At 35.6% G+C, this 72,089-nt stretch overlaps 1 pseudogene across 1 annotated transcript; it reads left to right on the forward strand.

Annotated features, from left to right (window-relative positions):
• The first annotated feature begins 20,818 nt into the window (after positions 1–20,818).
• Positions 20,819–28,323, forward strand: LOC114257701 (receptor-like protein 6; annotated as a pseudogene). Its single transcript, XR_014349422.1, has 2 exons — positions 20,819–24,003; positions 28,106–28,323. The product of XR_014349422.1 is annotated as a receptor-like protein 6 (transcript).
• The last annotated feature ends 43,766 nt before the right edge of the window (positions 28,324–72,089 follow it).

Genomic DNA, 72,089 nt, shown 5'->3' on the forward strand with positions numbered 1-72,089 from the left:
AATTAGGATTCAATTTTTAGCAATGAACAACAATTCTCAATCAAACAATCATAGATCTAATACAATTGACTAGAATTGAATTATATCTACAGACAATCAACGACCAATCAACACAATGATATAACATGAAAGAAAATCATAATTAGAGTACCTCCAATTATGATAAAAAAAAATCACGAGCCAAAGTCACAAAATAATTCACTAAGAAGACAAAAGAATTACACACACGAACCCTCAATTACCTAACAAATCCATGCCCAAATTGAACCGAACCCAAAATGCCCCTAAACCCGTTTTTCAATCAAAACCAAATTTCTGACACCGAGAGACAATGGAAGCCTAATTGCACTTAGTTTGATGATATTTTTCAAAATTATTGATCGGTTTTATCGAAAACAATGATCGACAGACAATTTGAGCTTACTTGGCCCATAAGTAGGCAAAAGTTGTGCAAAGTCACACCTTGCCATGCAAACCCACATTTAACCTACTGAAGTTGACACCTAGACCCTTGGCTATTGAGAGCCGGTCGGGCTTTGGTAGAGAGAAACACTGTTTTGGGCGGGAGGCCGCCACCTGTGTATTTTTGAAGATATTTATGATATTTCTGGCTCAAATTCTATATAAACGACCATATATCTCTGTTTTGAGGGTTGAACAATTGAGAGAAAGCCTATACACGTGGAGAGAGCTCATTCTTCCTCCTTCTTCCATTGCAAGCTATCTTTGAGTTAACCTACCTTTATTGTATCATCTATATACACCATACACAACCTTGACTCATCATCTTAGAGCCTTGGTTGATCCTTGAGAAGCATCATTCAAGTTTGAGAGTGTGTCAAGAGTGAGTTTGATCATCAACCAAAGCTTACTCCATTTTGAGAGGTATAAGCTTGCAATTGTTGTTCTTACTTTTGCTTATTCATTTTTATCTATTTCTTGTATTCTTGGGTTGTTTTGCATCCATTTTAAGTGTTGAAACTTGGGTTTGGATAAGCTACCAAAGGTGGTAAGGTTAACACCCTTACTTGCACCTATCTTCATAGCTCAACCCTTGGTTCCTTTACACTCTTTTCCTTTGATTTTTGAACTGATTTTCAAAGTTGAACTAAGGCCAAAAAACATGGTTTGAAGTCTTAAAATTGGAGGGGTTGGCCGCCCGTCCTTATTTTTTCTTACCTAGATTTATTGTCTTTACTTTTTGTTTAGTTTTTTGAGTTTTTTTCTTGCATTTTCAGCCACTGTTTTAGCTTATTAGAGACTATTTTAGGGCTATCCTAATCTATTTAATTGATTCAAGCTTTGATTAGTTTCATTGTTGTAGCATTGGTCTTTGTCTATAGCTTGTATTGTGTTGTTCTTAGCCTTTCTTCGTCTAACTTTCATGTTAATCACCTCATTTTAAAAATCATCTTGACATTCCTTTCTTTCATTTGAGAGTTGTTTCAATCAGTTGACGGTCATTCAATACATAAACTAGAGATTCACGCTTAATGGCTTAATCTCTACGGAGATTTATTGTCAACGGCATAACCTCTTTTCATGTTGAGAATTACTTCCCGTTTGACGCTTCTCTTCTTTTTGAGGACTTAATCATCACTTCGGACAAATGGACTAAAGAATGGAAATGACTAAGAGAATTGGTTTAAAAGCAACCAACACAGCCAACACATATAAAGAAAATGAGTCATATTGCTTGGGCTTAGCCGGATGTTATGCCAAGTTTATCAAGTCAAGAGTGGTCATACGCTAATTCATGGTGTTTTGATGATCCTTGAAGCGTCTCTACTTCCTTTGTTTTAGTTCATTCCATGATAAAGATGGAGGAGTGGTCATATTCATTTCATTTATTGAATTTTGTCCCAAATTGTGTATCAAAATCATCAAGCAATCAATTTGCTCATTGATGGTTTTGAAAACAATTCTAACCTTCTCTCGAGGCTTTCCCATGACAGAGAAGTGTGAAAGTGACAAACAGAGTCCAGATCACTCTGTCTGCACTGTTTTCATTTAAATACACAAAACTGAGTTTTGCACAAAATTGAGGCACGACCGGGTGTAACGTCCCAAACTAATTCAACATAAACTAACCACATCAACTAACATTCACTAAATAATGACAATAATCCTTCCATCTTTACATGATTAATAACCAAGCTTATACAAAAGTTTCACATGTGGTTACACATTCAATGGTGTGAAAAACACATGAATCTATAGCATGTGAAGCATCTAGTCCCAAGTAATTAAAATGCCTTTAAGGGCTTATATCTTCCAAGGCAATAGCCCGGTTACACAAAATGGTCTCTCAGACCCATACATGTTTAGCTCTTGGCTTACAAAAATGTACAATAAAATAAAAGAGCAATCTACTCTTCTCAAAATATGTCCACGCCCTCAACTCGGCGGGATCACCACATCTTTACCTGCACCAAAATCCCATAGAGGTGAGCATAAAGCCAGTAGAAATTTCTTACAAAGTATATATAGTTATGCTAGACTTTCCAATATTAAATGCGATGCCATGCAATGCCATTTTAAAGGAAATTTCATGCACATGCTCTTCTTAAAAATCCTCAAGTTTCAACGACAGTTTAAAAATCTCAATAATTTTGAAATCTCCAATTTTAATCAATAGGGGCGGTAAATATGACTTAGGTAATCCCTAGGTTGGTGTCTGCAAGTAGGCTCAACAAGCACTACCAATAACCCCACTTTACCGGTTGCTAACCGAAAAGGAAGCGGTATCTCCTCCGCGCGTGTTTTCGGTCTTTCACCCCGAACACTTAGGCCAACTTATCAAATTTATCTAGACCTCATAACTAGACTTACCAACGTATTTACCCCATAACATTTCAAGAATAGTATTTGACATTATTCCTTCCTCAAGCAAAATGATTTTAAATCTCAACTCAACACTTGCAACAATAGATGCCAAAAATGTTTATACAACATGCCAAAGCTAAATAAAAATCTTGTAATAATTAATTTGAATGAATGTGCAATGCCATAATTGTTTGTTTTTCAACATAATATTCACAATACATAATAATGATCAACTTCCTTTTCTCCTTGCAATGCTATTCCACAAATAGCCCAAAGTTTGTTACCAGTCATCACCATTACAATAACATGCCCACAATCCATACACTTCCATTACTGTCACCATTCCTAGTGACATTGCAAAATTTTAAAAAAACACTCTCAATCGCCAAAACTTTTCATGTGTAGAGAAATCCAACACCACTATATTGTTATACAAGCATTTATAGTTAAACAAGGAAATTCTCCACTTTCTACCCTTATCATGGCACATCACTATGAATTATATATATATGTAATGGAAACCATAAAACCCTCATCTTCTTTTATTCAAGAAGATCCCCAAATTTCTAGGTTTTTTTCTCTACAAAACACACACACACTAAATACTTGAAAGGGGACTCAAGGTAACACCCCATCTTCCTATTTAAGAAGATTTCACCCTCAAGATGCCATCTTTAGAAAGGTTTGAGATTTTAAAACCCACATTTGAAAATCTCTACATCTTAGCCACAACACCAAAAACAACATAATAACTTCAAGAAAACCTTTATATCAACATCAATGTAGCAAAACATGTATATATAACTCAAGAAATCCCTACCTCAAGGTTTTGATGAAGAAAAAGTTGAAACCCTAGAATTGATGGTGCCAAGAACCAAATCTCCACCACACACGAAATAGCTCTTGAGGAGTTCTATAACTTTGATGTAGAAGCTACGGTTAAAATCCAAGTGGATGGAAGAGGATCAAGTGTGTTGATCTTGTTTTTGAGGTAGAAATATAGAGAGAAGGGAGAGAGATGTATTTTCAAAGAGAGAGATAGAGAGAGAAGTAATTAAAATGATATGCAAATAGCCCAAAGGAAGAGAAAAATAGAGTTTTCGGGCATCAGACCGTTCCGCATGTGCGGCACGTGCCCCCACACATGCGGCTGCCTCTGCACTTCCCCCTCAGAACCTGCAATTTAAGCAGTATGGAACCCACTAAAATTCACCCCTTGTAACAGCGCCCGCGTGGGACCTCGTGCTACAGTTCGGACTCGATTTGTGTCACGGTTCTTAATCTGAACCAAAGAGTCCAAATTTGGCAAATCGTTTTGAGAAACAGATTTTTTGAAAAAGTAGTGCCAAACATGGACTGCTTTGCCAGATACAAAGTCGCCACCTAAATATTTTAAAATGGGAGAATTTAGGAAACCCTAACTCGGTGCCGAAGGCCACATGTCCGTCATCACCGGAGTTGTCTCGGCTCGGGAGCTTGGGTACGATCGGGGAAGGTCAGCTATGAGCACCCCCTTTCGCCCGGTCCGAAGACCGGCCTCTACTAACCATGATATCCGTTTTTGAAAACTCTATGTGTTCTTATTCCGATTATTAGCCTAGAATTACTATGTTATGCGCACAGCAAACAAGTATAGACTAGATTGCCTAATTTGGAAATAAACATTGCATATCCGTTTGGTTTGAAAATGCTTTGGAATTTGCTACTCGCAAGTAGGCTAAAATACGGATTTCAACGAGTTTTTCCAACTCAAGCAATCCAACCTTCACCCACAGGCATTCAAAACAGTTTAACACATAAGCATCTAGCCACATGTTAAGCATGCTGTCATGGTAACATTCACACTCATGCGATATGCTAAAGCGGAAATACTTACATAGTACTCCGTGCCAAAACAAAGAACTTGTTAGCAAACATGCGTGATCCAAGTCCATGTGAAGTGCCTAATGCATCGCATACAAAATGTCGCTAAGATAGGCTCGGCTAATCCTAGACATGTCATGTGAAAATGCACAATTAACACATATTCAGTTCGGAATTGAAGTACTGATGCAGTTAGCGTGATGTACCGAGCCTAATGCATGTAATACAAATGCATGGATGCACACATGCATAGCATAAGGTATGCTAAATTAAACGTGCCCTAATACTAACCATTAAAGCGGGTAAGTAAAAGGGAAGAAAGAAGTGAGGTTGGAAGACATACACACACTCACACACACTTATTACAGATTTGCCCTCGCTCGGAGGGACCAAATAAATATTACAAATTAATTAACTACGCAAGCTAATTAAATATTACAAATTAATTAATTAACAAATTAACTAATTTAGGAAAACAGTAAAACGTCTCGAGAAGCGCGCCGCCATGCGCAAGCTGCCTCTATTTTCCTCCCTTTCCTCCTCTGGAGGTTGTCAAAACCTCAGGACTACATCCTTGGACAGAGGGGATCATCACCGGCTAGATGAAATTTCCACCGGCAGTGTTGTATGGCCATCGGCACAAAGTTGAAGCTGTCGGCAGAGAAAATAGTGCCGGTCGGCACATTACACTGCCGGTCGGCAGAGTATTCCTGCAGAACCTGCAACTCACAGCAACAGAGGGCAAAACAAGGCATGGCAGCATATCTCAAGGCATGTATGCACCAACCGTGTCTCTTATCATTGTAATGACTCAAAGGGACATGTGCCTCGGTTCTTGGACCACCAATCACGCATTTCCATGCATGATGGCCCAAAGAACCAAGTATGCAACTTTGGTTTCAAATGCAATGAAAACCAATCAAACAAATTAGGCCCAATTCCTATCACCAATTCAAGGAACAAGGCATGCATGCAAAATGCAATGCAACCTAGGCATACAAGCTAGGAATGCAACATGGCATGGCAATTAACTCATGCAAGCATACAAGCATGCATATGGCAATACAAATAAGTGCAAAGATGGACTTAAACATGAATTAGGCAGCTCTAAAATAGGCCTAAAACAGTAGCCAATGTGCTAAAAGGTGAGGGCTAAATGGCATGCACACACACATGCACATAAGGACCAACACTTAAGCATAAATCAAACAACATTCAAGCACACTTGAAAGAAGGAAACATGGACAAATTAGCATGCAACATGAGCCCTAAAATCATGTTATAAAATGATGCCAAATCAAGTTATAAATCAAGTCAAGCATGCAACAAATAGTCCAAGTGTTCAAGGCAAATCAATAAGGCATTGAACTACACTTATCATGACCAAACATGGCGTGCATTAAACAACTAAAAACAGATTTTTAGCATGTTAAAACAAGGCCAAAGGACTCCTTAGATGGCATCTAAGTGGCCCAAATACAAAGGCATACACCATGACCAAAACATGGAGCATTGCAACACATGCTTTCAAAGCATTAAAGAGGCATGCAAGGTAATCAAACAAGCATGGAAATGGGACTGAAATAGCATGTAGGATGATTCCAAATCACCAAAACAATGCAAAGATGGCATGCTACACATGCACATACTCAAGGCCAACAAGCCCAAATACAAAGGAGCTATATAATGCATGCAAAGATCAACCCAAACGATTATGGAAAGAGCTAAAACATGTCAAAATAAGCACATAAACTTCACAAATACAAGCCTAAAACATGCTCCAACAAAGGCTAACAACCTAGAACATGTTAAGGCACAAATAGGGCATTACATGGCAACTATGCTAAACATGCATGGAGTTCCAAAACCAACTTGAAATCATGTTATATCATGGATATATAAGCATGAAAAACAAACCAAATATGCTCAACACACACTCAAGCATAGGCTTCCTTAAGAGGCCAAAATAGGTCCTTTTCAAGGACAACAAGGAGAGGGGGTGGCCCTCTCCTTCTTGGCCCTTCAAAGCATCATCTTCACCACTGAAATCCCTCAAGATTTCAGTGGTGAAGAGACCTCAACACCAAAATCCCGGAGCTAGCACAAAATGGCTCAAAATGAGGCCTTTTGAGGCCTAAGGGTGGTCAACACCCCTCAAACAACAAAACACTCTTAATAAACAATAAAGAGGGCTTAAAAATAGAACTTTTTTATGTTATACAATAATCACAAAAACAGCTCTAAGACTAGTAGAAAATTGATGCAAGAATGGGGAAAAAAAAGGACTAGAATCTCACCCTTGATGCCTTCTTCAACAAAGATGCTCCAATGGCCTCCTTGAGCTTGAATCCAAGACAAAAACTTCAAAACACACTCTTTAGAACCTCAGCTCCAAGAGGAAGGTGAAACACTAGGTGTTTGTGTGCAATAGTGAGACACAAAACACCTAGTGTACAAAATTAGAGGAAAAGAGAGATAGGTGAGTGTATCTAACCCTAACCCTAGGAAAAACCAGAGCTCTCCTCTGTCTTCTCTCCTCAAAAATGTCTAAAGGCTCTCTTCCTTGCCTTAGAGAGAGCTTCTCCCTATATGCCTCTTGTAAAGCTTACAAGACAAGCTTTGCAAGAGAGAGATCCCTCCATACACGTGTATGGAGGGGAGCAAAAGCTATACAGCTGTCTAAAAATATCTGCAAAAGCAGATGAACAGCAATCGGCCGGCAAAAAATGCCATCTTGGCCAAACAAAGTGCCGACCGGCACAAAATAGTGCTGACCGGCAACAAAGAGTGCCGGCCGGCAAACTATATTGCCGGTGGCAGCAAAAACCAGCCGGTGGCATCTAGCCACTGCCGGTGATGGGTGGGGATGGTCTACAAGCCCCACCCTGCCCTTCCAAGGCAGGATGCAAGTGTTTGGTGCAAAACCAGACACTAAAAGGTCAAGTTCGGAGATCCTGAGACATGGCGCGCGAGCCGAGGCCTCCTGGAACTCCAAACGAACACAAACAAGGATAATCACCGAGTGTTCAAACGGTGACGTCCAAGTCTTGAGGACGGTCAAAAATGGGGTGTCTACACCCCTCCCTGCACGTGCGGCCCCTCCCCGCACATGTGGCCCTTGTCCTGCGGCCTAAAACTTTCTGGTTCAAATCCCGGGCACTTCGGACTTGACCGTGCACCCTCCGGAACAAGTGAAATTCAACACCAAACAAGAACAAGAACTTTATTTTGAGAACAACTTCCGAACGTTTCAAATCCAACAAGAGCAAAAGGAAAACAGAGTGAAGAAGAAAGAAAAGAAAAGAAAAAAAGAGACCCGGTCGTCACAACGGGCTTCATTGAGGGCCGGCCGGTCTTCAATATTTGGATAGCAGTGTATTTTTACAGAAAACAGAGGGCAGTGGCTAAGGTGAAACAAAGCAAACCTGGGGCAGACAGAGCTATTCTTGAACATTATGCACGTGCATGCATGCAACCCTTGTGCATCCTCGCTTACATCATGATCATCATTGTAATTAATTTGTTCAATATTGTTTATTGTAATTATTATTATTTTCCCTTTGTAACTGTTGTAGTTAATTAGTTTAAATAGCGAGTTTATTTATCATGGTTATCCTTGTTGTAATAGCATAGTTAGCTAGTTAATTGGCCTCGCTTAATTTATTCATTCAGTTTGTAATAATTAGTTTAATTCAGACTTTTGGACTTTGATTCACACCCTCTTGCACAAGGGCAATGCTGTAATAAGTTATATGTCTTTCAACACCACGTCTTTCTCCCTTTTACTTATTTGCTTATGATGGTTAGTATAGGACATCACATTTCATTAGCATTCTTATGTTTTGCATCCATCGTCTTGCATGCATCCAAGGCTCGACTCATCATACTAACCCAATATCAATGCTCAAAACTCATTTCTCGAATACGTGCTCTCTTGCATGTCTTGAATGCAATCATATACCATGCTCATAGCCGAGCTTGTAAAATACATAATGTGTGCGTTGCATTAGTCATATCGCATAAGTTAGGAACATGCATACTTTTTCCTAACTCTTTCACATGTTTTGGCTCAAAGTACTAGGTGAGTAATGTTATGTTTTAGCATCTTAAATCGAATGTTTGTGTTGCCATGTCAAAGCATGAATACCATATGGCTAATTTCTTAAATGATATAATTGTTTGAATGCCTGTGGATGAAGGCTGGTTGCTTGAATTAGGATGACTTGATTAGTGTTCGTTTTAGCCAACTTTTTCAAGTGGAAAATCCACAAAACAATTTCGAAACAAAACATGAAATCAAGTGCTCCAAATCTTGCAATGTGACGACCAAGTCTTGTTTTCTTCTCTTTTCTTCCGTCCTCACTCCGTTTTCTTCTCGCTCTTAGTGAGTTTGAGGTATTCGGAAATACTCCTTGAGATTTAGTTCTTATTTTTGTCTTGTTTATTGAGAGATTTCACCTATTCCAGAGGATGCGCGGTTGGGTCCGGAGCTCCCAGGAGCCAAATTAGGAAATTCTGGGCTACTGGGCTCGGGCCGCACGTGTGGGGGCCCAGGGCCGCATGTATGGGTTGGGCCGCACGTGCGGGAGGCCAAGCCACACGTGCGGGAAGAGAGGAGTTCGACTGTGTTGCATTCTAATTAAATTGTAGGCGCGGAGGGGAAGTACGGGACCAACCGCATGTGCAGGGATCAATGCCGCATGTGCGGGAAAGGGCAGCTGCACGTACGGGGGAATGTGCCGCACGTGCGGGGCGTGGCGAGTCTAAAAACTCTGTTTTTTTTTACACTTTTGGGTTATTTGTATCTCATTCTAATACCTCTCACTCTCTCTCTAAAAACATTTTGTCTCCTCATTCTCTCTAAAAACCCTAACCAAAGCGCCAAAAACCTTTGATTCTTGCTCCATAGGGTTAGATCATCATCATCTCTTATAACCTTGAAGATCTTGAGCAAGAGCTTCACTTGTGGTGGTGGAAATCAAAGCTCTCTCTCATCCTTGAATCTTAGGGTTTCTATTCCATTTCTCCATCAAACTTGAGGTAGGGAAATTTCCATGAGTTATATATGTATATATATATATATATATATTTATGATTGGTTTGGTTGGTTAAGGGTTTCATAAATGGTATTGGGGGTTTGGTTTTGTCTCATAAATGCTAGAGTTTGAATGGTGGGTTTGATTTCTCTCTCCTTCTAACTATTTTCATGAGAAGTATAACTCACATAATAAGAGAGGGAATGCCATGAGAGAGAATTTTTTTTAAAAAAAAGATAGAGATGTTTGTTTTGTTCTGACAAAAACCCTAGAAATTTTGGGAAAATTTTGAAAGATGTGAACATGCTTAGAGATGTCTTGGTGTTCTATATTGAGAGAGAGTACACTTTCATCATATGTTTACAAGAATGACAATTTACATGATACACGAGAAATGAGATGTGATTTTAACATTATGGTTGTGTATCTTGGTTTTGTGAAAGATCGAGAAACATGGCGGTTAATGTTTGAAAAGTATCTCTTGTGACCTTGAAGGGGATAACTTGTTATGAATTGGTCATGTTGAGGGATTGTTGTTGCTATAAATTGGTGGCTTTGCCATTGTGAAATAGTGTTGAGGGGAAGTAATGAATAATGTAGTAAATTGATTCTTGTTGTAGAAATGTTTTGAAATGGAAGGATATTTTGGGTTATTTTGTATTGCATCATGTCTCCATTGGATTTATCATTATCATTGCACATTCTCATCATGTTTATTTTGAGAAGGATTATACTATAATGTGAACTATGAAATTGTGTATGGGGTAAATATGGTGGTAAGTCCGGTTAGGGGATATAGATGAATTTGATAAGTTGGCCTGAGAGTCCATGGTGAAAGACCAAAAAACCGCGCAGATAGGTGTCGAGCCTTTCGGTTAATACCGGTAAAAATGACAGTTTGGTAGTACTTGTAGAGTCTACTTGCAGACACTAGCCTAGGGATTAGCAGTGTCGTATTTACCGCCCCTTGTGACTAAAAAGTTGAAATTTGGAAATTGATGAGATTGGAATTGTAAATAAAATGCATGGTGTTTCTCAAGAAAGACATAACTAATGTTTTGAAAAGAGTATTGCATCGCATATGCACTCGCATTCAATTTCGGCCATCTAACATTAATGTATATACTTTGTTTGGTATTTCTCTACTGGGCTTTACGCTCACCCCTATGGGTTTTGGTGCAGACAAAGATGTGGTGATTTCGCCGAATTGAAGGCGTGGAATTGTTGTGAAGAGTAATACTCTTTTTGTTGTTATGATTAAATTGCTAGCCAATGGCTATTTTTGTATGGGTCCGTGAGACCACTTTTGTGTAACTGGGCTTAAGCATTGGAAGTTGTAACCGCAAGGGCATTCTATTTATTTGGAACTTTATGCTTCACATGCGATAGATTCATTTGTTTTCTTACCTATGAATATATAATTTGTATGTGGAACCTTTGTATAAACTATGGAGATTTTGATATAGCAAATGGAGAATGGTTGAAACTAATGAATGTATGTGGTTGACGTATCATTCATGTTGGGATTATTTCGGGGCGTTACATGCAAACTAGTCTATACTTTGTGTACGCAACACATAGTAAAAATAGCTAATAAATCAGAACAAGAGCATATAATGTAAATAAGAATCACATCATGATTAGTAGAGGCCGATCTTTTCGGGCCAGTGGGGTACTCAATTTATGACCTTCTCCTCTCGTACTTAAGTTCTAGAGCTGAGACACTTTGGTGATGACGGACTAATGGCCTTCGGCACGAGTCTCGGGTTTCCTAAATTTTTCTAAAATATTTAGGTGGCGACCATGTAATCTGGCAAAGCAGTCCATTTTTTTAGCATTTGATTCAAACATCGATTTTTCAAAAAGAATTGCCGGATTTTGACTTTTTTTGTGTTTTCACTATTTCACATTGCACTTGTAAAATCAGATTCAGAACCACAAGTGAAGTCCGAACTGTAGGGCTATTCACTATTTATTGATGTCCTTGTAATTCGCATTGTGGATTATGATTGATGTTAGACAAATGAGCTCTAAAATAGAACCAATGAAAACTTACCAAATGAGTCATAATTTGTTTATATTTTGGTCTTACTTTTTTTATTTATCTTTTTTCTTTCCATTTTTTCATTTTTTTTTTCACTATATAAATATATGTAGTGAAGTCCATATTGCATTCAAACACACCTTGCCTGTTTTGGCTCAAGTTTCACATCATAAGTGTTGTTAGAAAATCACAAATGAGATTAAGTAGACAAGTCTAACCTAACTATATTGTAGTCTTTATGGCAAGTGAAATTACTGGTTAGATAGTAACACCATCACATAATATATCACCATTATATTCAATATTTATTCATTGAAAGAAACCTCAAAGACCATCATTTTCTTGATGAGTCCTTTCTATGGAATTGCTATCTCAATTATTTTATTGATTGTTTTATGGGTTTTTTACTCAATTAATGCTATTCTTGAAAATCTTTTTCCATGAGCTAGACTTTTCTATGCAGCTCGAGAAGGACAGGCCTTCTTGGTCATCTCCAATTTGGCTTATAGTTTGGTCTTCAGTTTTGGATGAAAATTTTGTATTAGTTGAGAGTTTGCCAAACGAATATCCTTTAAAATGTCCAAGCTGAAAAGGGAAATTATAATTTGTTACACAAACAAATATATGTGATATCTCTATTTAAATTTTATTAGTTAAAATAATGATATTCGTCACTTTTTTGTCTTCTTTAACGACACAACATGACACTAGTTATGAGATGAGTGATGTAGAGCAAAATTAAATTGGTTAACCAAAAAAAAAATACAATGAAAATGTCATAACCAAAGTTACTTCGGTTTAAAACAAAACAAGACAAAATCTTATAACCAAATCCACTTTGATTTATAACCAAACACCACAAAATGTTATAAACAAATAATAAGTCCAAGTAAAATTATTAAGTTGTGTAATTTTAATTGGCCAATGCAATATAAAATAAAATTAAAAAAAAGGATTTAATTGGTAAATAACCCAAAGATTACATCTAATTGTTCCGAATAGTTAAATCTAATTATTACGTCAAATTTCAAAAATTTATTTATTTTCCAATTTTATATTCAATGTAAATCTTTTTTGATAGATCTTAAAAAGGGAAATTAAAAAAATAATCTGTTTGATTTCGTCTTTAAAATGTGTTCAATGAAAAACTAAAGTTAATGAAAAATTCTTTTAGTAAACAAATAATAAAAATTTCAAAAACACTCATTATTTTCTTCTTTTTTAAATGCAAAAAGAAGATATCAAACGATATATAAATATCTATAGAATACCCAAAACAACAAAAAATAATAAAGTCAATATCCATAAGATTCAAACAACTTTTGCCTGCATTGTTTCATTCATTTATATTTATTTATGGGATAATTATACTTTTACCTCTTATATTTTGATTCAAATTTCATTTTGCTTATAATTTCAAACTAAATAATTTAGTTGATGTAATTTAAAATCAATTTTAATGTGGTCATTCTATCTAAATTTTAATTATTATTTTTTTTTACATGTATATCCCAGGAGAATGATAAGTGTTCTAAAATTAACTTTAACTTTTAACTTGACTGAAGTACCGAACTGAAACTAGATTTGAAACGTAATGATTAAATTGCTAAATTTAAAACTATTAAGAATGAAAGTAAAAATTTGAATCAAACTATAATGCTAAAAAGTGTAATTAACCCTTTATTTACTGACAACTCTTGCTCATCATATATAGGCCGAAGCTAATTGGATTACATAAAATTTCAGCCCCAAACACTAAATTTCCGTTAATTATAACTAAATAAAAATTGGTGGCTTTTTAGCTCAACATTATTGGATGATTTATGTCATATTTTGAAACATAATACACTTTTGTTCAAAAATGATGAATTTTGTGATTTAAAATGATTTTAATTTATTTTTCTATTAATTTATTCCTGGAAGGTGTCCTTATGAGGCAAATCATCATACATATATATATATATATATTTATAATGATTTTCATGTAAAAAATGGGTCCTAAAAATGTATTTTTATATGATCAATGTGCAAAAATAGACTATACATATTAGAGAGTAATTAAGGTCATGTTTAATTAGCAAGGTTAATAGTGAGATGATTAATAATTTATGGAATTAGTGTAGAATTTGTTATCCATATGAATTAGTACCATATATAATTCCTTTTATCCAGGTTTGTTTTGCAATGAATATAAAAATATATGTAATCTAAATTATACTTTTATTTTGCAGTATTATAGTTGTACAATTAGAAAACTTACCAATTTTGTTGGATAGAATATGCATTGAAATCTAATCCAAATAAAAAAAATTACAGCCATACACTAGAACATGAGTATTGCAGATTAAGAACTATCCCTATTCTATAATTCGCCCAATTAAACAAGTCCTAAATACTAATAATGGCCTCATTTGGGAAGTTAGATATTTTAGTTGATTTTTTGACTATTTTAGTTTGGCTTAAAATGTTGTGTACGGGAAGATAGTTTTTTTGTTTTTTTAGTTGATTTGATAATTGTAAGAGAAAAGTGAAATGACTATTGATTGGATATTACATTTTGTCTTATTGACTATTTTAACCTATTTTGTCCTTATTGACTATTTTATCCCAAATAACCCAACTCTATCCTTACCCAACCATAATTTCAAACATGTGATTTACCACAGTAGTTATTGTGTCAAATTTGTTAAAGTTAAAGACCTCAACTTTATAAGTGAGGTTGGCATATTATGGAATCAATTTGGATCCATCTCCTAATCTGAACCGTTCGTCTCATATGACAAGTTAAAAAAGCGTGCATATAAGAAATTAGAATTGAAAAATCTAGAAATCCCCTAGATGTTGATTTGTGATTATGTATCAATTTTAAGCAGAATATAACAATCCCAATCAAATAATCAAGACAAAGAGACAACGATTTTACGTGGAAAAAACCACAATTGGACACCTCCAACTGTGATAAAAAAAAACCACGGGCAACAGCCACAAAAACAATCCACTAAGAAGATTTAAAGGAATTACACAGGTATACTCTCAATTACCTAGCGAATCCACGCCTAATTGAACCAACCTCTATGTGCCTCTTCCAACTCGTCTTCACCTCGGAATTGTCTTTACGATGAGCCACTCCGGAATCCACCAAAGCTTCAGGCTCAAATTCTTCAGAATCCACCGAAGAACAACTCTCTCTTTTGTAGAACAAAACACAACCTTTGATGTACTCTCTTTAAACCATGAGTTGAATACTCAATAAAAACATAAAAGAAAACTCACAAAGTATCCCCAGATATAAACCCTGGAACCCAAAAAGAAGATCTGGAATTGTAATCCTAAAATCTGACCCAACACGCGAATTTATAGAATCTGTCCCGCGATCTTCGCTCGAGCGCCCAACAGCCCACTCGAGCGTCTTCAGCAAAATATGGGAGTGATATAACAGAGGTCCGCTCGAGCGCTAGAGAGCCCGCTCGAGCGCGACATCACACATCTCAGTACTTTTGCAGACGACTAAAAACTGCTGGAACCAGGGATTCTCCGCTCGAGCGGGGGATTCTCCGCTCGAGCGGGGGAATGTCCGCTCGAGCAGACAGGCAACTTGGAATGCATTTTTGCATTTTGCTTCGGGGGCACTGCCCCTCGACCCCGCCGTGGCGCTGCCCCCTGGACCCCCGCGAGCTGACCGGGCAGCTCGATCCCCGTCATAATCAACGAAGTGGCAATCTTGAAAGCTTTATCATCACAAACTTCTCTGAAAGACACAATTCGGGTTGGATTCGCATCTAAACACTCATAGCCTCACTGAAATCAAAGTGCGAAAATAAATACAACTGAAAAGAGTTTTGTCAAACGGGGTTGCCAAGAATAAAACCTAACAAGAATAATCAAATATAAGTATTCACATGATCAAGTCACATATATATTATAACAAATGAATAATCAATTCTTAAAAACATGTATGCCATATAAATAAAAATGATCTGATTGTATAACAATTTATGTTGGTTGAATTTGATATTTTACATGGATAATTTTTTCAATTAATTATATAAGATGAATAATTTAAATTATCAAAATAAATCAAAAATAATTCCATAATAATTAAACTTTCATAAGGAAATTGACATCTTCAACTATAGCATCGGTAGTTGTTACTGTTTCACGCCCTCAATGCAACTTGTATTCCAATGTATAATGTGTACTGCTCTTATATTTCCACAACCACCCTCTTAGATGTGTATTATATGCCTACTTACCACGTTTGTACTTGACAGACTTTGATTTTCTTCATTCATAATTAATATTAGGAAAATAATATACCAAATTCGTTTTTTAATCTATTTTCTAGATTAAATAATATATAAGTGATATGATTAATTGATAATTAGAGAAGATATGAAAGAAAGTATTACATTTATAATGTGTTTGGTTAGGGGATTTGAGGAGTGATTTGGAAAGGAAAATGGAAAAGATAGGTGAAATATGAATAAAACATGCCTATATTTCACCTAGTTTCACATACGTTTTCCATTTTCCTTTCCAAATCCCTCCCCAAACCTCTCAACAAAATACAGCGTTAATATTTTAATTGATTATTGCATTATTGAACTTGAAAAGTGAATCTAATTTTTGGTCTTCCATAACAATACTCTTAATACTAACAAAATCTCATAACTAAGGTCTCATTTGGGAATAAGTTTTTTCAGTAACTTTTTGACTTTTTAACTAAAAAATGGTGTAAAAAAAAATTAATATGTTTGAGAATAACTTTTTGACTTTTACTGTAACGCCCCAAAATTTATAACATCATATAGGTGCATCAATCTACGTTCATTATAAGAAAGGATGTAATTCTTCAACTTTTACATCATTGATCATTAAGGTTTGTACAAAATAGTCTCACATACAAATTATACATTCATTGATATCAAATACATGAATCTATAGCACGTGGAACATCAAATCCAAAAATAAATAAATAAGTGTCTTCAAGGGCTTATAAATTCCAAGGCCTAAACTCGGTTATACAAAAATGGTCTCTCGGCCCAAACAGTTATAGCCCTTGGCTAACAAAAATATACCACAACAAGAATAAGAGCTCTATGCTTCCAACACATACGTCCACGCCCTAACTTGGTGGGATCACCACGTCTTTTCCTGCACCAAAATCTCGTATGGGTGAGCATAAAGCTCAGTAAGAAATTCTTAATAAAGTATATACATTTTATACAAGCTTCACAAAATAAAATGCACATGTTATGCTATGCCTATTGAAAAAAAAAATCACATTTTCATCTATTTGAAAATCATCATGCTCAATAATAACTTAAAATCTCAACAATTTAGAAATTTTCAATTTAGTTAAAGCGGCGGTAAATATGACTTAGGTAATCACTAGGTTGGTGTCTGCAAGTAGGCATAACTAGCACTACCAAATCCCCACTTCACTAGTAGCTAACCAAAAGGTACGTGATACCTCATCCGTGCGTGTTTTCGGTCTTTCACCCCAAACACTCAGGCCAACTTAATCAATTTCATCTACAGCTCCTATCCGGACGTACCAACGTATTTATCCCCAAAATGTTTCAATAATTCTCGTTTCACAATATTTATTTCTCAATGCAAAATTTCAAATCCCAATTCAATATGTATAACAAGCAAGGTATTGAAGTGCCAAAGCAACAATATTCCATGCAATGCAATAATCAACCATGCAATGTGATAATTATCCATGCGATGTAACATCCTACCATTTACAAAATTTCCACACAAATGTTTCATTTGTGATCACAATTTCCACTTTCCTTTCCAATACATCTCAACATATCACATAGAAATTTAATAACTATCCAAGTGTAACAACAATTCCACATCTCATGTGTTCTCAACAATTTGTCATTTCATGATTTTATATATATATATACTTAAACAATAGATTCCAAAAACCCACTAATTCTCATATGCTAAGAAGAATTATCATTTTGTATACAATAATATGAAGTTCCCGCCCGTTCATTCATTTAGCACAAGAAAATTCATAGATTCTCAACATCTTCCAAAAACCCCCATATTTCTAGGTTTTTCATCAAAATGAGACATTTCCTCATCCCTTGGTGGAATCTTACCAAAATCATCTTTCTTAAATCAATGTGATTCAAATCTTCAAGAAAATCATTTAAAGAAAACAAGACGTGAATCCATTTTCAAAACCACCAATTATTTTGAGCCAAAAACCACATTTTAATGCCAGCAACGGAAATCTCGAAATTTACATAAACTTGCAAAAATATATATATATATATATATAACTCTAAGAAAATCCCTAACCACAAGCTTTGGTGAAGAAGAGAGAAGAAACCCTCAAATTCGAGGGTATTGAAATCCAATCTCCACCGCACAAAACGAAGTCCTCGGAGAGTTTTCCAACTTTAATCAACGAACTAAGGTCAAAACATTTATGGGTTTGGAGAAATCAAAGATCTAGTGAGGTTTGATGTAGGAAATGTAGAGAGAAGGAGGAGAAAATGGTGCTTAGAGAGAGAGAGATGTGTAAAAAGTGATACACACAGTCCAAGAAGAGAGAAAAGCAGAAAAATTCGGATTCAACAACTCCCACACGTACGGAGCATGCCTCCCGCATGTGCGGTACTCACCCAGCACGTGTGGCGCTCCTACCCCGCACCTCCTCCCGCACCTGCATATAATGCAGTAGGCAACCTAGAAATTCCCCTGATTCCCGCACGTTCGGCCCCCTTCCCGCACGTGCGACCCAAGGCCTCGCACGTGCGGCTCTACCCTTCCAGCCAGGAAACTCTTCAGCTCAAGCCAAGCCACTCAGGACCCAACCTTGCATCTCCCGAAACATGTGAAACTCGACACAGAAATAAATGAATGCAATGATTTGAAACAAGTTTCCAAATACAACAAAACGAATCGTTAACAAGACTCCCGGTCATCACGTTTATGAAAAGATGTGAAACAAAATAATATATAGTAAAAATGAGTGAATTGACATTTTTGCACTTCAAAAGTGACTTCTTGTTCAATTGGTGAGAGAGTGAATTTACCTAACATCACTACAAAAAATTAAAGTTTTAGAGACAAAAAAAAAATTTTGGCACCAAATATTTTTCTTGTGAAAGGTGTCATTATATTTTAAGTAATGAAAATTGGACATTAGTGATGAATTATTATTCTTTTGGGACCAAATTTTTTGTCTCAAAAAACAAACCATTTTGAGATCAAATTATTCTGTTCCTAAAATCCTATTTATTAGCGACATTTTCAAAATTTTGTTGATAAAGCCTTGTTTTTGACTTTTCGGGACGATCTTTTAGCGACTATCCGTGTGACAATAGAAATTGGTCCCTAAATGTCTTTTGTAACAAAATTTTCACTTTTATAAAGCAAAACATTTGGTCTCTAAAATTCTTATATGTTATAGTGCATGCTGCCAGGTAAAGTGTGCATAAGAGGGCTAGCAGCATGTAACCTATATGCATGGGAAATAAGGGGTTGTTGCCACATAATATTGGACTTCATATAATGGACTTCACCGATTTTAATATGTAAAAATATTTTATAAACAGAAAATGTACAAATTGGACATCACCAATTTTGTATTTTGAAAAAATACTCATTAAAAAAAAATTATTACAATTTGATTGACAAAAATGTTTTCTTGTAATTTGTGGAATGTAATAATTGTATTAATTTTTTTTTAAAAAAGGTCTTTTCAAAACTCATTACGAAACTATTTTCACAACTTCCCTGATAATTGTAAATATTTCAAATCTCTTTTCAAATCTTCATTCAAAACTCATGAACACATCAATACCAAATTCTTTGCAAAACTCTATTTTCCCAAAAAAATATTTAAAAATAAATCAAATATTGGACTTCACCAATTTTGTATTCCAAAAAAGTTATCATAAATAAAAAAAACTATTAATTTATGAAAATGTTATGTTGTAATTTGTGAAATGTAATCAGTTTGTTTGGTTTGGTTTTTCAGGATTCACTTATCAGAAAATTAAAATTTTAAGTTTTCCGTATTTTTTTTGCACTGAATTATTTTAATATTCTAAGCAATTTATTTAATTATTAGATACACTTAATATAAATATACTGAAAAATAGAATATTTGTGGAAAGAATCTTTAGAAAATTAAATAGCCAAAAAAAAATGTTAATCAATGCAGTTATTTTCTGTGTTGTTGTGTAATTATTAATTTTGTAATATAATTGACAAAAAGGAGGGGCTCGGTCAAAAGGAGGGGCTCGGTCAGAAATTTGAAAAAATAAATAAATAATAAATAAATAAAATAACAAAAAGGTGGGGTAAAAAGGTCATTTCACCTCTTCTGTGATTGCAACATAGCCTTAGGTGTGTACGATAAAATGGTGGGCTTTTTTGATTTTTTTAGTAACTTCTTAAATTTTAAGCTAAATTTTTCGCATGCCAAATGAGACCTAAATACTAACACAATTCATAATTAGTACTAACAAAATCCCATAACTAAACACCAACATAATTCATAATTAATATACTACAAATACTCATAACAGCATGTAATACACACCTTTTAACAAAGTGCCTACCATAAAATTTTGGTGTACGTCCTATTATGTAGACTTATTATCTAATAGGTCATAATTAATAACGTTTTGCATCAAACACTATTAAAAATTTATTAATTGTTAATTTTTAGCAAGAGTTTAATTTTTTTTTTTTTTTTACAACAATGTTATTAAATATAAGTTTTAGCGACGGTTTGAAAAAAATCATCACAAAAAAATCACTAATTTTCAAATTTTAGTGACAGTTTGAAAATTTTATCATAAAAAAATCACTAATTGTAAGTTTAAACGACAATTTATAAAAATCATAATAAAAAAATATTACTAATTATCAATTTTTAGCGATAATTTTATTTGAATTAGTTTTTAATAAGATTTAATGAAAATTAAGTCTAACCATTAAGACCTATTAATAATTTATCCTAAAATTTTTCCTATATAAAGGAATGAATTAGACTAATAAATCAGTACCCACTTCCTCTCATCCTTCTCTTAATCCTTCGTAGTTGTTTCTCCTCCTTTACAACAAAACGAAACCAAAAATGGAGCGATTGATATGGTTGTTCCAATTCCTTTTGTTTTTCATGCAACATCATCAGGTTTCTTGTTCATCATCTGTCTCTTCTTTTTCTACTTGTACACAGCATTTGTGTCCACATGACCAGAGGTTTGCATTGTTGCAATTCAAGCATATGTTTACTTTAGAAAGCTCTGCTTCTTTGGGGTGTGGCGATTTGGCTTCTCCAAAGATGTTATCTTGGAACGAGAGTTGTATTGATTGTTGTTCGTGGGAAGGAGTCAGGTGTGATGGTCTGACAGGTCACGTGATTGGGCTTGACCTCAGTTGTAGCCAGCTCTACGGCAGTATCCATCCTAACAGTAGCCTCTTCCAACTCTCTCACCTCCAAAACCTCAATCTCGCCTTCAATCACTTCAATTACTCCCACATTCCATCAGCATTTGGTCAATTTGCCAGTTTGACACATCTCAACCTATCTTATTCCAGTTTTTCAGGCTCAATCCCGTCAGAAATTCGCCACCTGTCCAAACTAGTTTCACTCGATCTCTCCTGTAGTGAACCACTAAGACTTGAACCGCACAATTTCAGAATGATGCTCAAAAACCAAACCCAATTGCAAGAACTTGTCCTTTCTTCTGTAAACATATCTTCAGTTGTACCGATGTCTTTGACGAATATGTCTTCTTTGACATATCTCGATCTTACTTTCACCGGGTTGCATGGGAAATTACCGGATAGCATTTTTCACCTTCCAAACTTGCAAATTCTCTTTTTAGGAGGCAACCATGATCTCACTGGTAATTTACCCAAAGTAAATTGGAGTAGTAGTAGTTCCCTCAAGACGTTGTATCTCGGGTCTTCGGGTTTTTCTGGAGAATTGCCTGATTCAATTGGCTATCTCAAGTCTTTGAATTACTTGGATCTCAGCGATTGCGAATTCTCCGGGTCCATTCCTGAATCACTCGGGAACCTTACACAGATCACTCATCTATACTTGCGGGGAAATAGTTTCAATGGTCAGATCCCATTTACTCTCTCAAATCTCAATCAACTCATTAACTTTAATCTTTTTGGAAATAATCTTGACGGAAAAATTCCTAATTTTATCGGTAAGCTGATAAAGCTAGAGGTTTTAGCACTTGGAGATAACAATTTCAACGGTCCATTTCCATGTGGGGTAGCCAACCTGACAAAACTTGGTATTTTAGATATATCAAGTAGTGCATTGATGGGTCCCATTCCCTCCATCATGAGTGGGCTACACAACCTACAAGCACTTGACTTGCACAATAACTCACTGAATGGGACACTACCATCTTGGTTGTTGAATCTTCCATCATTGACAGAATTAAACCTGGGTAGTAATCGACTAACTGGCCAAATTCCTGAGTTCCAGCATAAATCAAAATTGATGTACATTGACTTGAGTCATAATGAACTACATGGCCCCATTCCACAATCAATTTCGAATCTTGTGAATTTGACCAAACTTGTTCTTTCCTCAAATAATTTTAGTGGTGTTGTGGAGCTAGAAACATTCTTAAATCTGAAAAATCTTGATGGTCTTGATCTGTCATACAATGGTCTGTCAGTGAGTACCATCAACAATATCAACAATACCTTGCCTAATCTTAGGTTCTTCCGTATGACTTCTTGCAAGATAAAGGAATTCCCTGATTTCTTTAAAGCCTTAGAGAATCTGGAACAACTAGACATTTCCAACAACGAACTTCGTGGGAAGATTCCAAAATGGGTTGGTGTCATCGGGATTGCAGTACTTGAATCTTTCCCACAACTTTCTAACAGGTATAAACCAATTTCCTTGGAAGAATCTTCACGCTCTTGATCTTCGTTCCAACTTGATTCAAGGACAACTTCCAACTCCACCACTCTCTGTATCTTACTTCCTCTTCTCAGAAAATAAACTTACTGGAGAAATTCCTTCTACAATTTGCAATGTGAGTTCCCTTTCCATCCTTGACTTGTCTCACAACAACTTGAGTGGTGCAATTCCACAATGTTTGGGATACTTCAGCAACGTTCTATTTGTATTAGATCTGCAGTTCAATGCCTTTCAGGGGAACATCCCCATGATATTTGGAAAGGGTAATCAGTTGGAAATTCTTAATTTGAATGGAAATCAGTTTGAAGGACCAGTTCCACGATCCTTAACCAATTGTAGACACTTAAAAGTTCTAGACCTCGGAAACAACAAGATAAATGACACTTTTCCATACTGGTTGAGGACACTGCCAGAGTTACGGGTTCTTGTCTTGCGATCCAACAAATTTCATGGTCCAATAGACAATTCTAAGCCAAACCTCTCTTTTCCCAAACTTCGAATTGTTGACCTCTCCCACAATAATTTCACTGGTTATTTGCCAGGGAGATATTTCAAATTTTTTGAAGCTATGAGGAATAAGACTATGCCAAATGAAAAATATTTGAGTGTTAGATCGTATTATCAAGCTTCTATTGCAGTGACAATGAAGGGGTCATATATTGATTTAACGAGAATTTTTACTCTTTTCACAGCAATTGATTTATCATCTAACAAATTTAGTGGAGATATTCCAAATGTGATCGGAAGGCTTACTTCTCTCATAGTGCTTAATTTATCTCATAATAGCCTTACGGGCCTTATTCCATCACCTTTAGGAGACTTGGCAGAGCTGGAATCACTAGATCTGTCTTCAAACCAGCTTATTGGGAAAATTCCTAACCATTTATTGAGTTTGACATTTCTTGGGGTCTTTAACCTTTCATGGAACCATCTCGATGGACCCATACCTCAGGGCAAACAATTTGATACATTTGGAAATGATTCATATGTTGGGAACTCCGGATTATGTGGGTTTCCATTGTCAAAGGAATGTAAAGATAATCAATCACAAGTTCAGCCAGGGGTGCTATTACAACAAGAAGATGACTCAAATTTTGTAAGTGGATTTACTTGGGAAGCCGTGGTGATGGGGTATGGCAGTGGACTGGCATTGGGATTGTTTATTGGATTTCTCATGTTCTTAACTGGAAAACCAAAATTGTTTGTAAGAATTGTTGAAAGGAAAAAGCATAAAACGCTGAAAATGTTGAGACAAGGTAGAAGAAGAAATTAGCAAACATGGATTATGCTTTCAGGTATGTGATGCTCATTCTTAGTTTTAATGATTTTAATTTGTTAGTTATCATGAATGTATTATACTCTCTGGTACTTGTTGCTTTTTTCTGGTTCTATATCTTTAAAAGTTTACGATCTAATTACAGAGTAAGTAAAAGGTTATTATATATATTCTGCTTGGGATCCTGCCTAATGCACATACAGTTCTTTTTGTGCAAGAGTAACACTATGAGCAATTCACTCAAGAACCAGTAGTTATACATATAGAATTGTTTCCAAAACCAAGATAAAAAATTTGTTTTGCTGTGACTAGCTATCAAACCGTTGCTAATGTTAATGCAGTTAGTTTCAAAAGCTAGTTTTGTACTGAAATAAACTATATGGTTGGATTTTCTATTGGTTAATCTTGATATATTTTGCCAAATAGTTTAAGTAGATTACTACAATTTTGTTTTGTTTAATTTATGCTATACATCCAGATCATCTTGATTAATGATTCGCTGCAAAATTTTGTTTGGTGACTTTGGAAATCTGCATAGTTCACCTTTAGAAGTAGCCAATCTTCATAGACCAATAATTCACCTCATTTTCCGCCTTTTATTAATGTTCAGATACATGTATTATATGCCTAAAATATTTGAATGAAAAGAGCTGTGATCTGCTTTTTTTTTTTCTTTTTGTTTTTATAATTTTATTCTACATATAGTCAAATAAGGTGATTATTTACATCCAAATAGTAACTCAGTACACTTAAATTTTGAAATTTTAGTTTTTATTATAAAATAGAAACTAAAATTTTGAATTTTCTATTAGAGTATATATACCCTAATATAAACTTACTAATCAGGACAATACACATTAAACTCTAACTTTTTTTTCTTTCTTTTTTTTTCCCCCCCCTCATAGTATACCCTAATCACTTATATGCATTCTTCATATTCAAACATTTTCGTCTTCTTCCTTAAGTTTCAATTATTTTCCCTTCATCTTTTTCTTCCCTCCAAAACTCTAATCCACCCCACAAAAACTCACCACTATCATCAACATTATTGTTTCTTCTCCTCTCTTTCTCTCTACAAACTCACAAACCTTCTATCTCTCTTCAATCTCCTTCTCCACTTTTTGTCTCTACAAATCTTCTCTCTCTTCAATCTGCAATTGGAATGGATTCTCTTAACCATAAATTTCAACAAAAGTTGATGAATATATCAATGAATCGCACTCAAAACCAGATTCAAAATAACAACAATTAACACAGTTTTCCAAAATGGGTACGTAAGCAAACATTATGTAGAAGAAGCGGGGCCGAAAAGAGGGTTTCCCCTGAGAGGCTTGAATGAGAATCTATCGAGCAATTTGGCAACGCAACCCCCTTCAAAACCAAAATTATTTTTAGGGCAATTGTTGACGAACATGATAGGAACGAACATACCCACGTTAGCCACCACAATTAGTGGAACCAACAAAGTCCACATCGTCTCTATTGAATCTAGGTAGTACGAAGGCAAGTAATGACTTGGTGGATTTGTATTGCCTCCATTCTTCGTACCTACTTTTCATCTTCTTCTTCTTCAGTATTTGTCATTGATGAGAGTGGAGGAGTACCATAACTAAGAAGAGATCAAGAAAGAGAGGAAGTCTTTTTTGAATTGATTTGTTTATTATTTGAGTGTATCACGAATTATTAAATCATCCTAAAGGATAATTTGTGAAAAAAATATAGAGTGTCCTGAGAGTAAATTATTACCCTAAATAATTTGATAGAGAGTACTAAGAAATTGGGCATACTAAATAATTTTTTAAGTGCAAATACAATCACTCACTCAAATATAACGTACTGAATAATTTTTTGGATGTAAATAGAATCACCCACTCAAATATGTGTATTGATTATAAGTAGTTATAGGAAACTCAACCCAAACCCATGATGAGCCTATCCAATTATACTCATTTAAAACTTATATAGACCTACTCAATCAATAAATAGGCTTAAATGGGTTGCTCATCGTCAACCCAATTAAAATTGGGTTTACATGGGTTGGACATGGGAACCCATTTAAGCCGATCTAAATAGGCACCACTTATACCACCAATCCACCTCCACTACCGCCACTTCACTAGCATCACCACCACCACCACCACCACCCTCTTTACTACCACCGTTAATCCGTCGCCGCCGCCACCAACGCTGACACACCACCCCCACTCCCGCTCTATCACCCTCGCCACTTCATCACCACCTCTTCTACACTACTACTCCACCACTACCTCTATTTCTCCACTACCACCACCACTACCATGACCACCATCTCTTCATCCTCTACTACCACCACTCCACCACCGCCGCCGCTACCGACACACCACCTCCCCTCTACCACTGCCAATCCACCACCATCACCACCACCACCACCACTACTGTAGCGATCCCGATTTTGACCCGTCTCTTTGTAGTGTTCCGGCTCAAGTTGGTATGGTTTTAAACGGTGTTACGTATCTTAGTTTCCCTGTATTTTTCTTGTTTTGGTTATCGGGTTGTAGCGGTGTGTTTGGAACAGGTAATGTCTCCAAATCTTTAGATGCGAATCCAACCCGAATTGTGCCTTGCAGAGTTGTATCAGAAGTTAATTATGTATGGATTTCAAGGGAGAGCAGCTTGCACACTGCTAAAAAGGCAAGTGCGGGAGTGAGGTGCGGTGGTAGGTAGATTCAGAATTTTGGCTTCTTTTCTCTCTTTAGACTGAGTGTATCTCATTCTTGTTGTATCTCTCTCTCTCTAAAAACATTTCCTCTCCCTTCTCTCTACATTTCTCTACACAAACTAGATCAAAAACCTTGATTTCTCAAGATCCATTAAAGTTTTGCCATTGTTTCTTCATCAAAGTTGGTAATCATCTTGAAGGCTTCGTTGTGTGCGGTAAAGATCGAGTTTAGGCATTGTTGATTTTGGGGTTTCAACTCGTTTCTTCTTCAAACTTGAGGGAAGGATTTTCTTTGAGTTATATATATATATATATTTTTTTGCAAGATCTAGATGATTTTCGAAATCATCCTTTGATTTGTTTTGAAAATTGATTTTCGATCCAAGAAGATGAGTGATGTTGAAAGTGGGTTTACTTTCTTTTTCCTTCTAAAAATAGAAATTTATGGTTTTGAACTATAATGGTCGATGGAAGTTGTTTTGGGGAGATTTCTTCAAGTATCTTGGAGATGGTTGGTTTTGGTGAGAAAACCTAGAAGTTTGAGTTTTAAAAAGATGTTGAGATTTTATAAATAAAATAGCCATATTTTCGTTGGAGGTTAAAATGAAGGAATGTTTTGAAAAAGCTTGATTTGTATTATACAAATGACGAGTTTCATGAAATATGAAGAGTTTGATTTTTGAAGTTGTTAGTTAGAATGTTGTTGCAATCTTGAAATGACTAAATTATTGAAAATGCCCTAAATGTGGAAATTATGTTATTTCTTGGATGGATTGGAAATCAAAGTTTATATATTCATCTTGTGATATTATTGTTTTGAAAATAGAAATGAGAGATTTGTTCACAATGGAATTATTGTGCGGAAGTATTAAAAATGGAAGAAACGCTGTATTACATTTAATCATTTCATTGGCATATCAATTCATTTGAATATGTTGAGCTTTGAACGTTGATTTGAAAACCTTGCATTGAGAAAAGAATATTGGAAAACGGGTTTTCATGAAATGGTTTTGGGGTAAGTATGATGGTAAGTCTTGAAAGGTGGTGTAGATGAAATTGATAAGTTGGTCTAAGTATCCGAGGTGAAAAACCGAAAACCCGCACGCATAGGTGTCGAGCCTTCCGGTTAATATCAGTAAAAATGACAAATTGGTAGTACTTGTATAGGCTACTTGCAGACATGTACCTAGGGATTACCAGAGTTGTATTTACCACCCCTTGAACAAAATTGATAAATGTTGAACAGTTGAAATTGCATGGCATCATTAAGCATGATAGTTTTCAAATAAATGGAGATGTGTTTTATTTTCAAAAGGGCATGGCATGGCATATGCATTCATCTCTTGAGACTTGTGTAAAATGTATATACTTTGTTAAGAATTCTCTACTGGGCTTTATGCTCACCATATGGGATTTTGTGCAGGAAAAGATGTGGTGAATCCGCCCAACTAAGGGCGTGGAAGTGTGTGTGTTGGGAGCACAATGCTCTCATTTTGTGTGACTCTGTTTTGTAAGCCAAGGTGTGTGGTTTGAATAACCAATTTTTGTAACCGGGCCTAAGCCTTGGGAACTTGTAAACCCATGAGGGTATTTATTTGTTTATGTTATTTGATTTGAATTGAATGTGTTATCGCATGAAAACTATTTGTATCATGTAATGCAAGTGTGGATATTTATTTCCAAATTTACCTTGAAGAGCCATGATTATTATATTATCATTTGGGAATGAAAATTGAGGCGTTACAACTACCACTCCACCAACGCCGTCGACACACCACCAACACCACCTCCTCCTTCACTACTACCGCCACCACCATTTCCACCACCATCGCTACACCATCACCATCACCATCACCATCGTCGCCACTCCACCACCGCCACTACTCTGCCACCACCACTTGTGCTTCGACACCCCCTTCGTCGTCATAAAAAAATAATTTATTTTAAAAAAATAAGTAATTTTTTTAAATAAAAAAAAGTAATTTGTTTAAAATAAGGGCACTTGATCTATAAATCCAAATTTTAATTTTGTATGGCCAAAAGTGCACTCTAAAATACTTTGGCAATAAAGACATGTCTAGACGAAATGACCAAAATACCCGTGTGTATATGTATATATATATATATATATATTGTATCCCATCTCTCTACAACTATTCATTTCTCTCTCTCTCTCTCTCTCTCTCTCTAAAATATAACATCTGTGAACCACTGCCTCTCAATCCTCTCAGTTCTTACACCCTCTTCCTCCTTCGTCATCCGTTGCCACTAACCACACCATAGAATCTCTCTCTCTCTCTCTCTCTCTCTCTCTCTCTCTCTCTCAGTCTTCTCAAATCTCAGACCTCACATCCTCCTCTTTTGTTGTCCTTATCTGTCGTCCACCATCTACTGTCCACCATCGTCCACCGCCGCTGACCACATCGTTGTTATCTATTGAAAAGAGAGCGTACAACACACAACAAAAGTATAAAAATGAAGTCAAACTCTCTCTCTCTCTCTCTCTCTCTCTCTCTCATTCCTTTCAAATAATTTTTTTATTTCATGGTAAGAAATCTTAGGTTTGCAAATAACAAAGAACATTCAAGTATTCTCTATTTGAGTCCAATACACAAGATTAGAAAAATGATTTCATGGTGAGAAATCTAGAGTTTGATGGTACATAGCACAAATTTGTTTGTTTGTATGAGTCTGACATTTTGATCTGAGACTAAGATCTAATATTTTGATCTGGGTTAACTAAGATCTGATATTTTTAAATGGATGTTCAAAATTGGAGCTTTTGATCTTGGGTGACTCAGATCTATTAAAATGGATTGTTCAAAATTTATTATTCACTCAAACTTGTGACAATGGATGAATAACTATTTAAATTTTTTTTATCATATAATTAATTTTTTTGTTATTTTTTTTATCTTGGTTGTTGTTGTAATTATATATGTTTAAATTTTTTTTTTTGTTTTTGTTTTTGTTTGTGCTATGAAGAAGATGATATTGAACATATCACAAACACAGATATGTTTGAAGTGAACAAATAGTTTTCAATTTGGTCTTGTGTTCTTTAATCAGTGAACAGATAAAAAAAAATTTTGTTGTTGAATTTGAATTTTATTTGTACAGATAGTGGGAAGAGAGATATGGAGAATTTGAACAGATAAATTTTTTAACAAATAATTTCAACAGAAAGAATTTTTTTAAAAGGATAATTTGAACAAATAGAATCTCAACAGATAGGAATTTCAACCAATAGAATTTTTTGAAAAGATAATCTTAACATATAATAAAATGTGGACAGATATTTGAACAGATAAGGGCAAAAAATTGAACAAATATTCAAAAAATTAAACAGATAAAAAAATATTTGCACAAATAGTCAAAAAAATTAAATAGATAGATAAGGGGTAAAATTGGAAATAAAATGTCTTCCAAAACAATAAAAGGATTTCTCATCAAATTATTTCATAAATTGTAGATCTCTCACCAACAAAAGATATTCACTAGACCTAATGCTTTATACCCTCTTTAGATTGGAATTTTTTATAACTTTCTCTTAAAATATTCTTTTTTAAAAAAAAGAAAAATAGAAAAATAAAAGCGAGGAAGCAAATGAGTTTGTTGGATTCATTCGTCTAACCTGTATCTAATTTAACTCAACATGTTTGAGCCCATTTATTAAATGAATGGGTTTGGTTAGATTGCTTTAAATGCATAACCTATTTTAATTCACTTATACTCGCCGTTTTGCCACCTCTAATTACGAGGATATGTCCAAGGTTCGAACAAGAGAACAATGATAAATTTCATTGTTCTTTTGTTGAGCTTTGTATTCATAAAACAAGATTGGGTAAATTACAAATGGACCCTTTAAATTTTACTTCAAATATAAATTATCTTTTATAGTTTTAAAAATTACATCATGTCCCTTCAGCTTTCTAATCGCATAATAAATGACCCTTTTATTAATAAATTATTAAGTTAATTAACAGTTTTTAATAATTTCATAAATATATTCAAATTAACAATTTAGTTAATTTTATTCGGAGTGGAGAACAGTTAAAATTTTTATTTTTCTATTAATTTTGTTAAATAAAAAATTGTGATAATAAAATATTTATAATTTTTAAAATTACAAAGGACAATCCGTATTATAAATAAGCCTCAGGAGGTGTATTATAATTCACCCAATTAGATTTAGGCATAGTTTAGTTTCATAGTTAACTCTTTTACTTAAAAATATTTGTCGATTGCAGATTTAACTAAATATGTTGCACTCATATCCCCTACCTTAACCAAACTGTCAATTGTCTGCCATAGATATTTCACATATTTAGAATAGTTCATCGGGAAATTTTAATATACACACCTTTAAAAGGGTGTACCATATTCATCCTTAGTTATATTGTTTTCTTTTTTAATTATGATATTATTTTAATTATAACTCATGAAATATATAGTTATGCCTCATTTTGTGTTTAGTTATTATATTTATTTTATTTAGTTATAATAACTCAGAAAATATAAAATTATGTCATTTTTTCTTTAATTATAAAATATATATGATATACACTTTTTAAAGAGTGTACACCATAGTATTTTCTAATTCATTTGGGAAGTTAGTTTGGAGGCTTTTTTGGCTAAAATAGTCACAAAAAACAAAATAGACTTTTTAGCCCAATAAGGCAAAAATCACATCCAACCCATAATCATTACATTCTTTCTCTCACAAAAAAGTCAAAAAACCAAAAAAGCCAAAAGCCCTTCCCAAACCAGGCTTTTTAGCCCCAGGCTAAAAAAGCCAAAAAGCCAAAAAGCCAACCCACTTCCCAAACGAGCTCTAAAATGATTTTGGGTACTATAGAATGACTATTCATTGATCACCTAATAAAATAGTCATTTTTTTAAGAATAGAAGACAGTTTTTGTCTATAAAGTAATGCATATCTTTTATGTAGTCCCTTAATTTTCAATTTTGTTATTTTAGTTCTCAAAATTATCAATTTGGTTCTATATTTAACGTTCGTCTAGATTGATTACAGAAAAAAGTATTTTATCTTTGAATAAATGCCAATTTTAGTCCCTACAATATGTGTTTCTTGTCATTTTATTCTTTTACATTGTGTTTGGTTTAAGGCTTTAGGTAGGGATTTAAAAAGGAAAAGGGAAAATGTAGGTGAAATATGAATGAAATATAGCTACATTTCACCTTTAGTTCACACACCCTTTCATTTTCTCTTGCCAAATCTCTTTCCAATTCCATGAACTAAACAAAGCCTTAAGTTTGAATTTTGTCATTTTGGTCTTCAATTCCCAAAATGACAAAATTGAAAATTAAGAGACTAAAATGATAAGAAACACATATTTTGGAACTGAAGCTGTCTTTTATCTATACTCTTGTTATCAAAATAGACGAGCATGAGACCTAGGATCAAATGACAAAATTGAAACTTAAAGGATTAAAATGACAAGAAACACATACTTTAGAGATTAAAACTATCGTTTATCCTTTTCTAAATTGGTAAATAGTGATTTTATTTGCAATACACATTTCTTTTCTTTTTTTCTTTTTTTTTTTGCTGAATCAAATTTGGAAACAAGTATTTTGATGGAATAATCATACCATTCCAACATTTATTCCACTATATCAAACACTAACTTAGAAACTAGATGGTATGCAAAGCTCCAGGTGCTTGCTAGTTTTACATTTAGGGCATATTTGTTTGGATGGACTTGGCTATGGGATTAGACTAATAATCTAATAAAATGCATAAAGACATAGTATCCCTTGTACAAAATAGAGAACTAAGGAGATGTTCGGACTATCAATCTCATCGTATTATCCTGTATCAATCCAAACATAGGACAATATTAACAATCCAAAATGATAAATAATCTTAGGACTGGCCTAAAAATGTTAATCCCATAAATCCAATCTGCTTAAACAAATAGGATCGTAGAGAATTGAAGTGGAAAACCATTGGATTCAAGCTCTCCTGCAATCCATAATGTTTATTCGCAAATCATAGTAGCAATTTGCATGCCACATATTACTAACTCCATGACAAAAATAAAATAAAATAAAAGTTATTCTAGTGATTTTTGTGACCTAAAATCCCCACCCTATTTTGAATATTGGCCAATAATAATTTGTGGACTACCATAGTGATTATGGCTTATAACTACGACTCTTTATGTGTTTTGTTTGCACTGATTGATTTATCAAAGGCTCTCTATTATCTTATTAATTTTTAAATATTTCCCTAAATTTAAGATTTAAACAAAATTTGAATTCTTTAAATATAGTCCATGATATTAACAATTTGTCCCCACCATTTATGTGATATTGATATTGATATTGTTTGCTTTAGGTTTGTGGACTATCACGGTACGCTTTCGGTCCATAGTAAGGATGGCAATTTGAAATCGACCCAACGGAGACCCGATCCCTCAACCTCAATTTGAACGGTTTTTCCTTGAAAAATACCCCTGACGGGACGGGGATGATATTAAAAAAATCAATCCCCTGATCAATTTCAGGCCGATGACGGTGATAAGTGTCCAAGCCCCGGCTCCGGCCCCGTTTGTCCTCGAAGTGATATATATATATACTTTTTGATGTACTGTTTCTCTCTCTCTCTCTCTCTCTCTCTCTCTCTCTCTCTTTCATTTCATCTTTTTTCATTTCATATCTACTCTCTCTCTCTTCCTCACTATCTCTGATCTCTCTCTCTTTCTCACCGTCTCTCATCTCTCTCTCCCTCTCACTCACTCAAATTATCTCTCTCACTCTCTCTCTCTCTCTCTCTCTCTCTCTCTCCCATTTTCCTTCCCCTTCATCTCTATAAGATCTCAAAATGTGGTGCTTCAATCGGAGAAAAATCAATCTCTCTTCCTCACCTTCTCTCTCTCTCTATTCGACTACTGATGATGCTTCCTCTGCCACCGCAGACCACTGTCTTCAGTCAGTTTTGCCGTTGGCCAAGTTGCAGGACTAATTCGTGAGATCTCGGTAATCAAGATGGTGAAGCATCCCAACATCGTCCTGATTAAGATCTACTCTGCCATGGAGACCAAGATCTACTTCTACTCTATATGGAGTCAGATCTGATTTTGTTTTTTTTAACATATCTAAATGTTTTTTTTAGACATTTCAGCTCACAAATTTGTTGAATAGTGTCAGATCTGAATAATGTTAGATCTGAATAGCGTTAGAATTTTTTTTAAAAACATTTCAGCTCACAAATTTTTAGATTTAAATAGTGTTAGATCTGGAGAAGATGATCTTATTGTGATGTTATGTATCTCACAAATTGTGTTTAGATTGGATCTGTGTTTTGTTTGAATAGGTTTTTATTCACTGATTTGGATTTTGATCTCACAAATTGTTGAATAGGTCTTCATTTGGATCTGTATTTTGAATTTGGATCTTCATTCTCTGATTTTTTTTTTTTTAGCTGGGGAATTTTTGGGGTCGGGGACGGTGATAGGCTCCCCGTTAGGGATTGTGGATGGGGACGGGGGAATTTGCACTATTGGGGATTAGGGACGGGGGATGTGATCCTTGCCATTGCCTCGGCCTGTTGTTGTAGATACCCCATTTTTTATCGCCCTTAAGACTTAGGCGCCTCAGATTGATCTCTCGATGATGAAAGATATGTTGTACAAACGTTCGAATTCTTCAACAAGAAAAGCTTCTAAATCCCAACCTTACACTGAATTTTGGACCAAAACTATTTTAGGCCTTAAAACCTTCTCTTTCAAAATATTTTTGAAAATGTTTCTACGATATTCTGAGGCTCGCATTTCGTTTAAAAGTTACACTTTTTGATAAACCAAGCAAGGACAAAGTGGAAATAAATGGAAGAGAGGTGAACTCTTTGAAAAATATTGTTGTATAAGTAGATTGAGTGGCTGTGATGTGGTACTATTTGTGATGTTGGCTTGGTTGTATACTCGGTTCTACTATGTTTATTTTATTGTTTTTTTCTTTTTATCATTAGACATAGAGAGAGTGGATCCATTCATATGTTTGACCACGTACAAAGAAAAGCATGCCTGAGTGTTATTATTTAAATTAATATTACTCACTACTTATGATCTACTCTTCAACTATTTATATCACTTAAATATTTTGCCAAAAATCTTTACTTTCTACGTATCTTTATGTGTCATGTAATTCTAATATTATTTCAAATATGATGAATTATACATATATATACACTAGCAGCCGGGCACATGCCTTGTGCAAATTCAACAAAAGTATTTCGTTTTTTATAAAAATGATTATACATCACAAACTCATTTAAAAAACAGATAGAGAACACTTAGAATTTTGATATAAACAAAGTAAAATACTAATTCTTGAAAAATTAATACTCTTTTTAAAACTACAAACCCAAAATTCTTAGAATACTTACAGTCAAAGAGATTTAATATACATCAAGAAAAATAAACAATTACATTAAAATATTCTTGATATAAACAAAGTAAAATAATAGTCAAATTTTTCCCCCAAAGAACTCGACAACATAATGAAACTTTTTATCTTTTTTTTTTTTTAAATTTTTTAATGAAGAAAATAAAAGTATAATTAACATTTGTACACACAAAATACAAAATACAAACTCAAGACTCTTAGAACACTTATAATCAAAGAGATTTATATAAAATATAAAATAACCCTAACAAAAAAAAAAAAACCAATTTTTTTTATTATTTATTTAAAAAAGGAGAGCGCTGGTTGGGATGTAGACGGCTCAAAAATAGTCCATGGTCCCTGCGAACTCTTCTCTGTAAGTGATCTGAACAGCTGGATTAGAACAGTTGTCTTGGCGGAAAGAAGTCATGTCAGACCACTTTGATCTCCAGCTCAGGGGGACTCTACTATCTTCTTTGACTGAGTCCATATTTGAGTCCAATCAGGTAAGCAATCAAGGGTTCAGTGCTCAAATATTTGAGAGAAAAAAAAAAATTATAGTACTCAATCCATATTCTACATACTAATAACATTAATGCAAATATATAACTTTTTTTTCCCAGATGAAGGTAACCTGTAAATTTGAGGGGGAAAATAAGCATGAACTAATCGGGGAAAATTCAAAAACTTTTCAAAGGTTTGAATTGAAAAATTGAAACTTCCGCGAAGGCATATATGGAACGTGGGTTATTTCTTTATTTTTCTTTTAAATTCTTCTTTAGTATATCAAAATTGAATATCGGGTAGTTGATTAGGAAACATTTAAGGAAGAAACATAGTAAATGTAAGGGGTTTTTTTTTTAGGGTCCCTGATATTAAAATTTTATAGTATAAAGGATATTTAATATTTTTATAATGTCTAAGATCCCTCAACATTGAACTAGAGAAATTTCAGTCCAAATAAATTCCATCCCAGAGAAATTTCAGCCCAGAGAAATTCCAATTCAGAGAAATTTTTCCCAGAGAAATTCTGGGCTTCCAAAGAATTTCTCTGGGTTCAAGACTTTGAACATTCAAATTTCTCTGGATCTATGGACTAACATAAAAAAAAAAAAAAACCACAATATCAGCAGCCCTCAAAATGACACACCATTTGCCTTCATTTGCTCTTTGAATGAACACACATCAACAATGTAGAAGGTGATCAATCTTGTAATCAGACATGACAAAGTGAATGCATAGAAATCCATAATAGAGTACCCATTCTTAAATGTTAAAATCAGTGCCTTTGATTTTATCCAAAATGCAAACATAAGAACTTCTAACTAATTTCTTCACCTCGCACCACACCAGAAGCTTATTTTAACAAACCAGCTCATTCCTTGTTTTCCATAAAATCCACAAGATTGCCATGGGCATTGCTTCCCAAATTAATTTCTTCACCTGTTTGAATTTGTAGCGTTACCACCATTTTAGTAAATCTGATAGAGAAGCAGGGTAACAAAGCAAGTCAGATGTAAGAATTCTATTCCTCCATGATAGGCAATGGAACATTTTAATGTGTGATCTCTAGATTTTTTTTTCTTGATATGTGATATTCTAGTTCTTCTCTTGCCCATTATATGTTGGAAATCATATAGATTTATTATTACTTCTGTACATGTATTACTATATGGTTGATTAAGAGAAAATCTCAAACTCAAAAAAATCTATATGAAAGGCAATGGAACATTTTAGGGGATTTTTTTTTAAGGTCCCTAGTATTAAGATTTTATAGCATAAAAGACATCCAATATTTTAATAATGTCTAAGGTCCCTCAAGTTGATCAAGAGAAAATTCACATCTGTAGACACCCAATTTTTGACAGCCCTTAAGACTTGGGCACTATTGATGGTTTACTTGGTGAAAAAAGGTGTGCAGGGCAAAGGTTCAGTTTCTTCGGCAAGAAGAGAGTCAAATCTCAACTTCATATCCCTTTTGGACCAAAACAATCTTGATCAAAAGATTTTATACCTTAAAACCCTCTCTTTCAAAATGTTTTGAAAATAAAGTTCCTACGATGTTCCGACGCTCGCATTTCGTTAAATGTTGCGCTTTTCGGTAAACCGAGCAAGGACAAAGTGGAAATGAATGAAAGAGAGATGAAATCTTTGAAAAATCTTTCAAAACACTTTGTTTAGGGGTTTGGAGTTGAAGAAAAGAGGAGAAAAGGGAAGAAATCCAGTTGGGGGGAGAAAATGGGCATGAACCGTCAAGAGAGAGTTGAGCAGCCCTCGCTGAATTGGGCCTATTCATTTGCATACTTGGATTTCAGCTATGAGGCCACCACTGTTGGAAAACTTAATTCTGGGGCTTCATTTTTCACTCAAGAATCTCCTAAAGCCAAGTCCGGACGGGGGAGATATGGTTGGTTGAAGTAGGGCATCAATCCGGTTGGACCGAACCCGCGCAGCTTCACCAAAACAGGCATAACGTTTTGCACAGTTGGAATTTTAATGCAAGGCTGGCGCCATTGGAAAGCTAACTTCTGGGGCTTCATCATAGAGGATGGCCGACCACCTTGGACCTTTTGGCCTGGTCGACCGACCAAGTTAAGTGGTCAGCCGACCACTTGAACTGGTCGACCAGCTCTCTGCAGCTTTGTCTCTGTGTGTTGGTTCCAGTTGTGCCAGCTGGAGGGCACAGACTGGATCCTCCATACACGTGTATGGAGGATCTTTGGCCTTGCTTCTTGGCTTCTTGGAGAAGCTTTGGCCTCCTTGGTCTATAAAGGAAGACCTCCTTCTCCATTGCAAGGGCTAGAACTTTGGTGAAGGCATACACTTATATCTCTCTATATCCATACACTTTAAGCCTTAAAAGTGAGTGGTTCTTGACCCTTCTGCATACAACTCCATAGCCTAACCCTTCCATCATTGGTCTAAGCTTCTTGGAGGCCATTTTCAGAGGTTAAAGGGTGTGTTTTTGGTCCAGAGGTTGGCTGTCTTCTTGAGCTTCAAGGGTAACACCCTATTCTCTCTTTTGGTCCTTATTTTGCTTCATATTTTAGCCTTACTTACAAGCTTTTTCGAGCTTTGTCATAAACTGAAAAAATTCTTATTTTGAGGTGCTTTACATGTTTGTTTAAGGTCATTTTTCTGTTGGGGGTCATCTACCCCCTTGCATGCTTGTTTTCACCTTGTTTTGAGCCATGCACTTAAGCCTTTGCATTGGCCTTTGTTTGGCCTCTTAGCCACTGAAATCCAGTGGATTTTCAGTGGCTAGCATGCTATTTTGAACACCAAAATCAGAGAGAGGTGACCCTCTCACCCCTTGTCTTGTTTACTAACATTTTTGGCCTTACAAAGGACCCCTCATTTGCATGTTTCAAAGCCATGTTTCAGGCCCTTTTTAGTGAGTTTTAAGACCTGCATAACCTCTGTCCAGAGGTGGTTTTGCCATACTAGGTGTCCCTCTTGCATGTGTAGAATAACCCTCTTTATAGCCTATCAAAGGAGCCTATCATTCTTGCATGCATGGACCATATTTCAGTGGGTTTTTGGGGTTTATTTGGCATGTCATACCTCTGACTTTTTCTGGTTTGGTAGCCTCTTTATTGCCTCACATACTTGTAGTGCAAATCCCCTTTACTAGCTTACATTGCATGCTATTTTGGTCTATGATTTTAGCACTTTTTGGCCATGACTTAAACTGATTTTGTGCATATTTTGGACTGCCTTAGCTCTATTTTTATGCCTCATGGTCGAATAATGCTTGCTATGCATGGTTGTAGTTCAATACCCTTGCCTAGCTTTGTGTTTTGAAGCCTATTGCATGCTTATGTTGAGGTGTTTCCATGTTTTGGGGCCATTGTGCATCATATTTTAGAGCTTACATGTATGTCGTATTCTCATATTTTCCACTCTTTAAAAGCGTTTGAGAGTCGTGGTTGTTTGCCTCGTTTTTGGACCATTGCATGAGCTTCATTTCTATGCATGTTGAGCCATCATTTTAGGATATTTTCCCACTGTCTTGGACCTACCTAGGGTATGTTTGGGGTTAGTTTTTCCATTTGTGCATTGCTTTGTGTACCTCTAGTGTAATGCACTTCACTAGTTTCGGTATTCGGGCCATCTAGCATGCATTGTGTGAAGTGTTTGCATGATTCGGGACCATTGTGCATCATGTGTTCAGAGTTGGAAAATGTGTGTTTGTATGTCATATTTCATCCCTTGCCATTCTTTGATAAAGTTGCATTTGGGTCCTTAGGATCAGTCCTTTGCATTGGTACATATTTGCATGTGTTTTGTTGCCTAATTTCATCATGTTTGGCCACTAATTTGAGTGTGGCTGAGGTCCATTCATTTTAGTTTAAGTCCGTCTTGCATTGTGTATGCCATATCCATGTTGTCGCATGCTTGGTCTCGCATTGCGTATGCCCTGATCAGGCCTTTGTGTATGTCCATCGTCACATGTGCGTTGTGTATGCCATATGGTGTTGTATGCATCAAGTATGCCATTTGTAGTTCATAGCATTGCGTATGCTAGTTGCACCTTTGTATGTCATTCCTTGCATGTTTGCATGTCTTAGTTACATTTCGTTTAGGATTGCATGTTAGATATTGCATTGTGTTTGCATGCCATGCCATTCTAGTTGTTGCATAGTGTTTGGAGTAGGGTTTAGTCCAAGCACGGGAAACGAGGGACGTTTCGTACTCAAAGTGACGAAACGTGCCTCGATTCCCAGTCACCGACACTCCGGATTATCCATGATGGAGTTTAGGTCTTGTTATGTTTATGTGTGCATTCATTTCACATCGAGTCGTGCAATTCGACTCCTCAGCCATCATGCATCGAGATGCGTGATTAGTGCCACGAGGATCGAGGACTACACTCCCTAGAGCTTGTGCAAGGACAGGAAGAGTGGTCATGCATACATATGTTGAAGATACTTTGCCATGCCCCTTTCTTGCTCTCTATTGCAGCAAACCAGAAACTAGCAGCAAAAACTGGTCAAGCAGCCTTCTGGAGCTTTGTACAATATTCCGGGAACAGTCGCAAACAGAGGCAAATTGGGGCATCGCGATGGATTTCCCGACAAGACGGCCCGAGCATGCATGCGTCCCTATCATTCAAGACCGAGCTGAGGCAATCCATTTTGGTTTAATTTGCATACTAGTTTATTTATCTTAGTTAATGTGTTAATTAATTAGGGTTGTGTAATAATTAGCTGTAGTTCATTATTCATTTGGCTATGTATTATTATTCGGACCCTCCAAGAGAGGGCAATGTTGTAATAAGAGTGCGTGTGTGTGATGTATGTCTTCCAACCCCACGTTTTTCTCCCTTTTATTTACTAGCTTACGATGGTTAGTTTAGGGCATGTTTCAATTAGTATACTTGTGCTCGCATGATTGCATTCATTCATCTGTATTGCATGCACCGGGCTCGGCGCATCATATTAACTGCATTGTATTTCAGTTTCAAGGTGAATACATGTTATCTGTCGCATTTCATATGCCATGTTTAGAATAGCCGAGCCTACCTTAGTTGCATTCTTGCATGTGTTGCATTGGGCATTCTTAACATAATTAGGATTCATACATAATTTCTAATTAGCTTCTTTCTTTGGCTTGGAGTACTCGGTGAGTGTTTATGTTTTAGCATCCTTGCATGTGTGTGAGTGACTGCCATGATAGCATGCTTACCATGAGGCTATGTGCTTATGTGATATACCTACCTGAATGCCTGTGGGTGAAAGTTGGGTTGCTTGAGTTGGAATAATTCGTCGAAACCCGTGTTTTAGCTTACTTGCGAGTAGCAAATTTCAATCCATTTTCAAAACAAATGGGCATGCGATGCTTCGCTCCAACTTAGGCAGTTTAGTCTATACTTGTTTTGTTGCGCGCATCACACAGTAATTCTAGGGCTAATAACCGAAATAAGAGTACATAATGTTTTCAAAACTCAATATCATGTTTAGTAGAGGCCGATCTTTGATCGGGCGAGTGGGGGTGCTCACGAAGTGACCTTCCCCAATCGTACCCAAGTTCCCGAGCCGAGGCAACTTTGGTGATGACGGACACGTGGCCTTAGGCAACGAGTCAGGGTTTCCTAAATTCTTCCAAAATAAAATATTTAGGTGGTGACTCTGTATCTGGCAAAGCAGTCCATGTTTGACACTTCTTTCAAAAAAATCTGTTTTCAAAAATGATTTGCTGGATTTGGACTCTTTGATGATTCATCGGTCTTGTATTGCACTCCACGAGATTAGATACAGGACCGTGACATTGAGTCCTGAACTATAGTGAGCCCAAATGAACAAAACGGGGGATTTCCTCCCGGGACGTTCGGGGACGTCTACAACGTCACAGAGAAAATTGGTCTAGAGAAATTTTTTCTCTGACCTTTCCTAAACTTTCCACTATAAATTTATCTGCCCTCTCCTTCTCCAAATTTCTCTGCCGTCTATATACTTCCCACTCTTCCAGAGAAATTTCTCTGCCTTTCCACAAAATTACATCTCCAGAAAAATTTTAAATTTCTCTGCCCTCCCTGCCTCTCTTGGAATCAACTCTCTAGAGAAAATTTAGAAATTTCTTTGGTTTTCCATTCTTTCTAGAGAAATTTTCCTTCTCTGGCCTTTAGAGAAATTTCCCTCTCCAGAGAAAATTTCTCTGGCCTTCCTGGCCTTCCCTGCTCTCCAGAGAAATTTTCCCTCTCCAAACCCATAGAAATTCACTCAAACCAGAGAAAATCTCCCTCTCCAACCCCAGAAAAATCCTCTCTCACAATCTTTTCTGGTTGAAACTCAATAACCTCAGGCAAAATGTGTTCCATGGTTTACACATTGACTGGGGTGTTACAAGATCTGTCAACAGTACCTTGGGAAATTTAAAGAAAAATGAACCTTGATTCAATAATCTTCACAAATCAAAAGAAATATACAAGATATGGAACGAACGTTATAATCAAGGCCAGCAGGCTCAAGTTACAAGATATCAATTGAAGCACAAAAAGCAACATGCTCAGAATAAATTGGGATAACTCACAGTTTTTTTGTTGGCACTCCCATATTTGTTCTGGATCTATAAAAAACCAACAACCCAATGTTAGTATCAGTAGCAGAGACTAAGGAAAACACACAGCCTTGAGCACCCACCTTTACTAAAAAGTCAGTTACATCCAACAACAACGACTTGGCTTCAAAATGGGAGACCACAAAAAGGTTGAGACCACAAAAAAATATATATTCATGAATATAAAGCCTTTTTGTGGATTATGAATATATATTTCTGATAAAAAGGTTGAGACCATAAAAAAATATATATTCACGATGTTTCTAGTAATAAATTTGACTGACGTCCCATACTATAGTGCACAATAAGGTAGTGGAATATTAATTACACGTATATAAGTTAAAACTCTTATTATTAATTTCTGTCTGTATTTAAAATAGTCCTAGATTTTGTCAAAATGATTTTCGTTGCTTTTTATCTGAAATTTCCTAATCATGAATATATATTTCAGTCAACCTTTTTAATTCATGAATATATATTTCAGATAAACATCATGAATATAAAGCCTTTGCAAGTATTTGCTGGTAAAGTTCTTCAAAATGGGAAATATAGTAATTGAGCTTGATGAAGAACTATACAAGATATGGAACGAACCAATTGATAGAGGAAGATGAAGATTGAGGATGAAGATATATATATATATACACACACAGAGAGAGAGAGAGAGAGAGAGAGAGAGATCGGAATCTTCCCCAAAGCCTGCGTAGCATCGGTGTGTAGCTGAACATTCAATTCCTTGCAAATTTTCCCAATCTCAGTGGGTGTGGTAGTGAATGAGAGTGAGAGTGGAGGCAACGGTTCATGGTTGATCGAATCACAGAGAGAGAGAGAGAGAGAGAGAGAGAGAATGATGAAAGCCCTAGCCAGAGGAAAGAAGAAAGTGAGAAAGTGAATTTTATCTGGAATATACGGGTGTAGGATCAAGGGGCCTTAGACATTATAAAATAATATTGTGGATCTCTTCTATCACAAAAAATAGAAGAGGGACCTTAGACTAATTTTCCCTAAATGTAATATAATATAATATAATATATACTATATTAGAGTGTGAGTGGTTGCTTAAAATATAAATTTTAATTTTAAATTCATACCATATTTTTTATGTTATTTTAGTGATGAAAATATTCTTTAATAAGTTAAGTGAATAGTCTTACGTTCACGTCTTGTGTCTCTCTTTCTTTTAATTATTATTATTTATTTATTTTTGATAGATAAATTGACACTTGGCGTAAAAAGAAAAAGTCACTTAGTAAAAGAAAAGAAAAAAATTCATGAACATCAAGTGAGATGTTGATTTTTATAATAGTATATAGATACATATAGATAATACAAAAATGCCAGAGATCTTAAAAATTTTACCAAAAATTCTACCAAATGTCTCACATGGATGTGAAACGCACATGGGACCCAGATTGTGTGAGTCTCACTCCCATGTGAGACATTTGGTAAAAATTTTGGTAGAATTTTTGGGGTCTCTAGTATTAGTCCAGATAATATTTGTTATGTGAACATAAGTATGAGATAATAAAAGGTAGAAATACATAAATATCATTTCGGTTCCCTATATACTCCTTGTTCAAAGAGCCCTATTGGGTAACCCAATTACTAGGAATGGCAACGGGGCGGGATCGGGGATCACACTATCCGTCCCCGGCCCCGATCCTCGATGGGGAACCTATCACCGTCCCTGTCCCCGCCCCCTAACGGGGATTGGGTTTCCCCGATCCCGAAATTCGTTGGACCAAAAAACAAAAAAAAAAACAAACAGAAAGGGAGAGAGATGAACAACAACATCATCAACATCACAAAGAGAGAGAGAGAGATCTAAGTTGAGAGAGAGAGAGAGGGAGAGAGAGATCTGCTCAGATCTGCCATGGTGGAAGGAACCGACGCTGGAGGAGGAGGATGAGGAGGAGGAGGAGGTAGCGCTCGGCAACGATGTTCGGCGCTTTCTCTCTCTTTCTCTTTGCTCGGAGGAGGAGAAGATGGTGCTCGTCGTCATCGTTGGAGATGGCGCCGATTCGGTGAGAAATGATGAGGAAGAGAGAGAGATCAGAAGCGGTGAGAAAGAGAGAGAGATATGAGGAAGAGAGAGAGAGAGAGAGAGTAGAGGGAATAGAGAGAGAGAGAGTAGATATGAAATGAAAACAAAAAGATGAAATGAGAGAGAGAGAAAAGAAACAGTTAATAAAAAAGAATATTATATATGTATATATATCACTTCGGAGGACAAATGGGGCGGGGTCGGGCCAGGGTCGGGGCTTGGGCACTTATCATCGTCCCCGGCTTGAAATTGATCAGGGATTGATTTTTGAATACTATCCCCGTCCCGTCGGGGGTATGTTTTGGGAAAAACCCGTTCAAATCGGGGTCGGGGGATCAGGTGCCTGTCGGGTCGATTTCAAATTGCCATCCCTACCAATTACCCAGACAGAGTAGGGCAATAAAATGTGGGAAAAATGCTTTTCAACTCTAATTTTTGAGCTTTAAAGCTAGTTTTAATGAGTTGGCAGTAGACCACACCCACTGTGATGCGATGTTTTGATCTTGATTTACGTAGTTGCTTTTTTTTTCTCCTTAATATATCATTAATGCTCCATTAAAATACTAAAATTAGCGCTTTAAATCATTACTAAAAATGTAGTATACCCTAGTTGAATGGTCTGAATTAAGTAGCATGTCCAAGCCTAGGCCCCCAATCTGACATGGATTGATTGTAGGGCTGGCCTGTCAGGCTCATTTATATAATAAACGCCAAACACTTTTTTTTTTTTTCAAAGGAAATTAATTGAAAAATCTTATTAGGAAGATGTGTGTAACAATAACTCAAATTTTTAATTGCTATCACAAAATTTTTATTTTTATTTTTTTAGCATCGTTTTCTTAAAAAAGTGTTACTAATTGTTAGTTTTAGAGAAAGTTGAAAAAATTATCATGGAAATCGTCACTAATTGTCATTTTTTAGCAACAGATTTAGAAAATGGTCAAAAAAAAAAAAAAAAAAAGAAGTCACTAACGCTTGTGGAACTTTTTGATCTATACAAACATGTACACAAGTCCTTGTAACAAGACTTGTGAGTAATTACCTCTCTTTTTTTAAGCAAACCAACACTGATTACCATACCCATCTCTTCTTTTTGCTTGAATTAGAATTTGTGTTCGGGCGGGTTAAGTCTTCGTCCAAGTCTAATCCAAGTTTTGGTGAGAGTTGTCTAACTCTCCCAAGACAATATAATAAGGCCAAATTATATCTGTAGACTCTATATTTTATCTTTTGTGTGGTTTCGATCCTTACATTTTTAATTGGCTCAATTTTTACTTTGAATTTTAATTTTTTTTTTTAATTTGGTACCATTAATAATGTTTTTTAAAGAAAATTATCACTAGATTAGCTGAGATAAACTAACTGAATTGAGCAAGTTTCTAATTTTACACTTAAAAAATATGGCATGTGACACTTATATATGTATTTTCTAAAAAAAAAAAATAAAATAAAATGTTAAGAGTTGTAATCAATTGGATCAAATTGAGATAAAATGATAAATTCATGGTCAAAATCGAGTTAATTGAAAATACAATGACTAAAATTACAGAAGGAGTAAGATACACGGACTACCGTCGTAATTTTTCCAAATAATATTTTATTTTATTTTTTATTACATGTGTTTGATTAATATAGATAATTATTCTCTAACATATTACAAAATACAAATCGCTTGGGTACTCTTACAGGGAGTATTATATGAGCATAATGAATATTCACTTCAAACGAAAAATTCTTTTTCCCTTTTTGTTGCCCTCTTCATCATGTTTTTATTTTTTATTTTATTTATTTATTTAATTTTTTTTTTGGGGGGGGAGAAAACCCCTCTTCATCTTTTGATGAGTTCCATTTGTTATTGTTGTCTCTTTGCTCATAAAATCATTTGGGATGAAGGATAGGTTCATTTTGTATGAGTAATGTTATACAATTTTTTTATTATTATTTAAAATTCTCATTTAATTGATGTACAAACACTCATAAACCCAGCAAGAAAGAGTTGTATGAGAAAGCGAAGGTGAAAGTTGGATGTTAGGACATGATCCAGAGGGTTTGAGAATGATCTACAGACTTGAAACTATAGATGTTTTTACATGGTCATCAGATGGTTAGAGATTAATATGTCAATTCAACGTTTAAGATGAAAGTAGACTCAATAAAAGAAAAGATAAAATGTTGGTTAGTTGTGCCAAAATGACATTTGTACTATTATAACAATATTGTTATAATTTGATATTTTGGCACTGTATTATGTTAAATTATAATTTTGCCATTGTCAAAATGACAATTATTGCTGGAGATGCTTTTATAACGTGAAAAAAATAAAATGTATTTAAAATAAAAATTTTAATTGAATAAATAGATGTAAGAGAAAAAATAATTAATTAATATATATAATACAAGGGTTGAATTTGTTGACCTAGTGACTTTTTTTTATCAAAAAAAAATTCTTGCAAAACGGGATGTTATTATAGGTGGAACCATAATTCAACCCGATGCAATTTGAGCTATCTCAAGTATGTTTGATTTTGTTTTTTTATATAATTGGTTGGGTTCTAAATTCAAAAATCTAAAACCGATTAATATTTGTTATTGTTGTCTCTTTGCTCATAAAATTATTTGGGATGAAGGATAGGTTCATTTTGTATGAGTAATGTTATACAATTTTTTTTTTATTACTTAAAATTCTCATTTAATTGATGTACAAACACTCATAAACCCAGCAAGAAAGAGTTGTATGAGAAAGCGAAGGTGAAAGTTGGATGTTAGGCAATGATCCAGGGGGTTTGAGAATGATCTACAGACTTGAAACTATAGATGTTTTTACATGGTCATCAAATGGCTAGAGATTAATATGTCAATTCAACGTTTAAGATGAAAGTAGACTCAATAAAAGAAAAGATAAAATGTTGGTTAGTTGTGCCAAAATGACATTTGTACTATTATAACAATATTGTTATAATTTGATATTTTGGCACTGCATTATGTCAAATTATAATTTTGCCATTGTCAAAATGTGTAACAACCCTCACCTTACTCTTGTCATACTTGCATACATTCTTGCATGGTCTTGCTTTATTATGTTAATTGGAAGGATTTGTTTGCCTTGTTTTGTTAGTATTACTTGCGTGATCTTGTCCCTTGTTCGGTGTGTGCGTAGCCGAGGTCATCTTGAGCTTAGTCCGCCTTTGAACCTTGTACTTAGAACTATTTTGAGATCTTGTTCAACCCCATCTTCACCTCGGGCATTCATTGCCGAGATGCTTCGCACTTAGTGAACCTTGTCCTTGGGCAGGTATGGCCTAGGCCGAGATGTGGCACACCCCGGCCAAGGTGTGGCACAGCTTAGTCAAGTGTCGTCCTCCCTAGCCGATGTTTTGCTATCCTGTTGCTGGATCCTTGATTTGAGTCGATGTCATCTTGTTGCCGATGTGTCTTACCCGAGCTTGCTGCATACGCTTTGTCAGAGACTTGTCTTGTCTATCAATCACCTTTTTGGAGCTGAACCAACCCGATAACGCCACGTGTCCGAGCTGATTGTTAAGGCAGCCGGCAGACCTTGAAACAAATCATTTTCTTGTCTCAAATCCTTGTTTTAGAGAGAGAAGCTCTAGAGAGGAGGAAGAAGAGTTCTTGAGTGAGAGTAGTCTTCCAAGCTTGATCTTCGTGGCTTGAACCGTTAGATTCGAGCTTTGGGGTAAGATTCTTGATCTACTTTGAATGTTGTTACGGATTATCTAGCTGCATTGCATGATTGGATTTGTGTTGCATGTCATGCATCATTTTGAAGTTGGTTTTGGAAAGAGAAAATGGTTCTTCCATGTGTTCTTGAAGAAAGTCTCATTTTGATCGAAAAGTTTGGAACGAAAACCATGTCTTGCGTTTGTTCTTGCATGACTTTCTTTAATGGGTACCCAGGTCCATATATTTTGAACTCTTGACATGAAAACTCAGATTTTTGTAACAAGTTGTGAGCTTGCATCCATCTTTCAAATGATCATGTTCTTCATATTCTTCAAAGGAAAACCCAGGTTTTTCCTGGCTTTGTTTAGCGGGACCTCGGCATAGTCCTGCACGGTACCCAGTGGGTTTGCATGAAACGGGAGCAGTGGTTAAGCTTCCAGCTTGTTTTGCTTTGTCTTTGACTTAGATCTGGCAAGAATACCGAGATCATTTGCATGTATATAGAGCTTGCTTTGAGAATGTGACTTGCCATGTGATTGTAGGTCCTTGATATTTGCTTGAGTCTACACCTGAAGAACTAGGTGAGTGGTATTTCTAATAAAGCTATGTTACACTTGCTTTTGATAAATCTTGTTTTGTTTGTTTTGACGTGGGTATTTGCTAAGCATGAATAAATAGCCTTGTTTTGATTGTTATCCTCGGAAAGTCCCTTGTGCTGGAGGACTCTAAACTTTCGCAGTACCATGTGAAAAAGGATACGGTCCTTGTTAAATCAGGCTACGGGCCTAGGTAACGCAAGTCCCTTGTGCTGGAGGACTCTAAACTTTCGCAGTACCAAGTATAAAAGGATACGGTCCTTGTTAAATCGGGCTACGGGCCTAAGTAACACAAGTCCCTTGTACTGGAGGACTCTAAACTTTCGCGGTACCAAGTGCACAAGTCCCTTGTGCTGGAGGACTCTAAACTTTCGCAGTACTTTTGACCAAACGATTACGGATTGTACAGCCTATGATACTTGAATGATGAATACGGTTCATCCCTTGCTTCGCCGATGTTATGATACTTGAATGATGAATACGGTTCATCCCTTGCTTCGCCGATGTTATGATACTTGAACGATGAATGCGGTTCATCCCTTGTTTTGCCTATGTCAGTGAACATCTTTGGTTACTTGTAATATTTGATTGATGAATACGGTTCATCCCTCGTCTTGCTAAAGTTTGATGTGTTTCGTTTTGAAGGACCTCGGCTATATTCATGCAAAACCTTTATTATTAGTACCATTCACTGAGTATTTGTACTCACCCCTCTATATATATGTAGGTGATGAGCAGGATGGCGGCGACGCCTAGATTGTTTTGGATGCTTGTTTTGGATTCGTACTTATGTCGGCTTTGCTTTTGTATTTACTTCGGCGATGCCCTGCTTTGCATGTCGGCAAATCTTGAAAATCATGCTTCTTGACTTGTATTAGCTGTACTTTTGTTTATGTCGGCTCGAGAAGCCTTTTGATCAAGATGTAACATATATTTTATGCTGTTGTATTCAAGTTATTAAGTTAATTGGAAATATTTGGCATTGCTTTGATCTACGCACAGCTCTTATGGACCACTTGTATTTGATTTATCGCTTCCGCATTTGTGAGCCCCCTATATCCATACTCTGATTGTGTTAAGTTTTGAAAAGTTGGCCTTTGGTAATTACGGATTACTGGCCATCACGGCACCAAACTACTAGGGGCGGTTTGGGGTCGTGACAGAATGGTATCAGAGCACAAGTTCCTCGGTATACGCTATTCACACACTTTGAGTTTTGAAGAGCATAGGATTTCCCTTAGAAAGATGTTAGGGTTGCATCATGGTGTTTGCTATTCGAACAAGTGTGCATTGTCTTGATATACTTATTTGCTACTTGCCTATGTGGTTATTTGATTAATTGTTTTAAAGTCATACCTTGCATACTCCTAGCATCATGAGGAGAGGTAGACCACCGCTTGGCCGAGATCAGCCCGAAGACAGAATGGACAGATTGGAAAGATTAGTTGAAGGTTTGGCCCGCGAGTTGAGGCAAACCAGGCAGCAGTTCGCTAGTGCTACGTCGACTCAGGCCGAGCAGACCAACGGCCGAAATGTAGCTCCGCCTCCGCCAGTGCCGCAAGTTCCCCCGCAACTTGCCTTATATGGGGATGGCACGATAGCTTTGATCAGGGAGTTCAAGAAGATGAGACCACCGAGGTTCTCTGGGGGTATAGAGCCGATGAAGGCTGAAGCATGGGTTTTGGAAATGGAGAAGTTATTTGAGATCTTCCCTAGCACCGACGCTCAGAAAGTGACGTTGGCAGCATTCACATTAGATGATGACGCCCGCAGGTGGTGGATGATGGTTAGAGGGAGCAATCCAGATTTGACCTGGACCCGATTCTTAGAGTTGTTCTACAAGAAGCATTTTCCCCTAAGTGTTCGAAACCGTAAAGCTACTGAATTTCATACTCTGACGCAAGGCAACAGAACAGTGGCCGAATATGACCGCGTTTTTACTGAATTGGTAAGGTTTGTGCCTCACATGACCGACGATGAATATATGAAGGCCAGGAAGTTCGAGTGTGGGCTTCGTGGACCGATTCAAGACCGGGTCAACTTGCTTGATATGCCGACTTATGCCGAAGTATTGGACAAAGCCATTCAGGCCGAAGCTAATCTGAACCGATACCAGAGCTCGGGAGAAAACCAGCGAAAGAGGCAGAACTATGACAATCGCCGAGGACAGCTGGGCACCAAGAAGAGAACGAACATGGGCAGTACTAGTAACCTAAGGCAGGAAGGGAGTGCCAAATCGATGTGTTCGGATTGTGGGAAACAGCATTTCGGGATCTGTCGACGAACGTCTGGAGCCTGTTATGAATGTGGTGAGATGGGCCATTATGTGAGAGATTGCCCCAAAACAAAGGCTGATAACAATAAGAAAGGAGAGAATACCTCGGGTTCCGTTCAGAAGGGAAATGCTGGGAAAGGACAGATGAGACAGGGCAAAGTGTTTGCGTTGGTACCAGGAGACACTCAGAATGCTGAGGCAGTGGTGTCAGGTATGTTACTAATTTGCTCCCAAGATGCCTATGTGTTGATATACTCGGGTTCTACACATTCGTTTATATCTACTAAGTTTGCCGAGAAAATTAATAGAGAACTAGAGCCCCTTGATTATGTGTTGTCTGTATCTACTCCATCTGGGAGATCTATGTTTGTTGCATCCATTTACAGAGCATGTGTTGTTGTGATTGAGAATGTTGAATTGCTAGTAGATCTAATGCCTCTAGACCTAGCTCATTTTGATATCATACTGGGAATGGACTGGTTAGTTGCAAACGATGCATCTATTAATTGTGTTTCGAAAAGTGTCACACTGAGACCCCCAAACCTAGCCGAGGTTATTTTCCAGGGTAAAGGGATAGTGCCCCCACCGTACTTGATTTCGTCCATTAAGGCCTGTAAGTTAATTCAGAAGGGGTGTCGAGGTTACTTGTGTAGTATACTGAGTGATCAGAATGGAAATGTTAACTTAGCCGACATCCCGATTGTTAATGATTTCCCCGACGTCTTTCCAGACGAATTGCCTGGCCACTTGACCGATAGAGAAATAGAGTTTACTGTCGACATTATATCAGGAACGCAGCCGATCTCCAAACCACCTTATAGGATGGCACCAGCTGAACTTAGAGAATTGAAACTACAATTGCAAGAGTTGCTAGATAAGGGATTTATTAGGCCGAGCACTTCACCATGGGGAGCACCTGTTTTATTTGTTAAGAAGAAGGATGGCACACTCCGTCTTTGTATTGACTATAGAGAACTCAATAAAGTCACCATTAAGAACAAGTACCCGTTACCTAGAATTGATGATTTGCTTGATCAGTTACAAGGAGCACGAGTCTTTTCTAAGATCGACCTTTGGTCTGGTTACCATTAGCTTAAAGTTAAAGCCGAAGATGTTGAGAAGACTGCTTTTCGAACAAGATATGGCCACTACGAGTTTTTAGTAATGCCTTTTGGAGTGACCAATGCCCCTGCTGCATTTATGGATTTAATGAACAGAATCTTCAAACCATATTTAGATGAATTTGTAGTTGTTTTCATTGATGACATATTGATCTATTCCAAGAGTGATATTGAACATAAAAACCATTTGAGACTTGCCTTACAGATTTTGAGAGAACGGAAATTGTATGCGAAGTTTAACAAGTGTGAGTTTTGGCTTTCTACCATCTCATTTTTGGGTCATATGATTAATGAAGAGGGTATTTCAGTAGATCCTAGCAAAGTTGAAGCCGTAGTAAATTGGCCGAGGCCGACTAATGTGTCCGAGATTCGTAGTTTTCTGGGTTTGGCAGGTCATTACAGAAAGTTTGTGAAAGATTTCTCAAGGATTGCAATTCCATTAACGCAACTGACTAAGAAGGGAACACTGTATGAATGGACTAAAGATCGGGAGTCAGCCTTCCAGGAACTGAAGACGAGGTTAATTACAGCACCAGTACTTGTACTACCATAAGGTAACGACGAGTTTCATGTCTATAGTGATGCATCGCATAAGGGTTTGGGTTGTGTATTAATGCAGAAGGGTAAGGTTATAGCTTATGCATCTCGTCAGTTGAAACCTCATGAGAAAAACTATCCTACCCATGACTTAGAATTGGCGGCCGTGGTATTTGCTTTAAAGATTTGGCGTCACTATTTGTATGGAGCTACTTGTCAGGTTTTTACAGATCATAAGAGCTTAAAGTATCTATTCACTCAGAAGGAATTGAATTTGAGGCAAAGACGGTGGCTTGAATTGTTGAAAAACTATGATATGCAAATTCAATATCACCCGGGAAAAGCCAACAGTGTAGCCGACGCTTTAAGCAGGAAGTCAGATGGAAATTTGGCGTGCTTGACCATGATGACAGCGGAGCCGACTATTGTTGATGAGGTAAAGACAAGACAGATGGAGGATAACTTCCTCAAGAAAATAGCCGAGGAAATTGGCACAAAGCCGAGACCAGGGTATACCATCGAAAACCAAGTACTCAAGTTTGAAGGAAGGTTATGTGTGGCCGACATCCCAGAGCTGAAGAAAAAGATTTTGCAGGAAGCTCATGGTTCCAAGTTTGCTGTCCATCCAGGGAACACCAAAATGTATCAAGATGTGAAGCAGACCTTCTGGTGGCCAAATATGAAGAGAGAAATAGTCGAATTCGCGTCCCAGTGTTTACATTGTCAGCAAGTGAAAGAAGAACATCAAAGACCAGCAGGACTTCTTCAACCTTTGTCGATTCCCGAGTGGAAATGGGAGCACATCTCCATGGATTTTGTGATTGGTTTGCCGAAAACACCAAAGGGTATGGATTCAATTTGGGTTGTTGTCGATAGGTTAACTAAGTCAGCACACTTTCTACCCGTTAAGACTACCTTCAACGCCAATCAACTTGCCTTGCTATATGTGAACGAGATTGTCAGACTTCATGGAGTGCCGATGTCAATTGTTTCAGACCGAGATCCTAAATTTGTTTCTAGATTTTGGCAGAGTTTACAGAGAGCTTTCGGAGCCGAGCTGAGATTTAGTACAGCCTTTCATCCCCAGACAGATGGGCAAACTGAGAGGACAATCCAGACGCTTGAAGATATGCTTAGACTTTGTGTGTTGGACTTCCAAGGATGTTGGGAAGCACATTTGCCCTTAGTAGAATTTGCTTACAACAACAGTTATCAAGCTAGCATTGGCATGGCGCCGTATGAAGCCTTGTATGGAAGAAAATGTAGGTCGCCGATATGTTGGACCGAAGTCGGAGACAGAACTCTGCTTGGTCCCGAATTGATTCAAGTGACAACAGAGAAGATTAAACTTATCCAACAGAGGATTAGAACTGCCCAGAGCCGACAAAAGAGCTACGCCGACCAGAGAAGGAATGAGATAGAGTTCGAAGTTGGGAATCATGTATTCCTGAAAGTTTCACCAATGAAAGGAGTTTCCAGATTTGGAAGAAAAGGTAAGTTAGCACCTCGCTATATTGGGCCATTTGAAATTCTTGAGAGAATTAATTCCGTCGCCTACAGACTTGCTTTGCCGCCGGATTTGAGCCAAGTCCATAATGTGTTTCATGTTTCGATGTTGAGAAAATACATCCGAGATCCACTACATGTAATTGATCATTCCGAGATCACAGTTAATGAGGATTTGGGCTACGAGGAGAAGCCAATGAGGATTATTGACCGACAAGTGAGGCAATTGAGGAACAGATCGATACCGATGGTAAAGGTCGAATGGAAGGAGCATTATGGCACAGAAGCAACGTGGGAAAAGGAAGAGGATATGAGAATCCGTTATCCAGAGTTGTTCTGGGAACAAGGTAATCTAAGTTTGGGGACCAAACTTCCTTAAGAGGGGTAGGATGTAACAACCCTCACCTTACTCTTGTCATACTTGCATACATTCTTGCATGGTCTTGCTTTATTATGTTAATTGGAAGGATTTGTTTGCCTTGTTTTGTTGGTATTACTTGCGTGATCTTGTCCCTTGTTCGGTGTGTGCGTAGCCGAGGTCATCTTGAGCTTAGCCCGCCTTTGAACCTTGTACTTAGAACTATTTTGAGATCTTGTTCAACCCCATCTTCACCTCGGGCATTCATTGCCGAGATGCTTCGCACTTAGTGAACCTTGTCCTTGGGCAGGTATGGCCTAGGCCGAGATGTGGCACACCCCGGCCAAGGTGTGGCACAGCTTAGTCAAGTGTCGTCCTCCCTAGCCGATGTTTTGCTATCCTGTTGCTGGATCCTTGATTTGAGCCGATGTCATCTTGTTGCCGATGTGTCTTACCCGAGCTTGCTGCATACGCTTTGTCAGAGACTTGTCTTGTCTATCAATCACCTTTTTGGAGCTGAACCAACCCGATAACGCCACGTGTCCGAGCTGATTGTTAAGGCAGCCGGCAGACCTTGAAACAAATCATTTTCTTGTCTCAAATCCTTGTTTTAGAGAGAGAAGCTCTAGAGAGGAGGAAGAAGAGTTCTTGAGTGAGAGTAGTCTTCCAAGCTTGATCTTCGTGGCTTGAACCGTTAGATTCGAGCTTTGGGGTAAGATTCTTGATCTACTTTGAATGTTGTTACGGATTATCTAGCTGCATTGCATGATTGGATTTGTGTTGCATGTCATGCATCGTTTTGAAGTTGGTTTTGGAAAGAGAAAATGGTTCTTCCATGTGTTCTTGAAGAAAGTCTCATTTTGATCGAAAAGTTTGGAACGAAAACCATGTCTTGCGTTTGTTCTTGCATGACTTTCTTTAATGGGTACCCAGGTCCATATATTTTGAACTCTTGACATGAAAACTCAGATTTTTGTAACAAGTTATGAGCTTGCATCCATCTTTCAAATGATCATATTCTTCATATTCTTCAAAGGAAAACCCAGGTTTTTCCTGGCTTTGTTTAGCGGGACCTCGGCATAGTCCTGCACGGTACCCAGTGGGTTTGCATGAAACGGGAGCAGTGGTTAAGCTTCCAGCTTGTTTTGCTTTGTCTTTGACTTAGATCTGGCAAGAATACCGAGATCATTTGCATGTATATAGAGCTTGCTTTGAGAATGTGACTTGCCATGTGATTGTAGGTCCTTGATATTTGCTTGAGTCTACACCTGAAGAACTAGGTGAGTGGTATTTCTAATAAAGCTATGTTACACTTGCTTTTGATAAATCTTGTTTTGTTTGTTTTGACGTGGGTATTTGCTAAGCATGAATAAATAGCCTTGTTTTGATTGTTATCCTCGGAAAGTCCCTTGTGCTGGAGGACTCTAAACTTTCGCAGTACCATGTGAAAAAGGATACGGTCCTTGTTAAATCGGGCTACGGGCCTAAGTAACGCAAGTCCCTCGTGCTGGAGGACTCTAAACTTTCGCAGTACCAAGTATAAAAGGATACGGTCCTTGTTAAATCGGGCTACGGGCCTAAGTAACACAAGTCCCTTGTACTGGAGGACTCTAAACTTTCGCGGTACCAAGTGCACAAGTCCCTTGTGCTGGAGGACTCTAAACTTTCGCAGTACTTTTGACCAAACGATTACGGATTGTACAGCCTATGATACTTGAATGATGAATACGGTTCATCCCTTGCTTCGCCGATGTTATGATACTTGAATGATGAATACGGTTCATCCCTTGCTTCGCCGATGTTATGATACTTGAATGATGAATACGGTTCATTCCTTGCTTCGCCGATGTTATGATACTTGAATGATGAATACGGTTCATCCCTTGCTTCGCCGATGTTATGATACTTGAATGATGAATACGGTTCATCCCTTGCTTCGCCGATGTTATGATACTTGAACGATGAATGCGGTTCATCCCTTGTTTTGCCTATGTCAGTGAACATCTTTGGTTACTTGTAATATTTGATTGATGAATACGGTTCATCCCTCGTCTTGCTAAAGTTTGATGTGTTTCGTTTTGAAGGACCTCGGCTATATTCATGCAAAACCTTTATTATTAGTACCATTCACTGAGTATTTGTACTCACCCCTCTATATATATGTAGGTGATGAGCAGGACGGCGGCGACGCCTAGATCGTTTTGGATGCTTGTTTTGGATTCGTACTTATGTCGGCTTTGCTTTTGTATTTACTTCGGCGATGCCCTGCTTTGCATGTCGGCAAATCTTGAAAATCATGCTTCTTGACTTGTATTAGCTGTACTTTTGTTTATGTCGGCTCGAGAAGCCTTTTGATCAAGATGTAACATATATTTTACGCTGTTGTATGCAAGTTGTTAAGTTAATTGGAAATATTTGGCATTGCTTTGATCTACGCACAGCTCTTATGGACCACTTGTATTTGATTTATCGCTTCCGCATTTGTGAGCCCCCTATATCCATACTCTGATTGTGTTAAGTTTTGAAAAGTTGGCCTTTGGTAATTACGGATTACTGGCCATCACGGCACCAAACTACTAGCGGCGGTTTGGGGTCGTGACAAAATGACAATTATTGTTGGAGATGCTTTTATAATGTGAAAAAAAAAAAGTATTTAAAATAAAAACTTTAATTGAATAAATAGATGTAAGAGAAAAAATAATTAATTGATATATATATAATACGAGAGTTGGATTTGTTGACTTATTGACTTTTTTTTTATCAAAAAAAAAAATTCTTGCAAAACGGGATGTTATTATAGGTGGAACCACAATTCAACCCGATGCAATTTGAGCTATCTCAAGTATGTTTGATTTTGTTTTTTATATAATTGGTTGGGTTCTAAATTCAAAAATCTAAAACCAATTAATATTGATTCAGTTTTGGATTCTACCTCGATCCAATCCAACTCATACATACTCCTAGTTGATATAATTAAGTCATGTGTAGTGGTTTAGAAATCTCATAAAAAAGTTAAAAAGTCACTAACGTAAGTTGTTATCAACTAAAAAAAATTAAATGTAAGATCAGCTTTTTTGCTCACGAAAAATGTAATTTTTTTAGCAACTTTTTAAATACATTAATTTTCTCATCTCTTAAAAATTTCAAAAAATTACAACAATAACAAAAAAAAAAAAAAGAGTTAAAGTGTATTTTGCCTCCCAAATAAATAACTAAAATATCCGTTGTTTACAAACTTAGGTTATCTATATATAGGAGTATTTTAGTCTTTTTCATTAACTTGTTAACGGGTCTAAATGTGTATTTTATTCCATAAATCACGAAGGGGTTATATGGTTATTTCCAAATAAGAGAAGAGTAATTCGTACATGACTGAAATTATAAGAGGTAAAGTGAAATTTGTAATAATAAAAAATAAAAATAAAAAAATAAACAAACTCCGATTAACGTAACACTTTGCCTCTGTTTGGGAAGGAAAAGCCCAGGCTTTTTTGGCTAAAATAGCCATAAAAAACAAAATAGGCTATTTTAACCACAAAAAACAAAACATCAAATCCAACCCATAATCATTACAATCCTCTCTCACAAAAAAAGTCAAAAAAGCCAAAAAGCCAAAAAGTGTTGGAACAATCTTCTGTGTAAATAAAATAACTTGAAATAATTCAAACAAAATAAATAAATAACATACCGAATTTATTACGTTGAACCGAATAAATAATTTAAGACCAAGTCGAGTGTGTGACACTCTGTCCTTAAGACAGATTCGCCCCGCTATGGTGCTTACGGTTGAATGGCGTCTATCTCCCAGGATACAATGATCTTCACAAATTGTAGTAGCACTCCAAACAATTTGTTCGGCGAACCAAACCTGTGTTCTAACTCTCTTTAATTTATTCTAAATCTAAAATGAAGAATAAAAAGAATACAAACAGAAATAATCTGGACAACAAGGAAAAAAGGGTACTTTCAGACTGAAATTTTTCCTCCTGAAAACACATGCTGGAATTTGGTATTTATAGGCACATATGTGCAACCCGAACAGGTGCAAAAACAAAAGTGAACAAGTTTGTTTCAAAAAACAAACAGATTCTGCTGTTGTACAGGAACGGCTTTATTTCAAACAATTTGGAAGAAGTTGCTGTAGGTGTACTAAAATCCAAACTATTTGAATATAAATATTATTAAATTATTAGACTAGTTTAAATAAATAAACAATAGTATAATAAATTTAATAAAATCTGTTAGGAATATAAATATTAATCTATTTGACAAATTTTAGGAAACCAAAAATTTGAATTTAGATTTAAATTAAATTCCCACACTAATTTCTTATTGAAAAAATTCAAAAGAATTTTATTAAGAAATTAATGTTAAACCTGAAAACGATGTCAACTTCCCATTCACTCATAAATGGTTTTGACATTCCGTATTCACCGTGTGACTTGCCACGCGGCAAGGAACACTTCACCTCGTCGAACCCACCCCAAACGACGTTTGGGGCCCACCCAAAATGGGCTCAAAATTATGCCTATATAAAATCATTTTTCCAACAAAAAGCCCTTCCCAAACCAGGCTAAAATAGCCTAGGCTAAAATAGCCAAAAAGCCAAAAAGCCAAAAAGCCAACCCACTTCCCAAACGGAGGCTTAATAATATTGGGGGGTTACTAATTTTTTTATTAGGCTAGATCCACCTAGGTAGTCATTTGCATACCCACTAAGTGTTAGAGTGTTAGGAATCGAAAATTCGTAACAAGGATATGCGAAACAGAAAATAGTAAATACGAAAGATAAATAAATTGAATCAATCATAAATATAAGAATATAAGAATTTATGTGTTTCTTCCTTGAATAAACTGATGTCTATAGTCGCTGTAGATTTACCATGTTAAAAAAATGACTACAACTTTCTCTCAAGAGAGTTTGCTATTCGGTTGCGGTCGGAAAACTTCAAATTCGCTATCCGTCCACCGAATTGGAGGATTGAAAAAAATCAATCTGAATTTATTTGCCAGATTGACGGATGTGAATTGAGTAGATTAGTGGATTGACAGATGAATACGAATCGGTTTGGCGGTTTAAATTTTTATAAATTTTGAACATAATATAACAACTTGTTAATATTTTTTTATTTATTTATAACAATCCAACTTAATATTACCAAAAGATTATCAAGTAAATTGTCAAATACCAATAATAAATACGTATAAAAAAATATGTATTATTAAAACTATTTCATTATTTTTTATTAAAAAAGTATATAATTTGATTTTTTTTTAATTATAAAATTAAGCCTTATATTTTTCACACAAAAATATCAAATATTAATACTTGTCATTTGATAAAAGGATTTCAAAATTAAAAACACAACAGAATGTCTAAATTCTTATTCAATTGAAAATACAAATATAATATCTAAACAAATTGAACATACAAAATCTTATAAATTGCTAGTCGTGTTCGTGATTTGACAGTTCGATAGCTACCAAAGGAACCTGAAATCCGTTATCCGTCCAAAACTATGAGGATTGAAAAAAAATTAATCCGCAACCGTCCGCTCGTCATCATATATCCATTCAAAATATGGTGGATCGATTCGGTTTGGTCGGTTTGGTCGGATCAAAATATCCACTGTTCACCCCTACTCTTACTCAATACTAAAAGCATCCCTCATTTATAGGTAATTCTATTTGAACACCACTATTTTTACTTAGCTCACACCATTCCCCATCTATTTTATTACTATATATTATAACAAAGTGTCTTTTTGTGAAGAACCTTGTGAGAGTTCCAAAACATTCAACTGAATTTTTGAATTTTTAAATTAAAAAATAATTTTTAAAAAATGTTACTGGCCGACACATTAATATAATAATTATAAAAATATTAATTATTTCATGATTTATGTTTTTCAAAAGGAAAGTTAAAAGAAAATCTTTCTCTTGCAAAAATTCAAAAGAAGAGATTAAAATTCATTTTTCTTTCTCTTTTTTTCTCCAATATATTATCTCTCTATACAAAACCCTAGTCGTTACACAATCACGAATAATTTTTTCACACCGTATAAAATTTTCTTATCGCATTCCAAATTAAGAATTATTTGTTAATAATACAAAAAATAATTATTTTCAATGATATTATATTGCAGTTATGGTAACATAATTTAAGAAAAAACGACGTGAAAAAACTAATATGGAAAGATTTTCAAATTTGTATTTTAAATTCTTACATAGAAAGTACATATATAACAAAAATTATTAATAATTACTTATTTATTTTTTTATTAAAAATACATTTATCAGACTTGTTTTGTTCAATTTTTTTAAATTATTTTTGAGTTTTTGTTTTTATCTTTAATAAACTCTTTTTATTTTTTAATATTTCAATTAAATACACCTACAAACTAAGATATTTATGAAATAATTTTTTTAAAAAATTACTAAAGACAAAAGACTACCAAAAATGTGTCATTTTCTTGTTTATATTTTTCATCTTTTCAGTTTAAGTGATTTTTTTTTTCAATTTTTTTTTAAATATTTAGTTTAGCATTACTTTCCAACTTTTCATAATATGAGAGGCCTATAATAAATATATATATATATATATATATTTTAAACTTATGGCCCCTTACTCATTTTTATGAGCCCGGATTCTCGGCCGCCCTTTTCGGCGGCCGTGCCAGCAGCCCCCCAAAACGACGTCGTTTTGGGGGTTATTTTGATTTTTTTTTTTTTTCTTTCTTCTTCCTCGTTGGAAGACCGAACCAGAGGGAGGGGAGGGGAGGGAGAGAGAGGGGGGGAGGGGAGGGGAAGGAGAGAGAGAGGAAGGGAGAAGAAGAGGGAGCACCGGACTGGAGGGGGCCTAAATCACCGGGGGAGGAGGAGGAGGAGGCGGAGGCGGGCTGGACGCGGAGGCGACGGCAGATCGGGCGACGATCGGACGGTTGGCGAGCTCGACGGCGAGCTCGACGACCTGCGACGGCGAATCCGGACCCCAAAATCCGGCGAGCTCCCCTCCCCTCCCCTCCCCTCCGGCGAGCTCTCCTTCCCTCCCCTCTGCTCTGCTCTAGTTCTGCGATCTGCGGAAAAAAAAAAAAATGGAAAAACCCCCAAAACGACGTCGTTTTGGGGGGGCTGCTGGGGACTGCCGCCCAAAAGGGCGGCCGAGGATCCAAATTCCATTTTTATACCACTAGCCCACTCAACTCTCACTCTCACTCTCTCTCTCTCTCTCTCTCTCTGTCTCTACAAACCCAGAAACTTTCCCTCTATTCAATTTGTGATCGGATTCCATTTGCCCTCAAGTTTCGTGTCCGATTGAGACTGTCTCGCCGGTCCCTCCTTGATGGTTCAATAACACAGCTTTTCTCTTGTTTGATTAGGGCTATTGATTGATATGGAAAAGAGGGGTAAGATCTGGTGGGGATTTGGTGAAGAAGAAGAATTCTTTGTTTTAGAAGCTTCCTACCTCACTTTTTCCTCTTCTTTATTTTCCCGGCAACCAAACAGTTGAGATTGGAAGTAAAAGAACAAAAAAAAATTGCTTTGAATCACAAAATTTTGAATATTAGAAAGGAACTATAAGACTCTGTGTTGAAAGAGTTGTTAGAGATTATTACCGTCGAATCTCTCTTCGAAGAAAATTTCGGAATATGCAGAATCTATGAGAATTTGTAATTTTCTCTCCTATATCTATTTATCTGAATTTGAATTTGTTTATTGCTTTGATCTATTTAGTAAATTTGGCTTTATATCAGATGAATTTCATGCGAATCGATTCGACTTTTGTTAGTAATGTTGAAAACCCATTAGTCTGGGAGTCCTGGGAAATGAAGAGTAATCAATTGTTTCTCAGAATCTTGGGGGAAAAAAATGGTGTTTGTATAATAAAATTGTGTTCAGTTATGTGGCTGGACTGGACTATATTGGATAAGAATCAATACTGGAACATTGAACTCCAACTTCTAGTGTTTCTCCCCTGTATATATATATACTAGATTTTCCACATCATTGTGTGTGAATTTAAAAATTTAAAATGCGGATTTTTAGCAATCCTCTATATGAAAACAGTAATGCTGGGACCCAGTGGGGGTGACCCAGCACCCCACCTTCACGTGGTGGGCTGTGAAGCAAGACAGAAAAAATATATATATATATATATATATATGAAAAACTAGTGAGGGTGCTGGGGTCAGACCATTTTTCATATGAAAGATATTTCATGGCTAGCTTAGTGGTGGTGAAAAATAATTAACTATCTGAAGGGTATGGCTTTATTATACAAGTGATGTGTCCCCAACCCAACCATGAATCTATATGCACGATGGGACATTTTGGCTGTGAGGATGTCGTGCAGGGAAAATCCATACAAGATGGGCCAAGAACTAGGATGAACCTTGCAAAATATTGAGCGCTTTGATCATAAAGAAGAAATGTTTTGTGTTGGCTTTTTAATCAAATTTTTTTTGGTAGAGTTAAAATACAATTTTTTTGATTTGGTCAAAATATAAAAAAAATTATGAACAAATTAGAGAAAATTTGTTAAAATACGGAGAAAATTAAAAAATATAGAGAAAATTAGATAAATTTCAAAACACAGAAAAAGATCAAAAAAATTGATTAAATTAGAGAAATTTCATCCAAAGAAATTTCAAAACACAGAGAAAAGCAGCACATATATGAAGGAGATGGATTACGAAATCAAAATAAGATTACGAAATTAAAATAAGAACACATTTAATTCAAATACATTATTAAACTTAAAACATTAAAAACATAACTTACAATTGTATTAGTAGCAACTGCAAGGATCTTAAATAGGTACAACAGGGAGACTGGTAAGGCTCTCAAAACACTCTGGTTTTTTCTTACAACAGAAAATGGAGAAGAAAATTGAAGAATGCCTGAATGCTTACAATTGATTACAATATAAAGAAATAAAAAGCAAAACAGTAAACATGTGACTCCTGAAAGCAGCTGGCCGAGCATGTGAAAAGTAGATGCTGTCGGATGCTTTCGGCTAATTGATGGAATAGTTGAACAGTAACTTTTACTATTCATCACTTTCGGTGGAACATGTGAATTATGGAATCAATATAAATACAAATTGGCAGCTTTTCTCAAAAGAGTATTGATTGAAGCTAATTTGTATTTATATGGAATCCAAAGTTGATTAAATGAATGGATCCTGAGCATCCTGAAACTCGGGTCCTGAATACTGATTGGTTGATTCTTCAGAGGAATAGATCTGGGCTGAATCGTCTGAATTGTCTGAATCGGTGGATTGGGCTTTAGCTTGATTCAACAGTTGATGGGCTAACTGGATCATGTCTGCTTTGGATGATTGGGCTTTACTTTTGGATTTACCTTTGGGCTGAACAGGAGGTGGAATGGGCTTTGCCTTGACTTTGGACTTTGCTTTGGGCTTGGATTGGGCTGGAGTTGGAGCACATTGATCAGGTGGGAATTCTTCTTGAACAATGTCAAGAATTCTGGGAACATTGAACTTAACCCACCATTTAACTGTGTGTTGACGGATGATGATATTATCATCAATCCCATAATGCCATTTGAATATCCATGGAATTTTGTATTTGGCAATGAATATGAGTAATAAGGGAAATTGCCTCTGGTGAGTAGAAAATGGGTAAACAGAGTGAAAATAATGAATTATAGTTTTGAGATCATCAGGAAGGATAGCTCAAATGGCGCCATAGTGGGACCACCATCTCAGAAACCAAGTGGGTAATTCAGATTTGAATTTCTGATCAAAGGAGATGAACCAGGAATGACTAAAAGTTTCATTTTGGTACAAGAAAATCTTGAACCAAGCATCAACATAATCATGGTAATTATATGAAATAGAATGGCCAGGTAAATCACGAAGCTGATTAGGATTGCCCCATTCAGCCATGGAAACAATGTTGTGAATATAGATGGAATGATATAGGATCTTGTAAGCATAGGTGCGATCCTGGATTGGCTTGATCAAAATGGAATGGTGATTGATGAGAATATCCTTGTAGTAGGCTAGGGTTTTTTCTGGATGGGAGAGGGTGAAATGGCATCCAGAGCCAAAATGGAATTTAGCAATGTCATTAATGGTTTGATTTCGTGGGTGACTGGGTTCTTTATAGAACAGGTTAGTAACATGTGAATTGGTGTATTCAGATCTAGATGTTTTAACAGGGTTGACTGGGAATGGAGTAACTGAAACGGATTGGCTAGATACAAAAGGATCAGAGGCCAATGCAGATGAATAATCAGGACGATGAATAGTACCAAGGGTTTGGTAACGGTTAATGAGGTCGAATGAATAAGAGGGGGAAACTGACTCCAAAGGAGGAGGGACAATGAGTTGATTTGGTTTAGTGGAAGAGGAGGCCAAAGCCTTGGAAGGAGGCCTTGGACGAGACATCTGTGAAATAATAAACAGTAATTAGCAACCAGAAAGGAGATCAAGATAATCTTGATGACGATGTAAACAATTGTAGTTGTGAGCAAGTAAATTGCGGCGAGCTAGAATTTGGTGTTAATTGATGTATTGGGCTCTTTTGGTAGTTGGTCGAGCAGATTTGAGGCGGTGAATGCGATGGGAAAGCTGTTTAATGAGGGTTTTGAAATAGGTAATTCGGGATTTATGGTAGGCAGTAAATGGTGTAGTCATCCCTTACCCCCCTGTAAAAATTCCCGGGTAAGAAAATCAGGTAGGGAATTTTGACAACCAGGGATATAGGTAATATCAAAATCAAAAATACTTAAAATAGCTTGCCAACGGGCAAAAATCTGTTTACTAGCAAGATTTTGAACATCTTTTTCTAAAATAAATTTAGCAGATTTGAAATCAACGCGTAGTAAGAATTTTTGATTTAAAACATCATCTTGAAATTTTTGAATACATAAAACAGTAGATAAAATTTCTTTTTTAATAGTACTATAATTAAATTGTGCTTTATTCCAGACACCAGAATGATAGCGAACAATTTGTTCAGATGATTGAGGAGTAAGTTGCTGAAGGAGAATGCCACCATAACCAATACCGGAGGCATCAGTTTGAATAATTTTGAATGAATTTTCAGTGGGAATACCAAGACAAGGAAGAGATTTAACATATTGTTTGACCTGTTTAACAATAGAAGTATGAACAGAAGACCAAGGAGGAGGATTATCTTTTAACCTATCAAATAGAGGTTGACAAGTTTTCCTAAGGTCTTTATAAAACTCAGCAATGTAATTGAGGGAACCTAAGAACCTTTGTAATTGAGTTTTATCAAGGATTTCATCAGGGAATTTGGAAGCAAATTCAATGGATCTACTAATGGGTAGGATAGTATTATGATGAATATCATATCCTAAAAACCTGACTTTAGTTTGAAATAATTTAATTTTAGGAGCAGAAATGACGAGACCATGACTTTTGATGGTGTAATAGAATGCATTTAAATGCTTCCAATGTTCACTAAGTGACTTTGAAAAAATTAAGATGTCATCAATGTAAACAATGGAAAAATGACTAAATGGGTTAAATATGTCATTCATGATATGTTGAAATTCACTAGGAGCATTTTTTAAACCAAATGGCATAACATTCCATTCATATTGACCAAAGGGTGTATTAAATGCAGTTTTATATCTATCTTTGGGATGAATTTGAATTTGCCAAAAATCACTTTTTAAGTCGAATTTACTGAAAATAACGGCTTGACTAAGTCGTTTAATTAAATCATTTTTATTAGGAATAGGATACCGAATCCATTCTAAAACAGAATTTAATGGTTTGTAATTAATAACAAGTCGAGGGACACCACGTTCTAACTCAGCATTTTTATTAACATAGAAAGCAGGACAGGACCAGGGTGATTTACTTGGGCTAATGATGCGATTTCTTAATAATTCTTTAATTTCTTTTTTACACATTTCAAGTAATTCATAGTTCATTTGAATAGGTCGAGATTTAGTAGGAATTTGAGATTCATTAAAATTCTTAATATAGGGTAAGGTAACGACATGTTTTTTCCTATGCCAAAATGCAGTAGGTAAAGTGGAGCAAACAGTTGATTCAAGTTTTAATTTGAAATCATTAATTTGGGAAACAAGAACGGGATTAGTTAATTGTTGATCAATGCGTTTGTGGTTGATTTCTTCTTTGAGAAATTTTAAATGCCGAGTTAGGCGGTTAATTTGATGAGAAATAGAACAATCTTTTAATTGGTTTAAGTGTAATAGTTCAGGAGGAGATAAAAACTTAAATGTAACTGGTTGGCCTAAAACATGTGTAGTAATTCCTGTACTAGATGTAGTAAAGGGATATAGTAAATATATAAATGGGGAACCCAAAATAATTTTATCAGTCATATTAGTGACTAAAACAAAAGAGGTTTTAAAACATACATTATCTTGGCAAACATGTACTTTTGGTAATTTATATTTGATATGCATTTTAGTACCATTAGCAGAAGTTAATTTTTCTTGACATTTTTCATAATATGTAGTAGGAAGTAATCCTTCTTGGATACAATTTAAATCAGCACCAGTATCAATTAAGGCAATTAATTCTAATTCAAAATCATTAACAATGATTTTGATTTTGGAATACCATTTTTGAATGTAAAGTTTGTTGATTAGACTTAATCGTTTTTCTTCAGGATTATTAGATGGGGATTGGTGTGATCGGTTATCAAATATTAAATTATCCGGATTAGGATCAGATTCATGTTCAGATTCATGTGGGGATTCATGTTCATTGGTGTGGAAATTGTCTAAACTTTTATCAAGTTTTAAAGTAATAATTTCATCTTCTAATTTTTTGTCTTTATGTTGTAAGTCTTTGATTGTTTGTTTAATCTGATTAATTTCTTGTTGTAAATCTTATAATGTGACTTCTTTTTGTTTATTTTTAAATCTGTCTAAAGTTTTGGATAGACTAATTATAGGTTTATCAAATTTAGGTTTGGAATCTGAATGAATTAATAGGGATTTTAATTTATCAGTATATTTTTGTTTTAACTTGGGATCATCTAATTTACTAATTAGGTCAATTAAAGCAGATTCTTCTTGAGTAGTTTTGGTAAGGACAGTAATTTGTTTAACGGGTTTACAACAAACATCATTACAACCTATTGTAATATCATTATCAGAATTATCACTAGGTGAATGGTAGTCGGATGAAGTATTAGATGGATCAGAAGAGGAAGAATTACTAACAGAGTAATTTAATTGAAAAATTTCATATAACTGATTTTTGGAGTTATCATCAATTTGGAGTTGATTGACTCTATCTTTTAATTTTTGTTTTTCTTTACATTTATTAGAGTAATGACCTTTTTGACCACAGTTATAACAAGTAACATCTTTAGTAGATTTAGATTTTGGATGTGATTTAGATTTATAATAGTTCTTTTTAGGTTTGGTATAAAATTTATCATTGGATTTGGAAGGTGTATAGTTTTTTTTATACTTATATTTATTGGAATGTTTATAGGATGATTTATGTTTGGGATATTTGTGTGATTTTCTACAAGAGGGTGCAACAGGAGGTAAACCATATTGTTCACAGAAATTGCCTAATTCATATTTAGCTTTATGTTTATCTTTATTAGCTTTTTGAGTAAGTTTAAGATCAATACACATTTTTAAACCTTCTTTTTGGATAGTGCTAATTATATCACCATAAGTGAGGTTATCATATTCAATAACACCAGTGGGTTTACTAAGAACTTCTCTAATTTTATGAGCAAATAAACTAGGTAATCCATTAATAAATTTTTCTTTCCAAAATGATTTAGTACAGTCTTCTCTTAACATGACTCGAGAGGTAAATACATCTTTATACCAGCGGAAATCACTTAAGGTTGGACAGTTAAGATTACTAAGTTGATCATGTATGCGAGAATAGATATGGGTAGGAGTACCAATAAAATGTCGGACTATGGTATATATGAGTTGGTTAATACCATCAGGGTGACAACATCCGATAGTTTCATCAAAAATAGGGAGACCATTTTCATCAGTTTGATTAGCATATATGATTGTGTCACGTTGGTCTTCAGTGAGGTATTTTTCCCACCAAGATTTGAGCATACCAGTAAAACCAGAAGTTAGTAAAGAAACAATTTCAGGTTGAGAGTATTGGGGATAATTACTGAGGTAACTATTGGCGACCATAGATAAATGATTTAATTTTTGAAGGATTTGATCTTCACTACGACCATCAATATTCCATTCGTATAATCTTTTAGCAGAAACAGAAAATTGATTACTAATATTTGTTTCTTCAAATTGGAGGTCGACTGGAGTGGGTTTAGAATACCAGTTTTTGGTATTGTGAGGATTAACTTTGGGATAGTGAATTTTATTAAGAGTAGTAGGTTGAAACTGTTGGGCTAATTGGTTGATTTCATTATCAGTAGTATTAGTTTCAGATTGGTCAGATACAGAATTAGTAATAGGTTGTTGATACAAAACAGTAAGACCTTTATCTTTGGATGTAGAAGTATCATTGGGAGTTAATTTAGTAAATAATTGTTCAATAGCTTTGACAGTAGATTGATCATTAGTAACTAGGCTGGTTCGTTTAGAACGATGACTAGGTAGGTTAAGTAACGGTTGATCTAGAGATTTAGTTGATTTGGCAGATTGGTCATCTAAATTAGTTTCTAATTTATCTAATGGTTTACCAATTGTTTTTAGACATTGATTAGTATAATTATTTTGTTCAATAACTTTTTTGATTTCAGGGTCGGTGCCAGGTAATTTAAAAGGAGAGGCTGGGACTTCAGAACCTTGGTGATCAATAATTATATTTTCTAATGGAGGATGATTAGAACTGACAGAAGTATTTGGAGAAGTTTTCCATTTATGTTTTGTGATTGTATTAATCTTTTTGTAATATTGATCCATATAATCAAAGAAAGATAATTCAAAACCATATTGAACCATAAAATTGTACCATTCTCTAGTGATTCTGGATTGTTGAACAGAATTATATTTAGCACTATAAGCGTGTCGTTTAGTTTTATTTTCGTTGGATCGGAATTCAATAAGTAATTTATCTAAATCAGGGGTAAAATCTTTTTTGATTGTCATTAGCTGGGGATTCACAGGTTGTATAAATTCTTCGAAATCAGTTTGAGTTGGGGAATTATTTGAAGCAATGTCTTCTTCGGGTAACTGTATTTGAGTAGTGTAAACAGGTTTACTAATTTGAGAAGTTGTAGAATTATCAATTCCTTTTAATTTATTTTTAGAAGTTGGATTAGTTGGGCCAAGATGGATTTGGCTATTTTTTCTAAATAGAGGAGTGTTAAATATTTCATCTTCAGTTGATATTTCGGAAGGGACACTAGATGTACTATGTCGAGAAGACTGACTTCGATTAAATTTAATATTAACTGATCCATCATTGTTTTGCTGGATATGTTGAATGTCTTGGATTGAAGATTGTTGTTGATTATGTTTGTAATTTTCATTGACAGTAACCCATTGATCAGGTAGATTAATATCTTTCCATTCAATCATGTGAGGAATATTAATGTTTGATTCATTAGTACTACTGCTTTGGATTAATAAAGTTTTATCTTTGGGACTTTTATGTAGAGCATGAACATTTAAATTAGTTTGCATACATTTATAATGAACACGATAAATTAAAGCAATATTATGAGAAGAATCTAACATTTCAGTATATTCACCATGTAATTGAATGTTCAGTGTTAATGCCTTGAGAATATGTGGATCTCTTAAACTTAATGTAAAATCAGGAAAACAGTTAAAATGTACGGGACCTTTATTAAGACCAGTTTCCATCATTCCCATTAAACTAGCATTGTAATTAAGAAAACGAGCATCTCTTAAACAGAGTAAAACAGAAGTATTTTGTCCTATCATTGTTAATGGATTGACACCAATTTGTATTAAACCAATATGCATAAAATTGTAACCACGATCCAAATGTCGTTTGATTAATTTTTTATCAAATAACTGACAGGTTTCTCTGGGTTTTTCTAAAGCATAAACTTGTTCAATAGTTTTAACATGGAGAGTAACTTTAAAAACATCCTGTATAAAAGAAGTTTTATAAAATTTCTTTAATAGGTAGTTTTGGAATATTCCATCCAGAATTAATTTGATCATTTTGTATTTCAACATCTTCTTCATTAATTATGATGCCTGGATTAGGTATGGAAGGCAAGGTAGTTGACCTAGAACTGACTGATGAGTTACTTCTAAATAATCGATTCATTGTTTTGATTTAATTAACCAGTTTTACAGATATCTTAATACATACCCTATTCTTGTCAATTTTATCACATACCTAGTATACATACATACCCTATCTTTAAACCCCAAAGTCTGACTCTGCCTAAACCGAAGGACTTACAGAAGACTGGGAAGAAGTGGGTGACTTAAACTAGGTGGATAAAACAGACTGATCTTGTGGGTGATTAAGATGAACTGAAAACAGGATTAATTAAACAAACAAGGAAGATGATTGAACAGAAGTAGCTAAACAGTTAGAAACAGGATACAGCACAACCTGGCTCTGATACCAAAAGGCGGAAGCAGCACATATATGAAGGAGATGGATTACGAAATCAAAATAAGATTACGAAATTAAAATAAGAACACATTTAATTCAAATACATTATTAAACTTAAAACATTAAAAACATAACTTACAATTGTATTAGTAGCAACTGCAAAGATCTTAAATAGGTACAACAGGGAGACTGGTAAGGCTCTCAAAACACTCTGGTTTTTTCTTACAACAGAAAATGGAGAAGAAAATTGAAGAATGCCTGAATGCTTACAATTGATTACAATATAAAGAAATAAAAAGCAATGTGTATTGACCTCAAACTTACTCAAAAAGCTAATAAAGATAAACATAAAGCTAAATATGAATTAGGCAATTTCTGTGAACAATATGGTTTACCTCCTGTTGCACCCTCTCATAGAAAATCACACAAATATCCCAAACATAAATCATCATATAAACATTCCAATAAATATAAGTATAAAAAGAACTATACACCTTCCAAATCCAATGATAAATTTTATACCAAACCCAAAAGGTGGAAGCAGCACATATATGAAGGAGATGGATTACGAAATCAAAATAAGATTACGAAATTAAAATAAGAACACATTTAATTCAAATACATTATTAAACTTAAAACATTAAAAACATAACTTACAATTGTATTAGTACCACCAAATTCTAGCTCGCCGCAATTTACTTGCTCACAACTACAATTGTTTACATCGTCATCAAGATTATCTTGATCTCCTTTCTGGTTGCTAATTACTGTTTATTATTTCACAGATGTCTCGTCCAAGGCCTCCTTCCAAGGCTTTGGCCTCCTCTTCCACTAAACCAAATCAACTCATTGTCCCTCCTCCTTTGGAGTCAGTTTCCCCCTCTTATTCACTCGACCTCATTAAAAGATGGAGTAACTGAAACGGATTGGCTAGATACAAAATGATCAAATTAATTCTGGATGGAATATTCCAAAACTACCTATTAAAGAAATTTATAAAACTTCGTTTATACAGGATGTTTTTAAAGTTACTCTCCATGTTAAAACTATTGAACAAGTTTATGCTTTAGAAAAACCAAGAGAAACTTGTCAGTTATTTGATAAAAAATTAATCAAACGACATCTGGATCGTGGTTACAATTTTATGCATATTGGTTTAATACAAATTGGTGTCAATCCATTAACAATGATAGGACAAAATACTTCTGTTTTACTCTGTTTAAGAGATGCTCGTTTTCTTAATTACAATGCTAGTTTAATGGGCATGATGGAAACTAGTCTTAA

Source organism: Camellia sinensis, chromosome 13 (genome assembly GCF_055761805.1).
Source record: "Camellia sinensis isolate YWXY chromosome 13, ASM5576180v1, whole genome shotgun sequence".
NCBI classification, from domain to species: domain Eukaryota; kingdom Viridiplantae; phylum Streptophyta; class Magnoliopsida; order Ericales; family Theaceae; genus Camellia; species Camellia sinensis.